At 26.2% G+C, this 72,089-nt stretch overlaps 4 protein-coding genes and 1 long non-coding RNA gene across 6 annotated transcripts in view; 3 read left to right on the top strand and 2 right to left on the bottom strand.

Annotated features, from left to right (window-relative positions):
• Nucleotides 1-10,780, top strand: part of LOC135924287 (uncharacterized) — a 21,809-nt gene extending 11,029 nt beyond the window's left edge. The window contains exons 2-11 of the mRNA XM_065459342.1: nt 1-1,073; nt 4,445-4,699; nt 5,239-5,425; nt 6,117-6,291; nt 6,502-6,639; nt 8,059-8,171; nt 8,892-9,032; nt 9,129-9,287; nt 9,541-9,644; nt 10,363-10,780. The exon at nt 1-1,073 is cut by the window's left edge and continues 38 nt beyond it. Of these exons, the coding sequence (XP_065315414.1) occupies nt 1-1,073; nt 4,445-4,699; nt 5,239-5,425; nt 6,117-6,291; nt 6,502-6,639; nt 8,059-8,171; nt 8,892-9,032; nt 9,129-9,287; nt 9,541-9,644; nt 10,363-10,780 (2,763 nt within the window). The remainder of the gene's footprint in view (nt 1,074-4,444; nt 4,700-5,238; nt 5,426-6,116; nt 6,292-6,501; nt 6,640-8,058; nt 8,172-8,891; nt 9,033-9,128; nt 9,288-9,540; nt 9,645-10,362) is intronic.
• Nucleotides 10,781-17,619: 6,839 nt separating this feature from the next.
• On the top strand, nt 17,620-41,241 carry LOC135923917 (uncharacterized). 2 transcript variants are annotated; one of them, XM_065458925.1, is made up of 6 exons: nt 17,620-17,771; nt 34,865-34,969; nt 37,134-37,256; nt 39,258-39,369; nt 39,906-40,077; nt 40,239-41,241. In XM_065458925.1, exons 2-6 carry the CDS (start codon nt 34,875-34,877, stop codon nt 40,715-40,717), a joined length of 981 nt encoding a protein of 326 aa, XP_065314997.1. In that variant the 5' UTR covers nt 17,620-17,771; nt 34,865-34,874; the 3' UTR covers nt 40,718-41,241. The 2 variants fall into 2 exon arrangements, with proteins under 2 accessions (XP_065314997.1, XP_065314998.1); XM_065458926.1 differs by lacking the exon at nt 17,620-17,771 and adding an exon at nt 21,040-21,064.
• Nucleotides 41,242-52,619: 11,378 nt separating this feature from the next.
• LOC135924286 (myb-like protein F) lies at nt 52,620-53,516 on the bottom strand. Its single transcript, XM_065459341.1, has one exon. The coding sequence runs from the start codon at nt 53,514-53,516 to the stop codon at nt 52,620-52,622; it is 897 nt and encodes a 298-aa protein (XP_065315413.1).
• A 2,780-nt stretch (nt 53,517-56,296) lies between these two features.
• LOC135925146 (uncharacterized) lies at nt 56,297-56,907 on the bottom strand. The gene is made up of 3 exons (XR_010571551.1): nt 56,787-56,907; nt 56,471-56,581; nt 56,297-56,431 (listed from the first exon to the last, which is right to left on the bottom strand). It is a non-coding gene; the product is annotated as an uncharacterized LOC135925146 (long non-coding RNA).
• Nucleotides 56,908-59,904: 2,997 nt separating this feature from the next.
• On the top strand, nt 59,905-60,651 carry LOC135924731 (uncharacterized). Its single transcript, XM_065459836.1, has 3 exons — nt 59,905-60,137; nt 60,179-60,339; nt 60,379-60,651. The coding sequence occupies exons 1-3, from the start codon at nt 59,977-59,979 to the stop codon at nt 60,522-60,524; spliced, it is 468 nt and encodes a 155-aa protein (XP_065315908.1). The 5' UTR covers nt 59,905-59,976; the 3' UTR covers nt 60,525-60,651.
• Nucleotides 60,652-72,089: the final 11,438 nt, after the last annotated feature.

Below are 72,089 nucleotides of genomic sequence, written 5' to 3'. Positions count from 1 at the left end.
ACCACTCATATAAATCATTTTACACCGTTTTCGCCAAATTTCCCATTCTCACCTCTTCCAATCGACCTTGAATCGATTCAATACGATGATAAAAGACTTGATTCTAACCACACTCAAAAACAATCACATCAACCAGATGCCGCTATTAAAAATGATTTGTCACCCCACAGCCCTTTTATAGCACCTTCCCCTTACCAAAGATACCTTTTATCCATGAAATTTAAATCAGAAGAAGAAAAGAAATGCTCGAATAATTCAATCGGTTCGACTTCGCAGAACCGGCGAGCTAGGAATTCTAGCAGCAATAACCTTTCTAATGTAACTTCTACGATCACTTCACGTTCTACTATGTCTACCTCGATGAACCCTAGAAACTTCAACTCTTATAAACAGAAAAATTTCAATTGTTTAAATGATCTAAACTACTCCGACAATAGAAATGAGGACACGGGGTTTAATCGATTATCGGATGATAAAATCCCTAATAATAGTATTATTTTAAATCGCTCAAATAATAATTTAAATATAGTTAATGTTAATAGAGCTGCTCATTACCCTTGTTTCCCATATCAAAAATCTTTCCACTATTTTTATCCCAATACGAACCCACCTTTTTACGTTTTAACGCCACCAAGCCCACCATCTTCATCTCCATCCCCTAGTCCCCCACTCTCGACATCTCTCCAAAAACTTTCGAATGACGAAAACATTCATCGTAGATTATTATCTCCCGATTCAACCTTTATCATCGGTATATCTAACGATCGCGCCATTACTAATAACTCAAATGACAAAAATGACTCGAATATGGGCAACAATGGTTTCACGTCCTCAAAGTATAGAATCATGTGCAAGAAAAAAGTTTCCAAAGGTTCAACTTCGCTGGGAGTCGTATTAGATCATACCGGTTCGGGCGATTATAGTGATCAGAAGAATGGTGATGGTATTAGCAATAAAGACATAAACGTTGGTGCCAAACAAAAATTTTATGAATGCGAAGGAAATTTAAAGAATTCCCAAAATTTTATGAACGAGAATGATGGTAAATCGACTAAGAGACATTATAGCGAAAGGTAAAAAAAGGAAGAGAATATATAATATTTGAGTTTACAATTATAAGTGTTAAAAAGCCCCATTTGTGTCGATTTTTTAAAACGACCCGATTAAGATTTTCGCTAAAATTTATCTAAGCTTCGGGATTTGGCAAATAGAGGGTCAAAAATCGACCCAAATAGAGCTTTTTAACAACACTACAAGTAAGCCTGAGTTTTAAAGTGGAGAAAGAAAGTATTATACTTATTTTATTTTTAATGAACAATTAAATTTTTTGCTCAAATTTTCTATCTATTTCATATATTACAAAAGATTTATAATATAAATAAACCTCTCAAAAAGCTTTCATAAATATTTCCAACTTCTAAATAATTGTAAAAATTTAATGATTTTTATAAAAACAAAAATTTAAATAAATAATATAATATAAATCAAATCCCCATATTAGCGAGAAAATGTGGGAAAAATTATTTATTTTTAAATTTTAATATTTACTTATAAGTTATTAACTTGTATTGAGTTGAGTTGACCATATTTAATAATCGTAAAATATGAAGTCTATCTTCTATTCTATACAAATGTTTTAAACTTCTTTTTATCATTAATATATTTTATCAAAAAATTTTCTATATTATAAAAAAAATAGCAGAGGTCAGAGCCTGTATGGGTCAAATTTTTTAGTCATACCCAGTCTACCCTGCAATCTAAAAAATTATTTTACTCTCGACTCTGCCCATAGTAAAAAAATATAGACCCGATTCTGCCAGATTTTTTTGCTTATAATTAAGGATGATTTGTAATTACCTATATTATAAAATATAGAAATATAGAAATTAGCAAGTGTTTGAAGCTTGAGCCCCTGTGCTTTAAAGTGTTGCCATTGGACACCACTAACTCTAAACTGTGATTTAAACAATTCCAGGGTATGATTTTTGGATATTATGCACAAAGGCACCCCAATCATGACACTGGCACTATCGCTAACAAAATAAATAAAAAAATTTAAGAGAACCCAGCGAATTTAAAAAGATCAAGTACTCTGCATCTTTTGATTCCAGTCATTCTAGAAATAGGTTCACCAGAAGAGGATCCCAAAATGCTGGTTTATTTGACAATGTTGTAGATTCATCTACCAGGATGGCGATTTTGGATTGTTAATTGATAAATTGTTTACAATTTTCATCTGTATTTTTTTGGAAATGTTTTCAATTATTAACAAAAGAATACTTAGAATGAAAAATATATCCCATATCTAAACCATTGGGAGGACATCCTTTGATCGTAAGATTTTGATAGTATTTTGGTCTATTTTTGGTTAAAATGGATGATATCATTATTTACATGAATTTATATGCAGGTAATTATTCGATTTATATATTTATTTAATATATCGATAATTCCAAGTAATTTTTTAATAATATTTAAGACATACTCTTAATTTATAGCTATTAAATTAGCCAATCAGAAAAATTGATGAATTTACCATCAAATGACTTTACCATTCTAGTTTGGCATATCAAACCATTGTGTTCCTGTAAATCTTATTATATTATCTTGATTTGTTTATCAATATGATTATTAAATAATATCTTGATTTGTTATCAATATGATTATGCAATCGCTTACAGTATTTCTTTTGTTTGATTTCATTGCTTTTTTCAGTAACTATATGCATCTGAATGAGTATGTTTCCAAATTTTTTTATGCAAACATTTTAGTTTACATGTTCTCTGTCTTGTAAATGGCTGATATCAACTTTATAATTGCACTATTCACTTGATATAAGTAGTACTTGTGGGGAAGCAGGGTTATAGAGAGTAAACGGCTATTCAAAACTGATATAATTATATTTCTCCATTTCTATTGGATGTTTTTAAGAACCAATCTAAATAAGATAGGGTTAGTTGGTGAATTAAAAATGTAAATAATATACTACCATATTGTTTATAAAATATTTTGTATATTTCATGATAAGAAATATTAATATGCTAAAATGCCATTATAAAACGTGCCCATACTTTTTTATAACTGCAGAGGCATGCTAAAAAAATTTTAAATCGCCCCCCCCCTCCTTCCCCCAGATTACATCCCTGAATGTATGTGAGGAGGATATGCAATTCGTTGGTTTAGTGTTAGTTTATATGTTAGCTTAAACTATAGGATCAACTTGGTCTTTAATCTTTTATCTTTCTACATTATGGAATGTGACAAAAACTTACTTTTATTGGAGCCCGTAAATTTTCAAAAAAAAATCGCTAGACTGCATATGACTCAAAACACTGAAAATAACTAAATTACCTTATATTGAGGATAGTTTTTTATATTATTAATTAATAAATAATTAAAATATTGAATAAATTATTGTTTTAAAATTATTCCAAATTTGGTCTAAAAATTATTTATTTTGGGTATTAGTAATTATACTTCATAAGGATCTGATCATGGAATTCTTTCAATATTTTGAACCTTCTTATTAGTCAAATAATTTTTTTTTAAATCTAATATTTATTAGATTTTTTGTTCCTCTCCATAGCTGGCATTGGAAACTTTATTAAAATTTTTTTAATTTACATAACAATATACATAATTATAATTTGAAAGTAAAAAGCAATAAAACGATCTAACTTTTTAACAAATTATAAATTAATATAACAGCGTGATCTGCATCGGGCCTAATTTTTCAAGCCCGGCCCGGCCCGAAATTTTTTTTAAAAAAGTTTTGCCGGCCCGGCCCGAACCCGAAATTTTTTTAAAATATTTTGCCGGCCTGGCCCGAACCCGAAATTTATTTTAAAAAATTTACCGGCCCGGCCAGGCCCGAATTTATTTAAATATAGAAATTAATTTTTATAATTACTTAAAATAAAAGACATATGTTATATAGCGTTTAGTTTCAATACATTAAATCAAAAATTTTTATTTTACATAAAAAATTCAATATAAAATTGATTTAGATATATTTAATAAAATTTCCAAGATCCGACCCGACCCGCGAAATTTTTTTAAAAATATTAGGCCCGGCCCGAACCCGATTATTTTAAATAGAAATAGGCCCGAAGCCCGATCGGGCCGGATACGGGCCAAACCTAACTTTGCAGATCTCTAAGATATACATTATTATTTTAGATACGATTTTGAAAAATTTCTTTTCTATGTCCAACAATTATTAAATAACTATTTACAAATCTTCCCCTAAGTTGGTTAGTAAAAAGGATTAGTTATTTATACAGCCCTGTTAAAGTCTTAAATTAGTTTTATATAATCTAAACTTTTATATTTTTCAAAAGCTTGTTGAGTTCACCCTTTTAAATTTTTTTTCCTCATTTATCCATCATTTTTATTCAACTTATCTGTCAATTTTTTTTTACAAAAATTGTTTAAAAAATTCCAGTAAAAGCCAAGATAGCCTTGACAAATCTACCACTTCATCACAATATCGCAGCAATAACAAATTCAGCGAAACTTCCGCCTCCTCTTCTGACTTACTAACGCGAAACCCGAATAAATTTCTCGACGATAATAAATCACGGGGCCAACAAAGAATCACCAGTGATATAATCAGGGAATATTTGATCAAAAAACATGATCAAACCATCATAATATTGCATGCCAAAGTAGCCCAGAAATCTTACGGTTCCGAAAAAAGGTTTGGATATAGTAGATCATCTTATATAACCTGAAAATTTATAGAAGGATGGGCTCTTTATTTCCTTTAATTTTTTAAATTTACCGGAGTTATTTAAATTATAAATTAATTTCATACCATCTCGGAGCAAATATGATTTTAAGTTTAGAAAATGAAATAAATGCTAAAAATTATCACTAGTTAATTAGTAATCATTAATTCCTTTCTTTTGTTATTTCATGGAATTATTAGAATTCTAAATGCAAAATTTCTAGAGCGTTGTTAATGTAAAGTCAAACCTTAGATACTAATCTCTGCTTTGATTTAATGTCCTATTAATGTATTATCTAGCACACCAGAGTCTCATAAAAAATAGAATATCCTTTAATTAAAACGGGGAGGATTTGTTGTTACTTCCCGAACGACCGAATCAATTAAAAAATCGTATAGAGAGAAAATAATTTTAAAATTATGGTTAAAAAATAAACTTAGTTGAAATAAGGGTTAATAAAATATTAAGTAATAATACATATTATCTAAAATAATGATATATTTATTAGATTCTTTTGCCCCCCACCCTGCGTGTATCTTTTTGGCAAAGGTTGGGACGACAAGCTCATGGGTCTTGAGTTTGATTTCAAACAACCCATCAAGTACAATCGTAAACTGGCCAAAAGACAGATTTGCGCTTTTATGGGCATAGCTAATTCGGACCAAGAAACCCAAATTCTTTATTTCGAAGGCAAGGTAACCGAAAATAAAAAATAATTAAGATGAACGATTAAACAATGTTTTCGTCCTCAATATTAGTGCTTAGGCTAATTCGGCTCATACTCGACGCTAGTGGATTTTATCATTTTAATCCTCAAGGTAGAAGCATTTTTCGGCTTAAGGTATAGTCCAAAGACCTAAACTCTTTTTGGTGTAACTTTGAGAGAATAATAGCTTTTTATAAAAATAAATTTTTTTGGGAATAAAGTAATCTTATAAATTAAGTGATTATTTAATAGACACCTGTTTAGCTCTTATTAAAGATCATAATGACTTCTTCTCTACTATTAGATTATTAATAATATTCCTTCCCTTTGTAGCATATAATTTTTTTTAAAAGTAAAATATCATTATGCAAGCAAAGAGGTTGCGGGCGACGCTGGATCTTCTTATTTACATGTGCTTAAAAGTAAATGGTGTTTTGGCCTTCTTAAATTTTTTTTACTCAAATATAAAATATCTTAGGCGTGCTCAAATTAAATTTAGCCATTTCTGAATACTCTTTCCTCTAGAGAAGTCTCTGTAATCCACCAACTGTAAAGATTCTAAAAAAAATAATCGGTTTGATGAAGGATATTCTTAACTCACTTACAAAAAAATACCATATTTTTTATTTATACAAATGTTTTTGCTAATTATAATTTTTTTTTATATGTGTTTATCAAAGCGTTACTGCGCGGCTAAGACGTTGTTTATATCGGATAGTGATAAGAGAAAACATTTTTACCTCAATCTCAAAATGTTCTATTCCGATCAAAAAGATCTCGGCGTTTTTCCTAGTCAAAAAATCAAAGTTATTTCCAAACCATCCAAAAAGAAACAATCCTTCAAATACAGCGATCGTGAGTGATAGATATTGATCACCTTGAAAATGACGATTTCTTATAAATCTGACTACACTCTTTAATTAAATAAAATGTTCAATAAAACTATAGAACTTTTCATTATAATTCAATTTGTACATTTTTTCTCACTTGAGTTAACTATAAACAATTAATTTATATCACATAAAGTTTGAAACATTAGCATAATTTTAATTATTCTTTTAATAGTTTGCATAGCCTCTGGCTCTCACATAGCTTTATTCAACAGACTCAGGTCCCAAACCGTTAGCACCCGCTATTTGCACGTTGAAAATGGAAATTTTCACGCTAGTTCAACTCACTGGGGTGCTTTCACCATTCATTTATGTAAACATTTTACTTTACATTTTTCATGTTTATTTCTGGAGCAAGCTCACTTTAAAAATTTTTTATCTTCTAGAAAGGACCTATAATAATTAGCCTAATGTTGTATATGTTGTTCAGCTTGCCAAAAACAGATAACGTACGTAGGACCGTCTCTACAGCTTAACGTAGTTAGGCATGGTCTAAGGGCGCCAAATCGAACATTTAAAAAAAAATATGAAAATGACATCATACCAATGACATATATAATACCTAGACTGACGATTCATTCATTAAAAGTGTACATCAATGCAAATCAGCTGTAGACGCCATCTTGGTTACACTAATCATTATTAAAATTTTAAACGAGAGCCTAATTTATTCCTATATTTGATGCAAACTTTATAAAAGAATTACCGGATCATCGAGATAATAAGGAAACAAGTTATCAATTTAATAGTAGTTTTTAACATGAGAATAATTACTATATGTGTTACCAAAATGGCGGGTCCAGCTGATTTGCTTTTAACGACGCTTAAAAATGCATCTTGATGAATGAATCGTCAGTCTAGGTATTATATATGTCATTGCATCATACATACTCTATGTCTAAATGGGCATCTTTTATTGTGTTTTTCAACAAATTTAAATTCTTAACTAAGGATGGCAAATATGAAAAATATATATAATAAATATTAAAATTACATAATATTTTATCTGCCAAAGTATGGTTGGTTATTTTATTTATTATTTAAGTGCTAGGTTTATATCTGCTCAGCCAAAATTAGTATTGGTTTTTTAAATATTTTTTTACAGTGGTTGATTTTTATTTTAGTTATATATTTTTTTGAAGGATTTTATATCTATAAGGAATGTCTTCTTTATTCTATTTTTTATTATAAATAGATTGTAAATTTATAAAAAAAAAAAAAAAAATTTTTTTATATCGATTTTTGAGCTAGATTATTCAGTCCTTAGAAATAAGACTCCGAAACCCACATCCTAAAAATCTCTTAGGATGAGGTCCACCAATAATTAATTAGGCCTTGGGAAATAAATGAGAGCTAGGATGAAGATTCCAACGAAGAATTTGTTTTCGTCAATAGAGATATCTTCCCATCTAATTTTTTGAGAATTTATTCTTCTTTTGGAACTCTTTTCCCTTTCGTATGTTTTTACCATTTATAATCATGATTCAAAATCTTTATAAAAATTATTAAATTTGAAATATATATCTATTTTTAAATTATCAATAAAATTAACCAAAGTAAAAATAAAATAAATAGATCAATGGTAATTTTAACGGATAAACTATGAAATATATAATTCTTGTATATTTTTAGTAATTTTATTATTTTGGCAAATAATATTTAAATTTTTTTAAAGATATTTCTAGTATAATTTAATTTGGTAATCAAAATTGAAAAAATATTTTTTGTAAAGTGGATGATGACGAATCCGAAAACGAAGAATTTTATGTGCAAGAAGGCTATATTCATTACGGGTCCACCATCAAATTGGTTTGCTCTATAACGGGCATGGCTCTGCCACGCTTAGTAAATAATATTATAAATTACAGATATGATCTAATAGTTTTCCCAAATGATTAATTTTCATGAAATTTTTTATTTCATTTTTTTCCACTGCAAGCACTCGTAGTATCTTTATCTTTTTTTGAAGATGGTCAGCCAACCCGAGTTATCGCTTTTATTGAAAACAATGAAATCTTTAAGAAGTTGATCACATCTCTTCAGTGGTTCTTTTTTTGACACCTGGAAGATTATTGAGATATAATGCGAATTTTTAAAATTGATTAACTGATTAGATAATTTATAAATTTTAGGCTAACAATAATAGTCATGACTATATATTGCCCTAATATTATTAAACTTAAAAAAAATACATGGTGTAAATCCTAACTTCTATTGATATAAATTAACTTTTTTTAAAAAAACATAGCTTTCATTACTCTTAATGAAATTATGTATTAGAATATGAATACCACGGGGATTTAGAATCTCTTTTAAATTATTTATAATGATGTTTAATTTTGGAAAAACTAATTTGACCTAAAATGTATTCCAGCTTAAAGGTTCACACAAAATTATCTGAAATTTACAGTGGGGGCACTTTATACATGCTGGAATACATTTCTGGTCAAATCAGATTTTTCGTTTAAAAGTCAGATTTCCAATTCCCATGGCTTTCATATTCTAATACGATATATATAATTATAATCTTTATTAATATATTTGATATATATTTACTTTATATAGATCATCAGGAAAGTAGACAAGCAAATAGTTTATACAAATGCAATGGACGCCGTTTCTCAGCTCCACAAATGTGCCTTCTACCTTAAAGACACTGATCGCATGTACCTATGCCTTAACCAAGAAAAAATTATTCAATATCAAGTATGAAATTGAAAGTTATATTATTAAATAAATAAACTTTGATCATTTTTTTTCCTATGAGTATACTATATATTATTGTATCAATAATTAAAATAGGCCGTTCCATGCAAGGAAGACCCCTTGAACAAGGAAACTATATCGGATGGGGCATCATGGACCATCATAAGCACTGACAGAAGTGAGTACACTTTTTGCGAGGCTCTGCCAAATATAACTGACCAAGTCACCCCTGTACCTATCGTCCAGAGCTTGGAAGTAAAAATCTATGTTAAATTATATAATTTCTATAATAAATCTTTGAATGTGTCTATTAAATGCAGTATTCCATATAATTATTATTTGAAAGTGATTTGGTTCATTTGTGGTGATTTTTCAAAGTTGGCCTTGACATTTCTTAATTTTGGTAATGGACTTAGATAGTTTTGTGGGAGTCCAGAAAAAATATTTCATTATTAATTTTATATAGATTTAATCAAACCCCATTTTAAATATAAATTTAATTAAATAGGTAAATGGAGCTGAAGATAACACATTAGCCGAATTGAAGGGTGAAAATTTCACTACCAAAATGACAGTATGGTTAGGTGATGTCGAAGCGGAGACTATTTTTAGGTTTGAAATTCAAATTTTTTTAAATATAAAAAAATGTTTATATAAACTTTTACATATAAATCCAATTCTGATGGAAAATATAATAGTTTACACATCTTATTTTCATATATGATGGACAATTAGGTAAAGCGTAGACCAAAGACCAATACAAAGGCCAACAATTTAATTTTAAACCTAACTTTCTATATCTGTCATTGACACTTGCTACTTAGACTAATGCATACCAAAGAGTTTTAGCGTTTGTTTATCATTATATAAAAAATGAAAAATATAAATATACTAACTAGTTATTTATAAATTATACAGGAGTTTTAGCAAATAAAATTATTTGAGTTGCAAAAAATTGTTATTATAACATATTTATATATTCTTATCAATTTTTACAAGTTAAATAATTTTATTAAACGAATTAAAAATATGGAAATATTTTCCATTAAATCTGCACAACATTATATTATAACCTATTACTTTTAAAAATATAAATAATTTTGAGCGTAATATGCAAACGCTTAAAAACTCAAATTTTGATTACAAAATTTTGAACGCTCGATTTTTGGCTTGCTATCTTTTAACATTATGCACTCAAACGCGTTGATATGACCTTATTATTTTCTTTAAAAATAAAAATTTTAAGTATTAAACATACCATATTTTACACTTATACTAAATTGATTGAATTATTCACATTTTTTTATAATATTAAAACACCAATATTAAGATGTTCTGAATGCCTCATGTTCGTAGTACCTGACCTTAATCGCTTCAAAGATTCTTTAGAAAGCTCGAGTCATTTGACCAACATCATTCCCTCCATATCATTATTTGATACCAAAAATAACTCCATTCCTTCCATATCATTATCTGATACCAAAAATAACTCCAATACTAACTCCAACAAAAACACAATTTTGAATAGTGATAAAAAGTTTGAAAATATGGCAAATATCGTTTCGCCTTCCATTGAGGTATATACTGTGCCAATCACTTTAACTCGAGAAGATGGGGTTATCTATCCCACAAAATTAAGGTTTACCGTTAAACCTCAATCATATATAAAGGAAACATTTTTTGAATTTGATGAAAACAACCCTTACAATAATAATAATAATAAACGTATAAAATGCGATAAACATTAAATAAAAATTAAAATAAGCTGGAAACGATACACGGTAGAATATGTAGCCCCTTGTGTAATAAATAAATTATTCGATGAAGATAGCTACTATTAAATGATTGTTATTTGCAACGATTAAGATTTTGCAAGTTATTTCGCCTTTGAATTATTTATATTTAAAAACAATTGCAATACAAGAACTCAATGAAAGTTGTTCATATGAGGATTTAGCCTAATCTAAGGAATGTATTGGTGTTGAAGTTAATCATATTTAAATTCTTCAATTATATACTAATGATCTCCTCTTATCACATAAATATCTTTATAGAGACAATAAAATAATTAAAACCAGCTAGAAAATTTTACATATTTTTTAAATGAAAAAAAATTAATTAATAATGCATTTAATTATAAACAAAAATCGGCAATATATTGTGAATTTTGCGCCATTATATTTTTTTCCCCACAGTTCCCGATTCCACAAAACAAAAATCACATAGTATTCTTCACAACAACATTATATTATATATAAAAACCATTATAATTAACAATCATTTTCGACATTTAATTATATATATATATAACATGTATAAATTTAATTTTTAAAAAAATATGTATTCATAATTATTTATATAAATAAAAACATCTAAATGTTTTATAAAAAAAATATTTTTTCAAGCTGCAAATGTGATTTATACATAATATACTAACATATATAGTTAATAAAATTAAAATTTTTTACCTCTTAAAGATTTCTTCTTAACACTATCCCTAAGAATGGTCAGGAATTTTATCTATCTCTCTAATTACTTTCATTTCTGTGTTTAGTTTCAACACTATAAAAACGCTTCATTTGGTTCTATTTAGAGCGATAGATGGACTTTATGGCAACGGATATTGCTCAATTTTGGATAAAAAAATCATTAAGGTTTCAATTTTTATTGGTAACTTCAGCCTCTTAGGTTTACTCGTACCAATCCTTTACCTTAATTTGAGAAATCTCAAATTTTTACATGCTTATTAAAGCATGACATCAATTTATTTTTTTGGATCTTGCCTTAATTAAATTTAAATAATCGAGTTGTTATGATAAAAAGTGTAAAAAAATTGTCATAGGCCATCTATTTCATTTATTTTCAAGAAATATTAAATAAAACTTTTTAACAGTCATACTTTTAGTTATATTTGCCTTTATCATCGTGGACGTTACTCAAAAAAAGTAATGTCTTCCACGTTACTCTTCATTCACAGTTAATACGAATTTGCTGCGAAATTTATAAAAATCAATGTAAAATTATTATATTTATTTTGTATACTGCGCTAACTGTGGATGCAAGGTTATTCTATAATAACGTTATGTTTACAAAACTTTTTTAAATTAACACTCTCACTTTATTTCTTAATATTATTTATTTCCTAGACTTCTTAGTATGAGATACTATTCTTTAATTATAATTTAAGTTAAATTAATTTAAAACTTTCCCTCAATAATCATTTTATAAACAAATCTATTTAAAATGAGTATATTAAAGCCTTAAAATGATAAAGTAGATATTTTTTAAAATTAACTTTTATTATTCTTATAAAGCGAACATAATTACCATAGTAAATTGTACAATACAATAATAGTATTCTCATATTTAGAAAGCTTTTTTAAAAATTTACTAAATTTCTATATTGACTGAGCAAGGATAAACTGAAAATTAGGTAAAGTTTCATGCCGACAAATTAATTATGACACTTCATAAGTTCACACTAAGTTTTAGAAATTTTTGAGTTTTGATGGAAACGTATTATTAATTATATTATATAATTTAACCAAATTGACCTTAATTTAAATCAGTTATATACAATTCTAATTCTATTAAGCATTTTAGAGATATCGTTATTTACCTTCTATAATTTCGAGATATTTTTTTATGAGGAAAGTAAGAACAAAATCTTTACTTGTCTAGGTTACTGATCCTTTCATTTATTTACTAATGGTAAATAAACCCAGGCGATTATTTTTTTAAAGTTTTACTTTATACCACTTAGTTTCTAAGATAAATTATCCATATCTTCATATTTTATCTTAAAATAATTATTTGGGTTAGGGCAAAATAATGATGAAAATATATTATTATAAGATGTACTATAAATTAGTTTTAAATTTTTTAATAGTTATTATCAATATTATTATTTTTACTTAGAATTATTTGATATCGTTTACTTATTTAATTTTATCTATTTTTATTATAAAATTAAAATCCATTTTTTTAAAAAAAGCTGGTAACTCAAATATTGAGGTGAGTGAAATCAATAAATAAAGATGCCCTTTTAGTCAGGGCCAAAAGAAAACTTTTTTAATTAAAATAGAACACTTTGAAATTACAAAATAGAGTTACTGGTAAGCAGGCCCCGGATAATTGCCTCATAGAAAATTGACTTTCTAAAATGCTGGCCTCCTGTGCCTACCCATGAAATCCATAACACTTTTTTAAAATAAAATTTCTAAATATTTTTAAAATCTTAATTTTTCAAATTTTATTAAGTCAAAATTAAACCACAATGAAACATTTTATTCTTTCCAAATTACAATAAAACTTTTATTTATACATCATTTTAGATCAAGTTTAGCAAAAATAACTTCTAGCATTTTTTTTGTACGACTATATATCAAGATATGATTTTGGATAGAAATTTTAAAGATTTGTATGTAAAATATATTTCTCTCTTCAGCATAGTTAGGAAATGGCTAAATGTCGGCTAATTCAGCTCAATCTACCAGCGCGTGCTTAAGAAAATCCGTTCATTATGGCGTTTTAATTTATAGTTGTTTGCCAAGGTGATAGTTTTTAACTAAAAACTCGATTTATCCGGTTTTTAACCTGCTAAAAATTGACTTAAAGGGGAAAATTATTGTAATCAATTACCTATACTCTTTAGAAAGAAGACCATTAATTATCTGATATATGAAAACAGACTGAATTTTCTGGTTCTCAATTTTTATCCTGGCACCATGCATTTTATCATATTTCTGCTACTAGCGCGAGTTACCTGACTTGATTACATCAAAATATTAAAATCAAATCTATTTTTAATTATAAAATTTATTACATAAGTTATATAATATTTATATTTGAAACAGGAGTTAATCATATATGACATTTATTATTTTTATACAAATGTTAAATTTAAAAAACGATAAGATTATTTATTTTTAAGGAGTTATCCATATAATACTACTTTTTTAAAAAAATTGAATTGTATTTCATTTATAAAGACTAAAATAAAACTTTTCACTATGATAAAAAATTATCGACACCTTTTTTCCTCCCCTGAAAGGGTTAAATAGAAAAAATACATTAAATTTAATTCAAAGCATCTTCAAATTTTATAAATAGATACAAATGATGATAGATGGCTTTAGATTTGGAATTTTTCTAAGTCCTTTTAACTCACTCCTCTGATGGTATTATATGGAAACATTTTTGTCAAATTTAAAAACTTATTCGGCAAATATCTAAAAAAATTTAACTATGGTAAAATATAGAGAAGTGTGGGGTGGGGAACATTTTTGAGATTTGAGAGGGGTGAGGGTAATATAGTAATGGATTTAGGGGGTGTAGAAGTCCAAGGTTTCACAAATTATTTAATAATCTTTATAAAGAACCTATGAATGAATATCCTTCGAAAATAATTTCTTATTTGTTTTTATTTGTTATTTTATATTCCAAATTTCAAATTTTTTGGTATTGAAGTGAAAAATTTTGGCGGGACAAATTTCCGATTATCCGTCAAGTCTCACTTTGATATTTTGTTATATTTTCAATGTAATTAATTATGTATATGTCAATAAATGGAATTTAGTGTAATCCAGTTTTGCTGCACTAGTATGGAGGTATCATTAAGATTTAAATCCTTTGTATCATTAGTTTTTACCTTTTGGGGATTTTTGATTTTGGCAGAATTCTATTCCATCATGTATATAGTATACCTACCCTATAAATTTCAGACAATTTTGCCTAAAACTTATAAACCAATTTAAATTTAACTCGATTTTTAATAATCAAAATTAACCCAAAATATCATGGCAAAATTGTTTAAAATTTATAGGGTATGTAAAATTAGGGGAGACTGGGGTTAGGTAAACCCAGGGACTTGGTAAACCATTTAATCTCATTTTAAAATCAAATACATCAGAAGGTTAAAATTTTATCCTAATATAGTTTTTATTAGTTTACATCTATAGACGAACGACCTTTTGAAATAATTAATTATTAAAAATTTTTTTAAGAAATAAAATTTTTATGAAAAATTTAAAAGATTTTTACAGAATTTTAAATTTTATTAAAATATATAAGCATTTATATATAAATTAAATTTTGTAGCAAAGTTTTAATACTCTTTTATAATTTGTGAAAGTTTTATGACTATTTATTATGTCGATATATTTTTCCAATCATGATTAGTAAATTTAGCTAGCGGGGATTGCTAAACCATACACATCAATCCATTTGAATGATTTTTTTAGGAATTATTACATTATTCGATATGGTGCGAAAATATAAATCCTATAAAATTACAAAAGGTCCTAGAATTTATAATAATGATTATCTAGAAGTATGCCAAAATTTGCAAAATTGATTAATGTAATTAGGCTATTAAGGTATATGAAATATGAAGATTGTAAATCAATAATAGCCAACCAACAGGTAAATTTATCGACATTATCTATCTTATTTTTAAGATATAATCACAATAATTTTCTGTAATTTTAACAATACAATCAAATTTAGGTAATATTTAATAATATAAATAAAAATCTAAATGGTAAAGAATTTAAAATATTATTTATATATTATTTTTAAATGTAATTTGTAAATTTTATGTTCTTATATTTAAATATATATTTTATTAAAATTACGATGTGGTATAGTATTATATAAATTTTATGTAATTCTTAAACAATAAAATCAAAATTTAGCAATATTCAATAATAGAGATTATGTAAATAAAAATCTTACTGGTAATGGTAAAGAGATTAAAATATTATTTATATATTATTTTTAAATGTAATTTATTTGATGTTCTTATATTTTAACATATGATAAATTAAAATTATGATGAATTATAGTATTATTTTATTAATTTTATGTAATTTAACATAAAATCAAATTTTCGCAATATTTAATAGTAGTAATTATGTAAATAAAAATCTAAGTCGTAATGCTAAAGAGATTAAAATATTATTTATATATTATTTTTAAATGTTATTCATAAATTTTAGCATATGATGGATTAAAATTATGATGAAGTATAATATTATTGTATTCGTATTTTTATAATTAATATTATTGTATTAGTATTTAAGTTACAATTAATATAATTTGCAAGAAAGAAAAAATTACTCACAAGGATATTTATCTTTGTTGTAAGCTGGATTATATAAAACATCATAACAGCGGAGTGGTACATGCGGAATGTGCCAAGGATGAGAACATGGTACATGTTCAAACTTCGATTTATTAAATTAACCAAAATTAAGTTTCAATTTTTATATATAATTAGCTTCAATTTATAAACATTATGATATTTTGAACAATAAAATTAATCTATATGTATCATTATTAATAAATAAAAATGCATTTCAATTGATTATAAGATAACCTAAAAAAACCAAATGGTCTAGGAAGCCCCTTGAAGTGGCTCCCTTAGCCCTGGTATTGGGACTTGTTGGATAAAATTTCAACTTTTGCAAAAAATCAAATTTCAAAAATATGATTAAATTTTTTTAAATTTTATTTTATAAGGCACCTTTATAGAGTATAGTTTTAGATATCTATTCATATATTGTTTTATATAATGTCTAAAAATACACAGGAGGAGTATAGCTAATTTTGCAAAAATAGGTTTGACTAGCCCCAGTCTCCTCTATTATACACATGGTACATACATAATAAAACTTTGTGAGCGTATTCGTTAGTAAATACGGACTCCCCAGTCATTTTTGTCATGATATTTATAAAATATATTTAAAAAAAACATTCATCTAACTATATGATAATTATTTAAAAATTTGATCCATTAATAACAAATTTATAAAAATAATTATAGGGTTAAAAATTATTTTTTACAAATAATAATCGTTATTTTTATCATAAATAACAAATTAAATCAATTTCTAGACCAAAATTCTCATTTATATTAAAATTATAGCATTTTAAACACTTTTGAGTTGATCAAAATGAATTAAAAATCCTTGATATCTCAAAAGCACTCAACCAAATTAAAAATTTTCCATACATCTTGTATAGTCAAAATTATTATGCTGGTGGCTTACAGGATTTTAAGCAATGTTTTTTAAAACTGTATGAACCCCACGAAATGGTCAAAGGTTAAATCTTTCAAAATTAAAAAAAGGCACCTAATGATTTAAATTTTAAAAATTCCAACCCTATGACACATACACATTGGAAAATAAATATGGCATAGTAGTAACCTATATTTTACTATCTTCCTTATATAATAAAAATATATTCATTTTTAGCTGAACATAACACGCATACTTTTAATCGTGTTCTCTAAAAAAATATAAAATTATAAAGATTTAAAAATGTATCCTTAAAATAAAATTTCAATATCAAGTCAATAAAATTATGGCTATCTTGTGAAGCAATATAAAAAGTATGTTAGGTTACCTTTAAACAAATTTCTAGTTTGATAAGTATAAAAATGTGTCATACATCTCTTATACTTAAGCCAAGGCAAGTCATAAGTATTTTTTGATTAATAGTTTGAAGTTTAAAATATCAATATTTATTTCTAAAAACTACAATTTTTTTAAGTATACATATAATATAAAAACGCATAAATTTTGACAATCCTTTTTCGAAATTTGATAGATGATGTCCTATTGTTAATAAAGAAAATTAAAAAAAAAACTTTATCTTGTGATCTGATAAAATTTTAAATATATAATATTGGATTGGAAATATAATACCCGACTTCTACAAAAGAATATTTATAAGGTAAACATTATATATATTGATATTAAAATGAGTGGGGAGGATGGAGGGAGGGATGTCATATCTGAGGAAGGACAAGTATATTTTAGAATTGTACTACGTTTACATATAGTGTCGGTAAATAGCCTCATACTGAATTTATATTTGGTTTACATAATAGAATTTTGTGTTTTCGCGGTCTAGGCGTTATAGTATACATATTAGACATGGGCATTCCTACTAAGATTTTGTTCCAAAAGTATAAGGCAAATTTCGCAATTCTTAAAATGGTTCAAAGAAAAGAAAATTTAACTCATCTACTTGATTTCAGTAAAATAAACCCATATATGAATGAGGGTAAGGGTAATATTTAATAATAAATAGATGTGCATGTCGCCTAAGATAATTTTTTTATGCAGACTATTTACCGAAATAGGTTTGCTGAAATTTTAATTCCCGATCGTATAAAATGTTTTCTATTTTGAGCAAAACTATTTTACGAGAACTGTATATCATAAAAGAATAACTTTTAGAACAATAAGAGCAAACGATGACAATGTGTGTGGGGGTGGGCTATCAAATATAATTCGATAATTGAATCGAAATCAAAGAATACGAATATTTGGGTTTAAAATATGAATTTGAATTGAATAATAAAAAAAATGAGAATAGTAAACTTAATTATTCATACGAATTATTATAAATTTTTATATATTTAAATTATCCTTTAATTTTGGATTTATTGCAAATATTCATAATTAAAAAATGTTTAAATTAAGACTCCAATCAAATATTTTATTTTTTTGGTACTTCCAATATAGATTTATTTATAGTGACTTCTTGTTTAAAATTTCCGAAAACCATCAAAACAAAATATTTATAACTTATAGGATTATGCAATCAGAACTAAAAGGAAATATCCTAAAGAATGGAAGGGAAACCAGGATTTAAATCTAATTTTAATAACCTAGACAGGGTTGGGCAGTCAAGTGAATACTTGTATTTAATTTACTAATACATTTTTTATATTTGTATTTAGTTGAATATTTTAGAAAATATTTATTATTTGTATTTTAAATGCTAAAATATAAAAAGTATTTGGTATTTATTATGATTTACAATTTTCAAACGAATACAAATACTTTTTTTAAATTTAATAAATTGAATTATAAAATTTAAACATATTTATTTATTTAAATATTTGATTTTATGAACTGAGTTAGCGATGTTTATAAGATATTTTTGCAGGGATTCTGTGACAATATTAATATCCTCTAATGTGAAATTTTTGATGGATATTTTTCCAAGATATCATTAATAATCAAAGAAAGATAAATGTAATATCAGCTCATCTAAAAATAAAATAATATGTTGCGGATCCTCCACAAATTTATTATATGCTCTGTAAAATGGTGATATTGATAATATTTGCAATTATTATAATTTATGTGATATGGTACTACTGCAACAATTAATATTTTATTTATAATGCTTACATATTACTGTAGATATTTGATAAATTTAGAAAATGGTTAATTTAAAAATATTATTTCAGTAAAAAATTGATAGTGTGCTAGGTAAATTGATTTGCAAAAGTATTATTCAAATTTGTGGAAAAAGTTTTTGCCAAAGCATTTGAATTTAAATACTATGATTGAAAACATTTTATACGTATTTAGAATTTATATTTAAAATACATTTTTTAACAATAGATTTGTATTTGCCCAACCCACTACCTAGAGTAGTCGAAGTTTTATGAATAACTATATTCTGTTTTGGATAAAATGGACAAATTTTTTTTTATTATCTAATTAGGGCTCTTCTACACTTTGTGAGAGTCTATTTTCTTAAGGCACAATGGTTACAAAAATCGCATATCTCAAGAAAATGCAATTAGGGAAACTTTATTCTTGAAATATTTTTTATTAATTCATTTTAAAAAATAGTATTTTTTTAATTATGTAACTTTAATTATGATTTGAATCAATACCTTTTGTTGTGTACTAAAATTCGAAAAAATTTAGTTTTCTTATAAAAAATAGAAATAATATTATGATTTTATTCGTACATACAAAATAAAATTTTTAGGGTGGTATCAGGCGTAGGCCAGGATTTTTTTTAATGGGGGACCAATAAATTTTATTGGAGGTCTTTAGGTCGACTTATTGTGGGCTTTGACTATGTTACAATTTTATAAAAAAAAATTTTGTCACTTTTTTTATAAAAATGCTTTTTTTTGAAAATTTTAATTATAGTCATTATTTTAAAATTATTAACTTTTACTTATTCTTTTTTAAAATTATTGTTTATAATGATATATTGTATAAAATTTTTGGGGAGGTGAGGGTGGAAAGTAGTGTTGTGGACGGCCAGGATTAGGTCGATTTTTACCCCGATTATGACTTTATTCAAAATAGTATTAGAGAATCAAACCTTTCTGCCCCCTATGAGAAAAATCTTAAGGCCTACATAATATTATTTTGATTAAAATCTTATTCGAGCCGTTTTTTAAAATCGATCCAAATCGGGCAGTTTAACAACACTAGTGGAAAGTATATGGGAAGTTATTTTTTATTACTTAAAATTATATTTCCCAGTAACATTTTCGAGGGGAAATAGGCTATTATTCGGAATATAACTTATTGAGAATGTATCTTGGGAACGTGTTAAAAATTATATTTTTTTAAAACCCTAACAAGGTAGATAGATATAGGTATATTTGTCCAAATTAGTTTTTTTATCAAAAATAAAAATTTTTCGCCCCAATTCTCAAGATTTAATTAATTATTAAAACTTACTTTTAAAGTCTTCTTCATATAGAGGAAAAATAATTTCTTATTAATTATATCTTAATTAATTAGTCATCGACTAGAAATTAATAAATTATAATATCTTAAAAAAAATTATTATGACAATAAAATTTTAATATTAAAGTGTTAATTTATTTGTAAATAAATAATTATATTTTTTTTAAAAAAACTTAAAAATAATATTACTTTAGCATAGTAATTTCCTTTGGGCTAACTAAGGCTACATTTGAAATGACAAAAAAAAATATTAAATGTTTCCATTTAGTTATAATATTACTAAATAAATTATTGTAATATGATTTGGGAAAATAATATTTTTTAAATTTTATTTTGATTATTTTATAATAAAACAAATAAATTAAAAATGAATGTTATTTTTCATACATTATTACCTTTGTTTTAAATGTAAATTTTCAAAAGTATCCTTGATTTTTTTTGTCAGTAAAAATTCTGAAGAATAAATTCTTTGTATATTAGCCCGATTCTTATTATAGCAATAACAGTAAGGTAATTAAACATTTAATCGGTTATTTTAATTATACATTAAAGTTGTTCATAAATGTTAACATTTATATTTATATAATATGTAATACACATGTAAAAGCCAATTTTATAAGGAGGAGAGATACCCTTAAATTATCAACTTATGGTGGTTTTATAATCTTATAATAATTATTTAACACATGTGCCATTAATAATTTCGTTTGTTATCTGTGAACCTTTACAACTAATATAATAAATATGATTTACTAGGGTTTTTGAAAAGGAAATAAGAACCTTTGAACTTTCTCCACTTTTTAAAATGAATTTGAACTATTTATTTTCCTAATTTTTAGTTAAACAAAAACACTAAAAATAATATTTCAATAAAATCTAATATATTAAAATATTTGTATAAATTAAATCAGAGACTTTATATCCGTCCCAAAGCGGTTAAGAAACCTGGTCGGACTTAAAGATAAATTACAAACCGGGCCATCCTCAACTTTTTATAAATATAAAATCCGAGCTAAGACAAATTTTTAAAATATATTTAAAATAATATCAATAGCTGGGAAAAAATTACAAAGGATCATATAACATTCCTGCTGTCGTATTTTAATTTTCCTAAAAATCAGGCCAAAATTATTTTAAAATCCTGCAATATTATAAAATATCATTATCAAATAAAAGTTGATACTCCTACCCTAGTGCCCCCCCCCCCTCTCATTCTCAAATGAATAAAATAATCAAGACTAGAAGTTCGAAGTAATACATAATAGAAGATGGAAGGATATGATTGCCGGAGACTTAATGAGTTTAAACCTAACGGAGGACAAGGTGAATGACAGCAGAGGACTGGAATTAAGGGTGCTGAAAGAATAACCATCCATATAAATGATGTTAGATAGGATTATTATGAACAATTCTTTTTAAAAAATAAGTATGAGGGTAAACAATTTAAAATAATTACTAATATAATTCAAATTTTCAGGAAACTGTATATAAAAGCGCACCATCAGCTAAGCTCCTCAATATTTATATAAATCGATTTAATAAAAATAGATATTATGCGACAAAACTATTGAAAAATCTTATATTATCTTTTTTATTTTTAAAAAGGGAAAAGGTAAATTCTGAATGAAATCCTTACTTTTCTAAATTGTTTAACATGGAACTTAATAAACCGAATTTCTTTTGTTAGCCTTATATTTTTTAAGACACATACTTTTATAAAAATTCACACGCTCACGATTAGTGATATTAGTCAGACCTGCGCTCTGCCCGGAATGAGTCTTAAAATGGTACTATTTTTGAAATCCAAACCGGGACTACAGAAATCAGGTGTGGGTCTAAAATTATAAATTTATAAATCCGACCTGATTTTTTTATATCTAAACTATACCGGGTTGAAAGGAGGGTTAAATTGGGATCGGACCGGAAAAATTGACATCTGCAAGTCTCTGTAATATTTTAAGATGAGGATTTCATTATAATTTTCATCGTAATCTTTTAATTTTTTTTCCATTCTATTAACATCTTTGAAATTTTTTTTCTTTCTATATCTATTAAAATTTTTTGTAGTGTATATACACAATTATTTAGCACGTAATAACTGTAAAAATTATCTAAAAAATACCTTCTTTTTTTTAAAGTTAAGAAAATATGAAACATGAGAATTTAATGTGATAAGGAATAAATTAGAAGACATTTTAAAAAATTAATTTTATTTTTGTGAAAAAAATTAATTAAAAGAGAAAGAAGGAATTTACAAAATTTCTTTATAGTTGATAGCTATAGTGTTTTCCCCTAGTCATTAAAAATGTTTATTTAGAATATTCCTTCTTTTCATTAAAATAGAATCATAACAGTGGCGTAAATCCCAAAATGTTTTCTATTCCCAAAGATATGAATTTGATTCCCGTTATAAACTCAATAGGGATTTTAGAAAATGTGTTTAAGTATATCATAAGTTTATTATTGTCTAGAAAAAAATGTCTATAAATGGCATCTTCATCTTATTCTTAGTATAATATATTTTGATATTTATTATGAGAAAATATGTTATATAATAAGATCAAAAAAATTATATATCAAAGTTTTAAGGGAATTTTGGATGGAAATGAAATTTATAATTTAATTTCTTGTATTCCAGAAGTTAATTTTCGTTAACAATGTTTTTTAAAGTAAATATATGAAATATGGGAAAAGATTAATAGGACATTCTTTTTTCTTATTTCTTAACGATTTAAAAATTAGAAGATATATATTTTTTTAAATATAAATCCATGACTCAATGTAAGCCAATATTTTTTTCTTCAAATTTATTTGGGTTAATTATTATTTTTTCAATACTGGCAATAGTCTAGGCATAGCCAAGATTTCTTAAAGAGAGGGGAGTATTTTTGAATGACTTTTATGTTCATAAGTTTAATTGGAGAGCTTTTAGACGGTTCCACGTCATTACAGAGAAACCATTACAGAGAATGTATTTTACAGAGAAACTTTTATAGAGAAAACAAAAATAGAGAACGCACTTATAGAGAAAACAATTATAGAGAATGTCGTTTATAGAGAATAATTTTATAGAGAATAATTTTACAGAGAATGATTTTACAGAGAATGATTTTATAGAGAATGATTTTACAGAGAATGATTTTATAGAGAATGATTTCACAGAGAATGATTTTAAAGAGATTGATTTTACAGAGAATGTATTTTATAGAGAATTATTTTATAATGAAATTATTTTATAAAGAATGTATTTTATAAAGAATTATTTTATAAAGAATTTTATAAAATATGTCTATTTTATAGAAAATGATTTATCTATATAATATATAACATTTTTGGGAAATTATTACTTAGGCTTAACATAGTCATATAGAAAATAAATTATATTATTTGACATAATATTAAATATTAGAATTACCTTATATAAGCGAATAATTGGGTAGTTTTTGAATTTTTACAATCATTATATTTATTAAGATATACATAAATTAAGTAACTAGTTACTTTCTAAAAAATGTAGCCAGATACTCGATTTTGTAAGTGCAACTAGTTATAGATATTTTTTGAAAAAGTGTAGCTAGTTAATAGTAACTACTTAATTTTTTTCATTTATAAGCTTTTTTTTATCTTCAGCAAAATTTATTTTAGTTCTTACTTATATTATTATTTTCCCTAAAAATTTTAAATTATAGATGGATAACCCATTCTTTAGTTAAAAGTTATATTTGTCATGAAACGCTGAACCAAATTTTGACATGATTTGTAAGAAATTTTACGAAATTGATTTTTGGTAATTAAATAAAATATAAAAAGTTGTGTTAAAAGTTACTTTGGATGTAACTTAAAGAATATGATTAATACCATTTGTATATGAAGTTTTTATAAGATAAACCTAGATAATCTATTAAATAAGAACTTAGCAATATTCATTTCGAAATATCAAATAAATTTTTATTCATAAAATATCCAACTAAACATAGTATAAATAATATACCAATATAAAAAATACAATTATATGATCAAATTAAACATTTAAATTTAAATTGTGGGATAAAGCCCATAAATAATCCAGCATGGTTCTTGAATATAAATCTTCAACAATTAGAAAAATCCTTTTGGATCTTTCGCGATATTCTTTCTTTGACAGTGGAGCCAATAATCCTAAAGAATATTGTTCCAATTTGTAACAATTGAGGCTATCTTCGTTTTTAAGAGCTAAAAATTAAAATGTTAAAATTTATAATATAATATAATTACTAACTCTTTATAAATTTCCAAATTGTTGGATGATGGGAAATTATATGAGACGAAAAACTTTGATGACAGCCCTCTACTGAATTATTTGTATTCGGTTCATGAGATAGTGTCGATTCATAGCAATTCCATAGAGAAATGCTAAATATTGGCAACCTTCCATCTCTACCATTTTCCCAATCCACCTCTCTTCAAAGTATTCTATCAAGGGGGACAGAATATCCATATTTTCTTGATAGAATTCAGAGGCACATAATTCCTCGAACCCATGAATTACATCCTCAACTGGTACATATGCCAGTGACATTAACATTTTTATATACATAGCAAAATTTGTTTGTGTTTTATATGCATTGCAAATTGGCGGATTTTTTTGAACCGTGAGCCATATGCATTGTGACATATGAAACAGATACCCACGCATTGCAGTCAGTGGAAACGACTGTTTAAAAGCAGAAAACGCTGCGAATTTAAAATCGATCATGATGGATTTCGGATTTAAAAAAATTTGGAAATTTTTTATTTGATTGAAAACAAACGTAATCTTGCTGGCGACGTGATGCCATTAGAACATAAATAGCGGGTATACTGGTATTATGCTTCATTCCGTGAATTATGTATATTTGCTGGAAGAGAGGAGGACATGTCTTAAATGTGCCGTCTGCATACCATTTATCGCATGTTGATAAAAATTGTAAATTTTTGATTGGGTTCGTCCGGGCCGGCAAAACTTTTTGAAAAAAATTCGGGTCGGGCTTGAAAAATTAGGCCCGATGCAGATCACTAATTCTAATATTTAATATATGTCAAATATTGTAATTTTTTCCCCTATGATTATGTAGAGCCTAAGTAATAATTACATAAAAATGTTATATATTATATAGATATAACATTTTTTATAAAATAATCATATTCTTTAAATAAAATTCTTTATATAATTCTCTATAAAATACATTCTTTATAAAATAATTATTTATAAAAATACATTCTCTATAAAATACATTCTCTATAAAATCATTCTCTGTAAAATCATTCTCTATAAAATCATTCTTTGTAAAATCATTCTCTATAAAATCATTCTTTGTAAAATCATTCTTTGTAAAATCATTCTCTATAAAATCATTCCTGTAAATTCATTCTCTATAAAATCATTCTCTGTAAAATCTTTCTCTATAAAATCATTCTCTGTAAAATCTTTCTCTATAAAATCATTCTCTATAAACGACATTCTATAATTGTTTTCTCTATAAAAATTTCTCTGTAAAATACATTCTCTATAAAATTATTCTCTCTAAAATAATTCTCTATAATTGACATTCTCTATAATTGTTTTCTCTGTAAAAGTTTCTCTATAATTGTTTTCTCTGTAATGGTTTCTCTGTAATGACGCGATACCATTTTAGACCACTTGTTGGAGGCCTTCGGTTGAGTTATATTTTAAAAAAATTTTTATTTTTATTAATATACTTTTTTTCCTTTTAAATTAATTATTATTTTAAAAAAATTATTAACTTATAGTTTTTATACCTTTAAATTATTGTTTATAATAACATATTGTTTTGTATATGTTATCTTCTATGTGTTTTTCAGCAAATGTGTTATTTTTAAAATTTAAATCATTTTTTTGAGCGCATTTTTTTAAATTTAAAAATCTGATTTTAGCTGAAATGTATTCCAATATGTTTAGAAAACCTACTTTTATTTAAGAATTTTTTTATGAACTTTTAAACTTAATAGAATTTAAATTCGTTTTTCCATATATTTTTATATTATAAATGACCCAAAATTAAGGACAAAATTGTCTGAAATTCACATTAGAAAAAATTAGATTTTTAAAATTAAAAGCACATTGACGGGAAAAACGCATTGATGTCAACATTAATTTTTTAAGAAAGGAATAGAGGGTGTAGGAGAATAATTTTTATAATATTTACAAAAAAAGGGAAATTTTTGAAGAAAGAAAAACGTTTTCAAGCCCCTCTTAACTATGCTCATGGGCCACTGGCATTAGCATATTCAGGAAGGTTTTGAGTCGCTATATATTTTATTGAAGGGTTTTAGGTCTGATTTTTGCAGGTCTTTGGCATGGTTAAAAAAATTTTAGATCTTGGTATTTCACTTTTTTCAAAATTCAAAGCCCTTATTCCTGAAAAATTTCAATCAAAGAATTATTTTAAAAAATTGTTAACATATTACTATATCTAATAATTGATTATAATATAATTCTTATTTTATTCATTTGAAGGGGACTGGATACGCCATTGGATAATGGTACGAACTAGCCAATATTTGTAGTTTTTAGTCGACGAAACTAATTGTTTTCGATGACTAAATTGGTCGTTTAGTCGTCTAATTGAATAATTTGATCGCTTGAGGTTTTGGTAGAATTACACGACCGAAACTGTTAGTCGTAATAGGAAGAAGACTAATTAACAAAACTGATTATAAAGACAATTCAATTCGATTTTAAGTTAATTTTTATAAATAGAAAAATGTCCAGCAGCGCGATTTAGATATAAATATATCTATATCTGACAGACAGCCTCTATCTATTATCAGTTAGGAGTTAAAAGTTATTTTTTTTATTTATGTATGCTCAAGCAAGAATTAAAAAATTTTTGGAGTCATTAGATTGAATTTAATGTTGAACACGTCTTTGTCCCTCCTAACACATTTATATCTGGCAAAGTTTAATTCATTTGTTTATTGGTCCTGTTATATATTTTCCCTCACGTTCAATATACAGCATATATATAAAAAATTAAATTGAAGTTAAACTCAAAATCATATTATTTAAATAAAAATTTAATATTTTAAAAAAAATTTATTTTTTTTAAACATATAAATGTTAAATGGTTTTCTATCATCTAATTATAATAATAATATTTATTGTTTTTTCTTTTAAAGTATTTTTATGATCTTTTAAATTTTTGCGACGATATTTGCCAGTTGTAAAGGTTAGTTCAAGGTATCGATAATGTTATTTTTAAACAGCATTATTTTTTGATATTTTTAAAAGAGGCGATACTTTTAGTTTAAATAAATATAATTTACTTTACATATTTTTAATAATAATTAGATAGAATCAATGATGACTTGACGTTCATACAGATATTATTATAATATAGATAACATCTAATTGTTATTTGGAAAATAGGGTAATGGCTTCACTAATTACTATAATGTCAATTATTCTGAATTCACAGTGGGCGATGCTATTTAACAGGTGATCAAGTTGATGAAATCCTTTGAGAAGATCAATTTTTATTTATTATTGATTTTATCTTTAAATTCCAATTATGAAGATAATTTATGAATTATTAATATCAATAAATAAAAATAGTTCTATTAAAATATTTAATAAATTCTACTAGTTTTACTAGCTAGTCTAGCTGTTAAATCGTGTTGCATCACATCCAATGTGAATTCAGATGGGGTGTTAAAAAATTATTATTTTTATTATTTAGGCGCTGGAAGAAACATTTTGTCAGGGATGAATAGGTAGTAAAGACAAGAAAGGAAAGATTAAAATAAAACCATAAGATAATAATATTTTCAATAGAAATTAGGAAATTTAATTTTTTATGAATCATAAACATTAATAATTGTTGAGAACAAATGGAATGATGACAACTTTTAAATGTTATACATAGTCGTCCACCCTTATATAATATTACAAAAAAAAATTGACAATGAAACAATAATATATTGTTTTAACCTGAAAAAATTATGAATAAGTTAAACCTGACCCACATTAAAGTTATCATTTTAAAATTGCACAATTTTTTTTAAAAATATTATATGTAAGGTTATATTATATTTTCAAAGGTTTTTTTTAAAGCGTAACCTTAATTTACAAATGCTTTACAAAAAGAATAACTATGACTCAAGGATTTTGACATTATGCTAGAGTGAATTTGAGGGAAGTTAAGGGTTTTATCAACTCAGGTCAGGTGAAACATTTTAAAATACTGACTAGCTCAGTTGAAAATCAGCAATTATGGGAAAGACTTGCTTCTTACCTTGATCAATCGTTGCAGCTTTTATTGAATAATTTACTCCTGCTATTAGAAACTAGCGCATTTTATAAACGATTAAAAATTATTTAAATATGAGGTTAAAAAAAAACCCAACAGCCTGGAAAATGCTTAACAAGCAGCCTGCTAGCATATCGTACCCAGTTCCCCTTATATATTATAAACTCCCTGTCCTCCAAAAATCAAATTAAAACGATAAGTTATTTGGATAGAGAAGAGATTATATATATTTATTAAATAAGAATATATCTTGATTTTCTACTCACAAAAGTTCAAATCTAAATATTACTGTCAATATAATATGCACAACTCAATATGAATCATTGATTGCATTTTGCAAAAGGTTCATTCATATTTCTTTTAAATGAAATTATTAAAATGAATCATATAGCCAAGTGTTATGGATATAATTATGGTAAAAAGTTTTATTTTGTTATCAAAGAAAGTAAATTATAATTTTTTTACAATTTGACAAATTGTCTAGGAATCTAAACTTTATCTAAAATATTAAATTTCTTTCTTTTCTTTTCTCTTTTCTTTTCTTTTCTTTTCTTTTCTTTTTTCTTTTCTTTTCTTTTTTTTTCTTTTCTTTTCTTATCATTTCTTTTCTATTTTAAATTTATCATGTTCTTTTTTTACCTTTTCTAAGTTTTGTTTCTATATCATTTGATTTGATTATAATAACTTTTATATAATAAATAGGGTGTATAAAAATAATAATGAATGACTAACTTAATTCCCTTTTCAAGATTATCTTAAAGCGTCCTCATCCCTAGTTGACAAAAAAAAAGTTGAACACGCCTTATACAATTTTAAATCATTGAAACTTTCTCGTTTTAAATATAAAAAAATTTGTTTTATGAAAAATATTAATATAATAGGATTATAAACTCTTAATTCGATTATTTGAAATATTTATTTAATGTTAAGTGATTTAGATAAATTTACATTTTACGTATAATCTAACAGTACTACTCAAATAAACTAACAAAGAAATGTGGTTTTATCTTATAATCAATCTAATCATGTTTCTATTGAGCTATCGACAATGCAAAAAAGATAAAAAATCAGGTAAATCCAAAGTGTCTCAGAAGACATTTATCGCTTCCACTCTAAAAAATTTTAAATTTTAGAAATTTTACAAATTTTATCATAATTTAAAAGGCGGAAGAAAAAATTTATATATATCGATGCATGAATAATCACCCACTTTTAAATAATAGCTTTAACTTTTTTTACAATTAAAGTTCCAAACATTTCTTGGATATAAATCAACATAATAAAACTTAAAATATGGAAAAATATGTGTTTTTGCGTGATCCTTAACATAATTATATTATTAATTGGCTACCGGCAGTATAAAAAGGAAAAAAAGGCAGGGAAATCTAAGATTCTTCAGAAAAATCAAACATAAAAATATAAATATATTCACCCTGCTTCTAATTCATACGATATAATATTCCAAGTCTATATTTTCAAAAAGGTGTTTGCTATACATCCTACAAAAGTAAATGATATATATATATATGGCTTTAATACTTTATAATCGGAATATATAGACTCATTTAAATGTTTTCGCTTGTTTGTAAATTTATTGCAAAAAATCTTAGATTCTGCAGGATAGAGCTTCTATTACCAGTTCGTTTAAAAGCCATAATTTCCCAAGGCACCTTTATAATAAGGGGTGGGGCTTTAATTATTATATCTAGCAATTGTTGTTAGATAAAATATTTATAATTTATACGTTAATTTATATGTTGTTAAGCACTACTTTCAAAAGTGCCGCCGCTAATTTTCAAAAAAAAAATAGCGTTCTAGTAGCAACTAGTTTCACAAAATACCTTTCACTACTTTTACGCTTAAAAAAAATTGTAATTCAAAGATTTAAAAAAGTATATAAATTGTTTCTTATGATTGTAACCACTATATTTGTTGAAGCGAGCATAGTCGTATCCAAGATTTTCCTATAGAGGTTGGGGCTATTAGGCTGGGGTTTCTATATAAATTTTATTGTAGGTTGGCCTTTGACTATATTATATTTTTATAAAAATAATTATGGGTTTTGTTTGACTTATTTTTTTCTCAAAATTTTGAATATTTTAAAAAGTTACAAACTTTTACTAATTATTCTTTCAAATTCTTCTTTTTAGTGCTATACTGTATATAAATTTAGGAGAGAGGAAGCACAGGCGTGTAACTAAGGGGTGGGGACATAAATATTATTTTTTAATAAAAATTTACCCCCTACACACACAAGTATATTTAATTTATCTGTTTTATTTTTTTATTTAGTATTATTATAATAATACTAGTTAATAACCCCCTCAAGAATGACGGGGTTGAGGGGTAATTAATTTGTGTATATGGTACTAAATATACTTTTTTTATAAAAATATTAAAATTTAGGCGAAAAGGAGGTAAATTTGTGAATCACACCACATAAGATATTCTTAATTTCTGATTCATCTATCATCGAATAAGGGAGAAAATGTGATGACCCATATTTCTTGAATGGCAAAATAAAAAATATATAACTAAGAGTACCAGAGCTCACGTTAGTCAGCATTGCTGAGCCCGTCAAAAATGACGGGGAATGAGAATTTTTCTCTCTTATGATAGTTGTTACCTATTATTTTAAAATAATATCCAATTTTATTCTTTATATCCCCCTCCCACCTTCAGGCCAAACTAAGTTTAAATGCTATGTTTTGAGTCAAAATTATTTAAAGCTTTTACTTGATACCCATATCAATATTATTTGCTAAAATAATACTGATCATCTATGCTTATATTAAAAAATTCCCAAGCCAGGTCCAAGGCCATAATAATTTTGAAAAAATTTCCCAACCCCAACCAAAGATCATAATAATTTTGGTAGTTGAGAACTGGAATAAAATATAATCATTATGAATTTAAAAATACAATCAAAATCAGATTTTATGGGGTTTATTTGTTTTAGGTCAATGTTTGATCCATAGTTAATAATAAAAAAATTCCCTAGCGTCCAAGCTGATAATAATTTGAAAAATTTTCCCCAAGCGTGGCCCAATATAATTTATAAAAATATTTTCCAAGCCCAGCCAAACCCAATATAATTTTAAATAATTTTTCAAAAACCTGGCCAACCGATAATAATTTTAAAATTGTTTTCCCAAGCCTGGAGCTTCCAATAAAAAAAATAAATATTGATATATTTAAATTACTTTATCATAATATAGTTAGAATTGTATTACAAAATTAAATATAGAAGGGAGGCTGACTGGAAAGAACGTTTGCCTATCGAACGTTAAGTCAGTGGTTCGAATCTCGTTGATGTATAAAAAAAATAAAAAATAATAATAATTTAACTTTAGAGGTATATAGTCTCCTTCGATTTATTTAACATTAAGATGTTAGGAAAGGATAGAAAAAATAAAAATTAACATTAAGATTATACAAAAACGTTCATTTCTTGATTACGGCGATTATATATATTAGATAAGTTAAAGCTACTTTTTTAAAAAAAGAAATGCTATCATATTAAAATATGTAGCGAGCTACTTTAATAACATTGAATTTATGTTTTAATTTTTTTAAAATGATTATATTTGAAATTAAGCAACAAAGATTTAAAATTTGGGTAGAGACTAACCACAATTTAGAATGGAATTGGTGGGGGGGGGAATGAGCCAAGTCCATCACATTATTATTTTTTTGGCATGCTTTCAAATTTTTTCCATAAGCACACCTAAATTTTCTGTTCCATTTTTTCTCTGTTAATAAAGCCATGCATTTACGCAATATAAATCAAAAAATGACTGAGTCAATGGCTTCGATTAGTGATGAGGACATTATTGTGAGGAAACTATGAGATTATGATAATTTATTTTATTTGAAATGTATTAAAATATTAATTGTAATAAAATAAAGTATTAATATTTAGGTTGATACCTTTATTTTTTTAAATACATACAATTTTGATTAGTCGAAACAAATTTAATCCCCCCCCCCCCCATCACCCCCACCAACAAATAAACATTTTAAGCAAATTTACGTTAAAAAGGTTAGCAACGCCACTGATTTTGAATAAGACCTAAATAAATACTGCATAATTTCAATATTAAAAAGATAAGTAGGTAATAGTAACCCTTTATTTCATAGTAGATATATTTGATTAAAGTTGAGAAAGCATTTTTAAGATGACATTTTCATTGTAGAGATCTGCAAGGCCCTGGCCATTTCGGCTCATAATTTTTTTTGCAGTTGCCTAGCATGTCCCATCATTTAAATGTTTGTTGGCTTATCCGAGTCCAATAATCTAATTTCCTGACCTGTTAAAATTTTACTAAAACCATGTGGGCCAGTTAAAGTTTTACTGAAAGCTCAGTCTAACCCGTTAAATGTTTTTATACTGATATTCCGACCCTCACATTTTTTTTATATCTATATTTAATTTTTCCCAATGTCCATTATGATTTTTATTCTAGTCTATTGTTATTTATTTCTTTAACAGCCGTTTTATAAATCAATTGTGTTTTGATACATATATTAATATTTACTTGGATAATATAATAAATACTTGTTTAATTTTTTGTAAATTTATTGTTTAATTTATGGATTTAATATTTTAGTTAGATAGCTCATAAAATAATACCCATATTGTAATATATTTTGAATAGTATTAATAAAAATATTATAGTTGAAATTTAAAAAAAAATATATATTAAAATTTTAATGCCTGGACTGGCCCATTGAGAGTTTATGAAGAATCAGAGATCTGTGGCCCAACTCGATTTTTTATATATGAATTGTCTGACTCAGTTCCTGTTAATTATTTATGTAGGAATTGCTTTGCCAATTAGATTTTTACCGACTCGACCGCAGGCCTAGCTTTACAGATCTCTAATTTATTGATATATTTTAATTGGATATTATTATAAAATAAATGTAAAAAATAAATTGTCCATAATAGTAACCCTTTTTTGAAATAAAAAAATATTTTGTAAAAACATTTTATTGAGAAATTATTTTTTCCCTCAGTTCGGTCGAGTTTGTAATCCATAATTTTTTTTCCTGGATAGATATTTTTATTAATACACTTGTAATATTATAATAAATATCTTAATAACAATAATAAAATGAATAAAGTAAATATTTGTTTTTTATTACATTTATTTTTTATTTTCTTCTTTTATTTACTCTCTCCCACTACTCTTTCTTACTTGGAAAAGAAGGTCAAACATTGCAACAAAATATAATATATATTATATATTACTTTTTATACACCTTTACTTATTGTCTTATATAAAGACTAGGTTAAGATTAGATCCAGATAACCCAGGCTAAAAGATTCTGATTCTGAATATACTTGTAAATGGCAGTGTTCTAGTTCTTGTTTCAATTCCTTGAGATTTAAATAAAATATTCTGGTACGAGTTCTTTATTTGACCATGTTCCGAAGGTTCCCGCTTCAAACTCTGAAATTCGAAAAATATTTAAACACTAAATAAACCCTCACGCATGAATCCCTCAAAATTTTGAAAATATATATTTCGGTTCCTAAAAATTTTGGAAAAGGATTCTGGATGGTTTCTATAAATATTATGGGTATAATTTATGATTCTGGTTCTAAATTATAGTTTGGTCATAGTTATGGGTTAAGATATTTTATTTATTTAGTAAGTGATTTGCATATCCCACTTGACCGTTCCCGAAAGATTTATTTTATTTGCTCTGAAACGCCCTGCCAAAATTATTTGTCCACTCGACCTGGCCCGAATTTATTTAAATATGGAAATTAATTTTTTTTTCAATACAGTTTACAATTTTACACTGAACCTAATTGAGTTTATTGGCGGCCTTGTTTCTTGCAAAAATTTAAAGATATATCAAATTTAAACCCGACCCGGCCCAACTTTTTTCAAAAAAATTAGGCCCGAATCAGCGCGAACCAATTTTTTTTTAAAATAGGCCTCTTCAGAAATTATTTTAACCTTTTTATATATACTTCTATATTATTTCATAATTTATTTTATAAATACAGAAGAGGACACATGGTAGAAAGTTTGAAAAATTGCCTCTTCGATAAAAACCATGGGTTGAGCTTTGATATTGAAAACTATGAACATGTATCGGTCAGGAAACGTAGGTTAAATTTCCTAAAATTTACATGCCAACTAAAAATTGAATATAAAATTTTTAGAAAGCATAAATAATTTCCAAATAAAAAATTGGTATATAATTAATTTACTCTTATTAATCTTAAAAATATTAGAGAGCTGCTATCTATATTGAAGTCTTACAAAAACAATAAATTTTATTTTACATAAAAGTTGTAAACGTTATCCTTGTAACATAAATCGGAAATAAAAATAAATTTCAAAAATGAATTTAATCTTTAGAGATTTTTTTTATTAAATTTTTTTATTTGCATAACTATTAAAAATCTGAAAATTATTAAGTAGATAAACAATATATTTAACCTTTCAATACTCTGGATAAAAACACTTAAATCTTTTAACTTTAGAGCATGGTCAAAATGAAGAGATAGCACAAATTATACGAATGTTACAAGATACTAATATGTAAATTTGGATTGATGTTATAGCCATATTCTCAGTTCTTTTGTGTCAAATATAATGAACTTGAGGTGATGAATCTTTTTTCGTTACTTAGCAAACTTGCTATTTAAAATGTATCTTAAAAAAGAATGAAAATATGGACGAAGAAAAGTATACTAAAACTAATTTTAAAAAAACTTAAAGGTTTCAAAATATTGGAGAAACGAGATGATAGACCGTAAAGATGGTTTTCTGGATGTTTAATAAACAGGAGAACAACCACTATTAGCGCCATACTTTCATATATAGCAGCAATTAATTTAATAAAACGACTTTCGAATCAGAAGCTTTATTAAATAAAATAACTAAATTTAAAACATTATTAATGACTCAAATTTTCTAAAAAAATTGGAATCTATTAGGATACTTATAAACAAAAAATTAGACATCCTAAGAGCCTGGAATGAAAATATGTTCTGGGATCAGAGTTTCACAGACTTTCTTTCAGTGCACAATGAAAGCTACAAATATAGTTTATTATCAAAATTTGGATAATTTGATGATGCCTGAAGATATTTGTATTGAAAAGGAAATACTGCCTGGTAGAGGTAGTGTAAAAAAAGTAAGGTCTAGATTAAAGCTCAAATTATGTTCCTAAAATCTACTGCTTGATAATATTGATCAGCTAGTAACAGGTTTTATCTAAAGATTTTTAAAAAAATCAACATCTTATAACAGATGCCCAATTCCATCTTAGACGTTTAATGAAATTAACAAAGAAGTTTTAAGTGAAAAGTCTTTGAAAAGAATATCTTAAAAGAATTAATTACCAATTTAATTTTCGGTATGACAATTTAAATGTTAAAATGAGGAAAAATATGCAAGACATTTTCATAGTAATAACATACCAGAAGAAGAGAGTGATCATAAAGAAATTCAAGGTTATATAAAAGAAAGTTGTAATGAAGAATCGCTAACCAAAAGCATGACAAAGTGCAAGTAATGCTTGATTTATTTATACGAGATGCTATGTCTATATAATATGAATACACTTGCATATATTAGCATATATAAAGTATAAGAATATCTGCTTATATTATCTCTTACTGAGTTGTGAACGACAAAAATAATTAAAAATATAGTGGGGGTCAATATTAGCTAGGATTATCTAAATCCTTTTTAATGATGGCAGTTATTTATATAAATTTATTATGAATAAGAAAATTATTAAGCTGACAAATGAGAGGGTATATTAAATTAATATATTTTTTTTATATTATATTTATATTAATATTTATGTATGATATGTAAAAAAAAATATAAAACTAGACAAAATAAAAAACCGAAATATAAAAATGTATAAGTTATAAAAAGAGATTGAAAGTTTTAATCGGAAATAAACTAAGTAAATCTATTGTGGGGTTCCTCAAATATTTGCTCACGGTCTCTTTTCTCTCCTAGTCCGCCCCTGATTTTGTCTATAATAAGTATACCTAATTCATCTCTCAGAAATAAATGATAGCAATTAAAATCTTCTATTAATTTAAGGAAGATTTACTTAAACAATGTGTTCATAAATGAACTGTCCTTATTTAGTCACTTTGTGGAGTTTTTAGTTTAATAATTTTTATTTTAGCCAAATTTTAAATCTGTTATAAAAATCGATACCGATAATATGACTTAATATAAAATATATATATTTATCGTTTTATTTGTACTAAACTAAATAAATATCGTGGAAATTATATATAGAATGCACGTTGAAAAGATTATAGAAAGCCTAAACCTGAAAAAGCACCCAAAAGAAAATGGGTATTCAAAAGAAATATTCAGATCCAAATTATACGTAGATTATCCTCCATCGAACGAAAAAAGGTTTAATTTATCATATCATTTTATTGTTTTCATTAATAATGTATGATATTAATATACAGTTCTTTAAGGCATTAAAATGTAGCTATTAGAAAACATTATTTTGATAATCAAATAGTATGGTTTGTAAACATAAACTGCAGGGGCCCCATGATCTATGAAGCTACACTATAGCCGGGGTCACTTTTCTAAATATCATTGTAAAATATAAATTTTATGCTTTTTATAAATAAATTTGCTCAGAAGAATAAGGAAAGTGCTTAAAAAATATATAAAATGGCTGATCAATTATAATTTAGATAAAATAAAAAATTAATGAATTGCATATATTTATTGAAATGAAATGTTTATTAATTTTAAAAGCGCTTTCAGAATTATAAATTTTTTTCTCTATATAATAGATATAATTTAAGATGATGTGAAAAACTATAATTATATATTGCCAAACAAAGAAATTACTACTGAGATGAGGCAGACTATATATAAGGAGAAGAAGCGAATATCACTAATTAAAATCGTATTCTTAAATAATAAGAAAAATATTTATTTTCAAAACAACTTTATTTTTGAAAGGCATATAAAGGATGAGGATCTCATTTAAACATTATATTTAATCTATTTGGCAGAAAACAGAATAGCGACTAGAAATTTTTGCTCGGAAGAACAGTTAGGGGATGCACTTTTTTTTAAAAATTGCATATTTCATCAAATGTGCTATAACTAGACTAGAATTGTGAATAAATAGCTTAGTATATGAATTAGATGTTATCTATGTAATATATATCCTAGTAAAATTGTAATAAATGACTGAATTGGATATTATAATTTATTTTTATTTATACTTTTTAAAAAAATTACAATTCACTTTTAAACGCAAATTAGGGAGGGTACAAATAAATTTAATGGGGCGAGCTGTCCATAAAATCCCTCCTCCTTAGTTACCGCCTGGGCAACATATTATTAAACACTAAGTAAACCTTTTATTCATTTTTTAAAAAATGATCATATTCAACCTTTTATATTTATTTAAATAATTGTCTTAATTATAAAATTCCAAAATATATCTAAATTAAAATATATATATATATGTTGTATTACGATATGGAATCCATGGGAATTCGGAATCGATTTTAAATCATTTACTAAGGGCGATTTTAAAATTTTAAAAATCTGATTTGACAGGAATTGTATTTCAGCATGTATAGAGTACTCAAACTCTAAATTTAAAACAATTTTCCCATGAACTTTAGAACTACTCTTAAATTATATTTATTTTTATATAAATTTTTAATATAAATTACAAAATACTAAAATGTCTATAGCGGAAATTGGCTGAAATTTATAGGGTAAATAATCTACAAATGCTTGAAAACATTTCCGGTTAAATCGGATTTAAATTTTTTTAAATCGCCCTCGGTAAAGAATTTAAAATCGAGAGATTCCGAATCCCCAGGGATTCCATATCCCAATATGGCATATAATAAGAACAATGAAAACTAATTTTTTTTAGATTTATGAAAAAAAATAAGAAGATTAATGTTTTCTTCTTGGGTGATCAGAAATTAACGTGTTAACAGCTAAAACATTTTCCACAAATTTGAACAATATGCATTTAAATTAGTTGATTCCTTGGAAATTCTAAAGGAATTCAGGTATACCAGGTGACACTTTTTATAAACTCAGTTCTAAGGGTTCTGATTCCCGTTCTTTAGGTTAACGCTGTACTTGACTATTATAAAAATAATATGTACCTAATTCGAGCACCTCAAGCATATTATATGCAATTATAGCTCAGATTTTGACTCCAATTAGTCTATATTAAATTTGATTAAATTTAAATTGTGAATCCCAAAATTTAAAAACTTTTTAGAATTTATTCCTTCATGGAATTTATTTCTTCCAAGACATGATCTAATTTCATAGAATTTTACAAATATTTTTTATTTTACAATAATAACACTTTTTTAAAAAAATATAATTAATAAATTATGAAAAAAAAATTAGAAATTTTTGCGCCGGATTATATTACCTCTTGTCAGGGCGGGATTATTCGCCTTGGCATCGACTAAAAAATTCTGAATCTCTATGGATGTATCATTCCGGATCCACTTTAAATGTAAATTATTTATTTATTTTTCTCATTCAAATTTATTTCAGTTTCATTTACTAGATTTTTCCTTAAAGTATGATGGCTGCTAGGCTTTAAAAAAATTATTTATAAAATTTTGAATCCTAGGTATAAATAGCATTCTGTATTAGAGGTTTACAATAGGCGGGAATTTAGTATACCTTTAAACCATGGGTTGTGGGTAAGCACGGGTAGGCGGGCGGGTAAATTCTATATATTTTTAGCGTGAAATGAGCAGAAAAGGTACACTTATATTTATTAAATATTATTTTCTATTTCATAATTTTACATATTTTATAAACTTAATCAAAATAAAATGAATAAAGAGCCAAACAAACATATAAATTATTTTCGAACATTTAGTGGGCCAAAATTATTTGACGAAACCATAAGCGGATGGGCAAACCGGTTAAAAAACTTTGAAACGATGTGCATTTGGGTTAAAACTCTACCCATTGTAGCCTTCTATTATGAAAGATATTCCATAAGAAAATGAATGATGTATAAATTTTATATATGCACAGATTTACATGCTTTCAATCGAGGGTGAATTTGTATTGAAAAAATTGGGTAATAAGATGGCTACCAGAGACCCCCTAGCAAATTACCAGGTTTATATTCCAGCAAATATTTGGTTCGCATGTGAGGTTGAGGATAAGACAAGTTATTGCCTGGCTACTATTACTATCTCACCAAGTTTTATTTAAAATAAAATTTAATAATTTATTTTTCTAATTAATGTTTGCTAGATTCACTAAGAGATATTTTAAAAAAGTTTATACAAATTTGTTTATTTTTGGCACTCTTTTTTGATAGCAGTATTTATTTAAACATTTTTATTTCTTATTAAAAAAAAGGCTATGAGGAGGAGGAATTTGAAATGAGTTCTCAAGAAGAACTATATAAACTTTATCCGAAACAAAAAGAGTTGATCCAAAGGTTCTTCAGGACAACACCAATGATATTAGATAAATCAGAGAGTTTGCTAGATCCGGAAGAATTTAATGAACAAAATTGCCTGGAAATGCAGAATGGTGTCAAAGAAAAGGACGAAGACATTCTAACCATGCAAAACGTGGATTCTAATTATGATTCTCACGAATCAAGCCTATACAATGGAGAACCTAGATCAAATGGAATAAGTCACGTTGAAGATGACACGTCGCATATATCACTAAATGGAAAATTCAACGGTATATCACCTAAATGTTCTAATGATAAAGAAATCGATAGTAATGTTTTCCAATTCACAAGCCAACAAGAGGATGATGGAATAGAAGAGCTAGATGAACCATTAAAGAGTGAAGAAACATCTGATTCCCGTCTAACGAGATAACATAGACTTTGATAAGCCTAAATATGTTAAAGGGGTTAAAATGACTTCTCAGATTAACCGCTGATCTTAATAATATTATGAAGGGGTAGATTATACAATATGAATATAAACCTTACATGAAATATACATATTTACTTTCGTAATAAGTTATTAATTAAATTACTAATTAAACGTTAATAAATATATGTTAAACATTTTTATTTAATTATTATATGGTAGTAATATAAAATTTACACTTTTAACTAATTATTCAGATATATCCGCTTTGTCTGTAAATAAATATATAATCAAATTATATTAATCAAATAATACATTTTATTTTATTACACGAACTTTATGATTTATTTGTTGAAAAACTCGAAATTTTTTTAATATAACGCGCGTGACATTATTAGCCTTTAAAAGTTCTTAAATGTACCAAGGCCAAGGTTTTGTAAAAAATTATATTATATTTAGGCCCGATCCGGATCGGGATTGTTTTTTAAAATCGAATTATGTCCAAAATTTTACCCTAACTCTCTCAAAATTTTAGTTTTTTTAGAAAAATAAATTTTAAGAAATAAATTTTATTGTATTTAAATAAAAATAATTCATTTTCAAAATTTCATTATAAATTATGCATGATAAGTCGTTGTTATTTAGGATCACGCTATCTAGTGTCATGTGATGAAATGTCTGAATAATAATGTGTCGTGGTAGCCGTGATATTGGGTGTTAAAGTCCCTCATGTCCATGTTCAACTAATTTAGTTATCTCATTTAAATGGCTAATGTTAAAATATCTGTTTGGTGAAGTTGAACAGAATGGTTTTCTGCACTTCTATTTCTTGGAGAGATATTAAAACATATAGTTATATTATAATACAAATAAAATCGTTTTTTTTCGAGTGGCATCTATGGATCAGCCACAATATTGAGATTATTTTTAGCTTTAATTCGGGTTTAGAATCCGGGTAGAATGTGTTTTTTTTAAAATTAAGATGGATAGGCATCTCCGTGTTACGAGATATGATATATATTAGATCATAAGCGAGCGTGAGATTTGGGGTGAGTAATATAAATAATAAAAATTGGTATTATCGCTTTTTAATAAAATTTGGTTGTTGCTTATTTTACTATTTTACTTATACTTTATTAACCTATTAAAATAAACATTAATTATAAGATAATTTTGATTCAATAATGCCTTTAATACAATAAAACATCAACACTTCGTTCCTTTGTTTTGCAGCTAATATCTTGAATACTCTTCATACATTCTCCACAGTTATTCAAGCCCTACATTTCTAAAATACAATAACAACATAATCAAATCTCAAGAAGGAATTTAACAGGGAGACCCCTTAGGCACTGCCCTTTTTTTGTCTCGTCCACAATCCACAATTCTTCCATCCCTCCCATCATCGAGAATCTCTCACATATTATAGGACTGTCACTCAATCTCCCTAAATGTGAGATTTGCCTCCTAAATCCTACATCCATTCTTTTAGACACGACATATCACGTCATAAACAGAGAGATGACACATCTTGGATTACCGATAGAGGGTGAAAAGGCCAACTTTTTTAAACAAATTCTTTAACAATTTATCTAAATTAAACACATTATTTAATTATCTAATCGCCCATCAATTCTTTTTTTAATAAAAAAACTATTTCAATAGACCTAAAATCCTCTACGCCCTGAGATCCTCTTCGATCTTTAAAGCAGCGATGTGCTAATTTCCCATAAAACCCAAATCAAGGGCTACCTTGAAAATATATCAAACTTAAAATTTCCCAATTCATCTTGGCTTCAGGCCACCCTCCCCAGCAAGTCTGGTGGTATTGGTATCCGATCCCCGATACAGTTTTCTCTCTCAGCCTTTATCTCATCGCTTCTGGCTGTTCAATCTATTACTAACAATGAATCCACTCCTTTAGATCCTGACCTTTCCCAGGCCTCACCTTTTTGGATAGCAATTGCCCTTCCATTCTGCCTGCCTCCAGCATTCAAAAATATTGTGATGCTCCTCTTGCCTGTTCCGTTGAATACCTAATTTCGAATAGGCCCTTGAGGACAATTCCACTAACTTAGTATTATATGCAAACTCAGGCTATGAATGGTTGGGAGCCATCCCCATTTCCAATCTTGGCCTCCTCATGACTGGCGAACAGCTACGTATTTCGATAGCCCTTCGTCTTGGCTGTGATACTGTAGTTCCCTTCAATTGCAATGACAATGGCCAGCCCATTGAATTGAAAGCTTAATCCCATGGACGACAACCTCGTCATAAAACTATCAACAACATTCTCCTAGCTGCCCTTAAGAAGAGTTAATATTCCATCCACCCTCACACCAGTGGGCTTCTCATGCGAAAACGCCATACACCCCAATGGCATATCCCTCATTCCTTGGACTAAGGGTCGCCCGTTGCTTGGAACTATACCTGTGTCGATTTTGTAGCAAAGTTCAACCTCTCATTTTCTGCCTTCGAAAAGGCAGAAATCCTAAAAAAACGCCCTCACCAACACTATGTTTATACAAATCGTTACCAATACTAGGCATGTTTGGAAGTGAGGCTCTCAATTTCATTAAAATTATAGGAAAAAAATGAAACAGATCTCACAGTGAAGGATTTTACCTTCGTCAGCAGATTTCCGCCATTCCAATTTTTTAAGAATTACTCTTCTCTAGTGTGATATGTACTCTTTTTATTTTTTTCTTTTAATTCTTTTTTATGTTTTTCTTCATAAATTATATATATATTTTTTTAAATTAAATTTTTAATTTATCCTTATTTGTTTTTAAATATGTATTTTTAATTCAATAGTGTATATATAAATATACATATTTGATTTAACCCTTTAATACTCTAGTGAGGTCTATGGAACCCCAGGCATGCTAGAAATGATATTACAAAAAACGGTTAAATATTATGATCTGGATTCTTCAGTAGCTTCATCAAATATATCTTAGAATCTATATTCCAAATTTCATATATTTTGGTCGAGTAGTTTTTAAGATATAAGCATTTTGTGCTGATTGGGGTTTGTGAGACCCCACCAGAGTAAATTTGTAATTTTTTAAGAAATTTTTATTTTTTGAATTTTTAAAATTATAAATATATACTACTATATTATAAAATTATCATTTAAATATCTTATATTTTAAATGAGATATATGAAAAAGAAAACGTTAAGATTTTCTCTGGCGGAGTTATTTTATTTTTCACCAGCTGACTCATTTCTCAAATTATTTTTATCATTTATAATGATTTTTGCAGATTATGAAACTAAATATATAATTATTTAAGATGTAATATCATTTTATTTGAGGTGATTATGACAATATAATTAATAGAGAGGTTGAACATTTTATATAAGATAGTGATCATGATACACAATCTGAATTAGATGAAGAAGAAATGTTAGTTGGACAATAAACTTAATATCCTTTAGGTAAATATGAAATCATCCATCATAGTATATTTCTCTTTAAAATTAGCTAAAAAAATAAGTTTACTAAGTGGAAAAAGGATCTTCCTAATCAAAGAATAAGAACTCATCAACAAAATTTAGTTATTCATCTGCCAGAAGTAAAAGAATAAGGAAAAGGAGCTGACACTCCAGAAAAATGTTTTCTTTTTCATAACACTAAAAATGATTGAAGAGATTATTTATCATACCAATGATAAAATTAAAATTATATGTAATAACTATACTGACCAATATGAAAGTTCTACTAAAGAAGTTGATGTAACACAATTCAATACATTATTGGAAAATCTATATTTAGCTGGAATTTTTAAATCTAACCAACAAAATAAAAAAAACAAAATATTTTTTTTCAAATATTTAAAATAAATTTATGTTTAGAACACATTAATGTTTTATGTAATAAATGCTTTGCATGTCAAATTTAACATATTTCAATGTTCTATATTTCTTTTATGTTTGAATGTATTGGTGTAATTTTTTTTAATATTGAAGAATAAATCCTTATTATGAATTATCATGATTATATGATAGATAAGTTATTTTTTTAATTTAATATTTGAAAATTAAAAAAAGTAAGCTTTTTTTAGAAAATTTTGGCACAAATTATAATTATTCTCATCATCTTTAATCTAAGCTTAAGAAATAAAAATAAATAAATATTTTATCAAGTTTAAGGTTAGTTCTATCTTATATCCAAATATTAAATAAAAATAATGAATATAACTGGAGATATCATTTGAAATTGGGGTCTATTAAACCCCACCCGCGTCATTACCGGAGTATTGAAATCAATATTTAATAAATTTTTTCAAGAAAAAAATAAATAATTATATAATTCTAGTTTATATTTACACTATATTGTACTAGCAAATTTTATTAATAGTATATTGCTTAATTAAACTACCAGGTTAATATTAACAATGAAAGATAAATGGCATATAATACTTACCTGGCCTGACAATTCATTCATTGAAATACATTTTGAAGCGGCGTTGAATATAAGTTAGCTGGTAACACGATATTTTGGCTTCCAATTTAAATTACTCTATAAACAAATGAAACTGATATTTTTGAAGTTTTTATAGAATTTTAATACAATCTATTATGGAAAATTAAGCTTGTATGTAACTAGCTGATTTGATTTGTATTGCTATCCATCTAAATGAAGGAATAGTTAATATATAAAATTATATCTCATTGGGCCTAATATATAATAATAATCATTTTTTATTAATGTATTTGAAATTAAATTTTTTTAATTACTAATGGTTAATAATAAAAGAAAAAAAATACTAAGTACATACATGAAATAACTTTCGTAAATATAGACCAATTTCGAACTTGATTCCTATATAATTCTCAAAATAACCGTGAATCCCTCCAAATAAAATATATGGAAGAGATTAAAATTAATAATAAATCATGTGTAATCGATAAATATGGATAATATTCCCAATATAAAATAATATGATAAAGAATATAGCCAATAAATAAATGGATAATTAAACGAACTGTAATAATGTATGAATTCGAATACAAAGAATATATGTGATATTTTAGAAAATAAGTCTTGAGTTTTAAAGATATTCAAATTCTAAGAATATGAGAATTAATCTAGTTTTGACTTCCGTTTTATATATTTCATGATATTATTTAATTTTGAATTTATTTTCATTCCAATATCTTCAAGTAAACCTGACAACATATATAATATTTGAAAACATCTTATTAGAACTTTACTCATTTACAAATATATTTCAATATATTTCTTAATAGTAATAAGAATTTTATAATAGGATACATTTGATCCATTTTTGATTTTTGTGAGAATAGTACATATAAGAGAAAATTATATACTTAACATCCTTTATTTCGTAGTTTAGCACCATAAATGGGTTTAATTTTTAATTCTTTGTAATATAAAAATAACATCAAAATTTTCTAATTTTTTTGTATGTTAAAATTATATTGAATTTACCTTAGATAAATGTAATCTCAGTGGCGTAGGCATAGGGGGAGGGGGGGGTGAACCCCCCCCCCCCCCCCTCATAAAAAATGAAAAAATTTTTTTTTTAATTTTAATTTAATAAATTCTTAATAAACGCTTGATTTTTATGTTTTAAATTTTTAAATAATAATAGATATACACATTTGATTATTTTTATATTTATTTTTGGTTGCAGCTATTTCACACCACCCAAAAAAAGGGAGTTATTTATTCAAACGTATCATGATATTGACTCAAAAAATATTAAAAAAAAACTAAAAAGATTTTGTCCGATCAGATTCATCGAAAGACAAGACGGTGAAACTCTTTATTGAACTATATGATGTTGTCTTCGCAACACTAGAATTTTATATATCAAGCAAGGAAAAAGATTCAGCAGATGCCGAAAATCTTTTGCAGGCTATTATTAAGCCACAGTTTTTAATTTCAATTCAATGTATTTATTTTTTATTTAATTATACATATGATTTTAGCAAAATCTACAAAAAATTGATTTGGATTTAATGGAGATTATGAATAGAGCAAAGGATATTGTTGAAATATTAACAAATATCAGAGAGAATGTGGATGAAAAATTTCATGAAATATATGAAAAAGTAATGGAGATTGCTAATATGTTTGGAATTGAAATTTTTAAACTTAGAGTAGTCTCTAGACAATCCAATCGATCATGATGCATCTACGATTGAGGATTTTTATAAAATAAACATTTTTATTCCCCTTATTGATACATTTTTATTTCAATTAAAAGAAAGATTTATTAGTCATAATTATATTTTAAAAACTTTTATTTTCTTTTGCCGGTTGAGTCTAAACTGTTGATTACACTTGAAACACAAGAGGATATTAAAAAAATCTCAGAGTTTTATGCTGATGATTTAGTAGGTTCATATGATAAGTTATTTTGTGATGTCGAATTTTGGTATAAAAATCTTGACAGGATAGGGTATTCTTTGATACCAAAAAATAGTCTGCAGGCCCTTTCCATGTGTAATTACATTTTAGATTCCCTGCCTAGTATCAAAACATTATTAATTATTTTAGCTACCTTGCCAATTAGTACCTGCACTAATGAAAGGTCTTTTTCAACTTTAAAAAGGTTAAAAACCTATTTAAGAAACACAACCGATGAAAAAAAACGTTTAAATGGATTAGCCCTATTGAATATTTATAAGGAGATTATTTTAGATTAAAATTTGATTCTAGATGAATTAGCAAAATTTCAGAGAAAAGTAGATCTCTCTTTTTAAATTCAAATCAAAAAATAGCAATAAAATTATTTTATTAGTTTATTATATAATCAATTTTTTTATGTAAAAAAAGTATTATTTTATAAGATAATATCATCATATTTTTTTAAATACCATTATTTAGAATTACACATATTTTATATAATTGTAAAAAATTACTTTTTTTAAATAGAGTCTTTATACATTATAATTTTTAATATTAAAATCTGTATTATATAAAATATCAACATTTTGAAAATATTTTAATTAATAAAAATATATACATGATTAAATAAAGGAATGTAAAATATATAATAAAATACCCTAAAATTTTGTTATATGAAAATATAAAACAATTTTAACAAATCCAAAAATATAAGCAATTAAATGTTCAAAAAAAATGAGAAGTTTGGCGGGCGAAGCCCCCCCCCCCAAAAAAAAAATTTTTAAACCCCCCTCACCTATGATACAATCCTGGCTACGCCACTGTGTAGTCTTATATATTTTTAGCCATAAACGGTAATGTTATATTGTAGGAATTAATAAATTAAAATATTATATATTTGGTTATTAAATGGTAATATGTTTAAATTTTATGTAACACGCATTCATAAATTAATTCATTCTGTTATATTTAACTTATTCAAATTATACCAATTAAACTTTTATTTTTAGTTTTGCTTTTCGTTTTATAACTTAACCTTTTGATTTTATATTCTAATATTAGTTTATAAAAAATATATAAATATAAGATTAGAAAAGTAATAAAGTGAACAATTTTTATTTTAGAATCAAGTGTTCCAAGAGCTCTTCTTCATGGTGCTCCGGCTCTGGTGGACTCTTCTTCATGGTGCCACGAGTCCGGGTGGACTTGAATGTGATGACCAATACCTAACCTAATGTGATGACCAATACCTAACCTAATGTGATGACCAATACCCTAATGTGATGACCAATATCTAATCTAATGTGATGACCAATACCTAACCTAATGTGATGACCAATATCTAACCTAATGTGATTACCAATATCTAACCCAATGTGATGACCAATATTTAACTACATGATGACCAAGAACTAATATGGTAGTTGGACGATAGGCTATGAATTCTATATAGTGAACCAAGGATGATTTACAAATAATTCTAAATCCACGTAAGAATAAAAGTCATTATAAATTGAAATTCTATGCCGAGATAAAGTCATAACTTATGGTATAAATTAACTTAATAAAATAACTTAAATATAAATCAATCATAATGGGCATATTTGAATACATAAAAAGCCTTATGACCAATTGTGGAACTGAATTACCTAAAGATGAATTCTTAGGTATAATTAAAAAATATTACAAAGATAAACCATTAAAAATCCTAAACAAAAAAATAAAACTATAATTTTAAGTCTATATTAAAATATAATAGAAACATATGAATTAAAAGATTTAAAAGATATAATCATATGATTGAATTTAAAGAAATATTTGTGATTAAATAAGTTAATAGTACAAATATTAAAGAAAATTATAAAATTAAAATAACTCTTATAAGTAAAATTTAATGTGATAAAAAGTTTTTGAAATTTAAAGCTTTAAAGACAAATAAAAGTATTATAAAGAGAAGTTATGTAAAAACTAAACATCTTCATTTTAGAAAAATATTTAAAGATGTGATGAAGAGATATCATTTTCTAAAAATTATCTTATTAAGAATTATTATTTTTAAACATTTTTTTTAAAAGGGTTTGAAATTTAAACTTTTTTTAAAAAAGGGAAATGTGCATAATATTTTATTTGCATATTTTAACCTCAGGATCTAAAATATTAATATATAAATAAAAATAAATTAAACACTAAAGCGCGAGACACTAAAATGCAAAAAATAAATTAAACACTAAAACGCCAAAAATGAAAACGCTAAAAGTATTATATAACAATCTATATATTTATCATTCTTCAATTATTCTTAAATCCAACTTGATGAATTATTATTTCTAATTATTCGTGACTGACTGATGATAATAACAATTTTGAAAATTGATAATAATAACGACTGAGTACTACAAGCAAGCTACATGACAAAATCACGATTTACGAGGACAACTTACGATAAGGATATCAAGCTTACGATTTAAACAAACCAACGTACAAACACAATTAACGATTTGGACAAGCCAACGATTAAGATGACTTATGCAACAACTTGACAACCAAAACGATAAACCATTTGGACGACAAGCTCTCTATGACTACTTAGATGAACTTATGAGAAGGCTTTTTAGAAGAGGGAGAATGTTGTATTATAGGAATTAATAAATTAAAATATTATATATTTGGTTATTAAATAGTAATATGTTTAAATTTTATGTAACGCGCATTTATTAAATTAATTCTGATATATTTAATATTCAAATTATACAAATTATACTTTTATTTTTAGTTTTGCTTTTCGTTTTATAACTTAACCTTTTGATTTTATATTCTAATATTAGTTTGTAAAAAATATATAAATACAAGATTAAAAAAGTAATAAAGTGAACAATTTTTATTTAGAATTAAGTGTTCCAAGCGCTCTTCTTCAGGGAAGAAGGCTAAAATGGGGGGGGGGGGCAAGATGAAATATTTTCCCTTTTGGTAAATTAGTCTGTTCACTTAAATATCATTTTAATTAAGTTAATAAAAACTGGTAAATATCATTTTAACCTGAAAAAATATAAATACAAACTTCCCCTCACCATAAATCTACAAAATATCACTATAAACAATAATTTGAAGGAAAATTAGTAAAAGTTAAGGACTTTAAACAAATACAAAATTTTTATTAAAAAATGAAAACCCCTACATTATTTTTATAAAAATATAACATTGCCAAATGCCATAAATTAATGTAGCTAAAGAGCTTCAATAAAATTTATACAGATATAATCGAAATAACTGTACACCCCTCCCCCCTTGGCAAAATCTAGGCTACTCTTATATATATTATGTATATGTATCATATTGTAACATGTTAAAATTTTCCTTAATATACTTAAACATAAATATAGTAAGGTGAAATATTTACTAATAGACTTATGCTAAAATTTATTTTTTAAATTCTGCCTAATCATCGTCTTTAATATATATTTGCAAAATTATATTAATTCTATCTTAGATGAATATTATATATCATCAATTTACGTTATATACTTTATAAGCCATATTGTGACAATTATAATTAAATACCAGCTTTGAATAGCAAATGTCATCACAAAATTTTAAATAAGAGTATGCCGAAATATATAAGTTACGAATTTTAAATGTAATAATTTGTCGTTGTTATTTCTTTCTTCCATGTCATAGTTAAAATGCATATCAACACCTCGAAAATTTTAAAATTGAAACTATAATATTTTCCGATTTCTATTATGTCTTATATTTTTATTATATTTTTTTCAAATTCTTTTTCTTTTTACATCATAATAAATTTTCTTCTGAAAAATCGATAATCAAAAATAATATTTATAATTCCGAGAAAAAATAAATTCCATGAAAAATATTGATAAATTTCAAAAATCGATAATCAAAAATAATATTGATAATTCCGAGAAAAAAAAAATAAAAAAAAAAAAATGATGAACATAACATCTCTCCTCTTAGAGAATGTCTGTTCTCTTCCGCATTTGATCTTGGTGTCTTCTCCATCAGCCCTTGGAGGTATCCACAACGTATATGCACCTCCCAGCACGAGCCACTATTGTTCCTTGCAGATAGTGTCCGTGAAGCAAAACCTATGGGATTCTCGGATCCGTCTTTCTCGATATGAGACAATACGGCTCCTACGCCTTTCATAGACGCATCCGTAGTGAGTTGGATATCTTTACCTGGATCAAAATGAACGATTATTGGAGGATTAGTCAAACATCTCTTTAAGATTTCAACACTGGATCCGCATTCTTCCGTCCATTGGAAATTGTTGCCTTTCTTTAATAAGTCATAAAGGGGTGCCGCGATTGTTGAAATTTTTTTTATAAATCGATGATAGTAATTCATAAGTCCTAATAGTGACTGCAATTCGTTGACTTACTCAGGAATTGGAGCATATTTTATCGCTTCTAGTTTTTCGTCTGAGGGCATAAGACCTTTGCTGGATATGACATGTCCTAGGTATTTTACTTTTTCTTTAAGGAATTTGCTCTTTTCGAAATTCGCTTTGAGACCGAACTCCGACATTCGTTGGAATTCTAGATTTTTTAGATGCTCTTCATCCGAAGAACCGGTAATTATTAGATCGTCAATGTACTATGCTACCCCCGTCATTTTCCCGAAAATTAGATCCATGGTCCTTTGAAATATTGCTGACGCCGGGGTTATTCCGAATGGCATTCTTTTAAATTGGAATAAATTTTTGTGGGTGTTAATAGCTAAATACTTCCTCTAATCAGAATCTATTACTATTTGATGGTAAGCATTTGAAAAATCAATGGTTGAAAACTTTTCCCCTTTTCTTAATTTGTTGAATATTTCTTGTATTCTGGGGATAGGGTATATGTCCGGTGTCATCCATGGATTTATAGTTATTTTGTAATCTATGCACAACCTAATATTCCCATTGGGCTTCACTATCGGGACCAGAGGACTGGCCCATTCTGAGAATTTTATGGGTTCTATTATGTCATCATTAATCCATTTAATTAATTCCTCATCCACCTTTTCTTCTAAGGCATACGCGATTTTCCTGGGGGCGCAGAATTTTGGGATCGCGTCGTCTTTTATACTCAAATGGACTTCCATATTGTTCAATTTCCCTAATTTTTTATCGAATATTGTTACGTACTTCTCCGTTAGGGCTTTTAATTCTTGTTCCACATAATATGTTTTGTTATTATTATCGTATGTGTTTTCTGTTCCTGCTAATATTGATTCTTTCCATACCAATTCTCTGAATTCCTTTATCCAGTTTATACCTACCAATGAGGGTCCATCAGCTTTCACTATTATTAAGGGTAGATATTTTATGGTTTCTTTTATTTGAACTTTTACGTCCACGCTGCCTATGATGGCGATTTCGTTACCTTCGTACGTCTTTAATTTTGTGTCCGAATCATGAATTGTTTTATTGGAGTTGATTTTATTCCATGTCTTTAATGAAATGATTGATACTGATGCTCCTATATCTAGGATCATGTTTGTTTTCTTACCTTCTATATTTAAATTGATTTTGAATTTTTCTTTACAAGATTTGATATCCATCGAGTATATTTACATATATCTTCCTCTTTGTCTCTTTGATCGCAATATTTAATCAGATGTTTATCGCTACCGCATTTGAAGCAAGTTTTTTTTGTCTGACTGTAATATTGATTGTCGTTGTATTTAAAGTTATTATTGTTGGTGTTGTAATTTCCCCTTGTCTTATCGTAAGAATATTGATACTTATTTTTATGATAATAATTATTGTTGTCGTACCAATTTTTATGTCGGTAGTTATCATTGTTATTATATTTGTTGTCATTATTATTATATTTGTTATCATTATTATAATATTTGTTATCATTATCATATTTGTACCGCGGATTAACGTTATTATATCTTCCATAATTCGAGTTGTCATAATTATTATATCTAGTAAATCTGTTATCGAATCTCGTTTGGTGGGGATAATAATTGTCACTGTAGCGTTCCTGAGCTCTGTTATTATTATTATTATTACTATTATACCTTTTATTGTCTTGTATATAGTTTATTTCCTTATTTTCTATTTTGTCTTCCTCTTGTTCCTTTCCGGCTTGACAATAAAATATACCTTTTGTTTTTTCCTTTTCGTCTATCAAGTCCATGGTTCGAAGGAGTTTTTCAATTTCCTCTATACCCATATCTTCTTCGAGTAATAACTTTGTCGTGATATCTTTGCTTTCTAAACCATTAATTATTTGCATTTTTAAGTTCTCTTCATATTTTTCTTTGAAGTTGCATTTAAGTGCCAAAGATTTTAGTGAATTTAGAAATTCTAAATTGGTTTCCCCGTCTCTTTGGGTACGTTTATAAAATTGAAAACTTTCCAATGGTGCAATTTTTTTATCGTTGTCTATTAGCGAATCTAGCATATCGTCGTATTTTATTTTATTAATTGATTTCGGAGCGAATTTTAAAATAACCTTATTTAAGTCATAGGTTGATAGTGCCGATATCAAAGCTGCTTTCTTTTTCTCGTTGTCCGATATATCATTTAGTGTAAAGTTGGCTTCTAGTTTTATCGAAAAGTCGTAAATGAGTCGTTGTTTTCTTTAACAGGAATTGCTGCTGGCATTTTAGACAATTTTATATCAAATTTAAATTTTCTCTTTTTTTTTTTTATATATATATTTCCGCGCGGGTTCTTCCGTATACATAGTCGCCATTATAATATATTCCTATTTCTATTATGTCTTATATTTTTATTATATTTTTATTATATTTTTATTATATTTTTATTATATTTTTATTATATTTTTATTATATTTTTATTATATTTTTATTATATTTTTTTCAAATTCTTTTTCTTTTTACATCATAATAAATTTTCATCTGAAAAAAAAATAATCAAAAATAATATTTATAATTCCGAGAAAAAATAAATTCCATGAAAAATATTGATAAATTTCAAAAATCGATAATCAAAAATAATATTGATAATTCCGAGAAAAAAAAATAAATAAATAAAAAAAAATGATGAACATAACAGAAACCTCCTATTTTAGGCTAAAATTTGTATGCAAAGGTATAGAGATGAACATATATTAAAAAATCATATTAGATGTCTTAAAATCTCAAATTATTAAGGCCCGGCCTGGTTGGTATTTCGTTTTCTGCAGGTCCCGACCATATTCATACCTGGCTCAGATGTTTTAATCTTTTACTGTTGGTCAACCTGGCCCATTTTTTAAAAAAGTAAAAAAATTTTACCGAACTGGTATATTATAATTGAAAATATTTGTATCATTCATATTTAAAAAAAACCTAATCCTTAAAAATATTATTTTAACAAAATCAGGTAAAAAAAAAGTATTAAAAAATTAAATTACATGGTAATTAAATAAAAAGCAGATTATAAATTATATTATGTCAAATTTTTGGATTGAGTTAATTTTTCTATGATTCATCAATACTTGGTATCAAATCCCTATGAGTTTACCTGAATCACCAGTATTGCCATTATTTAGTGCATCCGATAATAGAGAGAATTGATATTTTTCCTTCAAATTCTCGAAAATGTGTTTCCACAGGACCTAGGATATTTAACAGGGTTGCCAGAACCAAAGCGACCTATAACATGCTACATCTCGGAATATAATTAATCTTAAACCTTTTATTGTAAATATATTTTAAATAAATTATATAGGGTTGATAAATATTATGATTTAGTTTTTGAAAAATTATATAACAATCGATTTTTTTTGATTTAAATTGCAATTCAAATAATAAAATTTCCAAAATAAATGTAAATTTATTTGCAATTTAGAAATTTTAATTTAACCTATTTTAATATAACATTAAATGTAGAAATTCATAGTTTAGTAATTTTAATTTAACATTTAATTCGCAATTTAGTCATTTAAATTTAACATTAATACCCGCAATTCTCAGTTTAGTAATTTTAATTTAACATTAAATATGGCAATTCGTCCTATTTAAATTTAACATTAATTACCGCAATTGGTAGTTTAGTCATTTGAATTTAATTAATATTATATACGGCAATTCGTAGTTTAGTCATTTTAACTTAACATTATATACTGTAATTGGCAGTTTAGTCATACGTTAAGGGGCCTCCTCCCAGTAAGTGAAATTCTTTTCCATATTATACTAAAAAGTGGCGTCAAGTCACAGGTCTGCAAACATTAACCCCAATGACATTAATACTATAGACTGCCGATCGTAATGCTAAAATCAAATTTGAAATGGCAAAAATTGAAGTGACTGGTGGCCATTTTGTGTTTGTATCTTTTACGAAAGAAGCATATGATAATTTCATAAATTTCAGGTATATTTTTATTATGTTTATATTTATAATATATAATATATATATATTCTAATTAAACACCAATTTATTATTTACCTTATATATTATAGTATATATGAATCAAATAAAGGTCACTACTGAATATTTTACTTGAAATATTTTCGCTCTTTATTAACATTTGCAATTTATTATTTAATAATGAATATCTTTTATAAGAATTCAATTTAATATTTTTTAATTACTAAAAGATTTAAAATGGTAGTATATTGCTGAGGAAGCAAAATTTCCTTTCATAAGTATGATATCTCAAATTAATTATTCTATTGTAAAAATTATTTATGGCAGATTTCCTATGAAAGATAAAATATTATTACAAAAGTGGACCCATGCTGTGAAGAGAGAGAACTTCAATGTAACAAAATATAGTAAATTATGTTCAAAGCATTTTACACCAGATTCATTTATTCCATCTGTTACAAATCATGTTCAATTAAGAGAGGGTGCAATACCATCAATTTTTAATTTTCCAAAGCATCTTCTAAAAGTAACAAAATAATGAATAATAAATTATAACATGCAGGTTTCCTAGAAGCCAGATTAATTCAAAAATACATGAATATTTTTTTTTATAGAAATCAATTCTAGATTTCTTTTGTATTTTTATAATTTATGTCTTATGTCTTTTATGTTTTATTTTTGCTTATAATTATGTTATTCCTTAATAAATATAAACTATCCATTTCTAAATATATTTCTTTATTTAAATTTAATTCACTAAAGTATAAAAATCAATAATGTAAATATATACATGAAAAATACAAATAATATATATTATGTTATATTTACATCAAATAAAATAATTGTATTATTATAATTAATATGTATCGCGAAAAGAAAATATTAATCTTATAAATCAATAATAAATACAAATAATATATATATGTTATATTTATGTCTAATAAAATTAATTTATTATAACCAATAAAGTCATTAGAAATTTTCAGATAATTTGTTCTTCACCTATAAATATTTAAGTTAAATAACATATTTTTATATTACTTGGTTTATTGCCCTTGAAAAAGTACAGCCTTGTTTAGTTTTTGCCTGATATTTAATTGTAATTTTTGATTTACTTTATTACCAAAATGATGCATTCTTATGTGCAGGTATCTGAAAATAAATTTTTATTAAAATCAAGTAAATATTATATATACCTTTTTATTATAAGTCATATTATAATTTGATAATGACTTAACCCTGCTTCTTGATCAAACATATGATCTTGCAGGTCACTAAGGATATTTGTGCCTAATATTTTTGACAATATTAGACATTCTATTATTTTAACAGCATGTCTTTTGGTTATTTCATCTACTTTTTCAAAAGCCCTGAATGAGCTCTCTGTTATTTTGCATAAATTTGACACGCTTTGGGATGGTATTATCAATCCACCATAATTCTTAATTTTTATTAATGTATAATTATTGTCGTTTGCGGAATTATCAATTAATTAGAATATATATATATTATAAATATAAACATAAAAAAAATATACCTGAAATTTATGAAATTATCATATGGTTCTTTCGTAAAAGATACAAACACAAAATGGCCACCAGTCACTTCAATTTTTGCCACTTCAAATATATTAATCGGCAGTCTATAGTATTAATGTCATTGATTAACCCCAAATAAACGTGCGGTTAATCTTAAAAATATTTCATTCGCTAAATATTGTATTTTTTTTCACCTTTTTATATTTCTATTTATGCATTATATTATAATGATAACTTTTTAAATATAATTATAAAATGCATTCTAAAAAATATTTGGCAATAACTTTTTAAATAGTTATTATAATTAATATAATGTATTTTATATGAAATAGTTCAATATAAATTATTAAGAAAATGAATAAAAAAAATTTAAAAAGAAATTTGCCTCAAATTCTTGGAAAAACAAAACTTCGTCTTTTTTACCCGCTTTAGCCCCCCCCCCCCCCAACCATAATTTTTTAAATAATAGCAGGCCTCCAATAGAAAAAAGATTGAGAGATATAATCGAAATAGGAGAGACACAGTTTGGCTTTATGCCTGGAAGATCAACAACCGATGCTATCCATGCAATTAGGCAAATGAGTGAAAAATACAGGAAAAAGAACAAAAAGCTACACATGGTCTTTCTCGATCTAGAAAAGGCCTTCGATAGAATCCCAACAAAACTTATCTGGTGGGCGCTACGCCACAAAAAAGTTCCCGAAAAATATATAAGAATAATACAGGATATGTATATGGGACATACAACAATGGTCCGTAGCACAACAGGTACTTCAGCAGGTTTCACAATAGCCGAAGGAGTTCATCAAGGGTCGGCTCTCAGCCCACTTCTCTTCATTACAGTAATAGATGTATTAGCACGGTCTATACCTCAAACAGTCCCGTGGAATATGATATTTGCAGATGATATTGTGATACTTGCCGAATCCAAGGATGAAATGAAAGAAAGGTTAGTGAATTGGATAAATATCCTAGAAACGCACGGATTAAAAGTAAATAGAGAAAAGACGGAGTATATGGTGATAGGAGGAGATGAAACGGAGAGTATTGATATAAATGATTGGCAGATATCCGCAATTGAAAGCTGCAAATATTTGGGCTCCACTATACAAACAAACGGCACAATAGAAAAAGAGATAAAGAGTAAGATTAATCAAGGGTGGTTAAAGTGGAGATCTTTATCTGGAGTGCTATTTGACAAAAGAATCCCACACAAATTAAAGGGAAAAATTTACAGTTCCATAGTACAACCAACTATTCTATATAGTTCGGAAACATGGCCAACCAAAGAATCAGACGAGGGAAGTCTACAAACTATGAAGATGAGAATGCTGAGGATGATTGCTGGGGTAACAAGAAAGGATAAGGTGCGCAGTACAAGAATACTAAATAGTTTAAAGGTAGTGCCCATTCAGACTAAGTTAATGGTAAACAGACTTAGGTGGTATGGGCACACAATGAGAAGGCCTATGAACTACATAGGAAATAAAGTTGAAAGTTTGGAAGTGATGGGCAAACGTAAAAGAGGAAGGCCAAAACTTCAATGGGGCCATAAAGTTAGAGCCAATATAAAGAAGTATAAAATAGATAAAAGAGATTGTATGAATAACATAAAGTGGAGAAAGAGGTTGAAGGAGCTTACCACCAGAAAAGGTGAAAGCTAAAAGAGAAAAAAAAAAGGCAGGCCTCCGCCTTCAATTTTAGAGCGACAACACTTATAATATCTTTATATCATATCTGATAACCTTGATTGACTTAACTATTAGAGGCACTAATAAGATCTAATCCAATGTTTCATGACTATAGTATAAATGAAAAAATTATTAGTGGCAAAGTTTTAGCCAATCTTAAGATTAAAATGAAAATGAATGCATTTATTCTAAAAAATTTATCAATGCTTAGTGTTTAATTGTATAGTCATGTAGCAATTATATGTATAATTGCTAATATATATAGATAATATTGATATAATGGAAATAATGGAAATATATGTATGCATGGTATTGTGAATTAGTATATTCGTTAATTAAATATGTTTTATAATGATTATATATGTGTATATAATATCGGGTGTTAATGTTTAATTGACTATTATTATTAATAGAATTTAGAAATTTCTATTATATTCTTATATCCGATTCGTATTATTGACTGTTGTGTAATTATAGATAAATGACCAGAATAAATGAGTTATGAATTATCTTATCGATATGTGAAATTATTCCATTTATTATAAATTGCATATTATCTAAATCCCCTTAGTAGATATTATACAATATAAATTTATAAGGAAAAAATTATAATTTATCATGCCAGTATACTATTTTGATTTGCGTTAACATTTAATACATTACTTCTTAATTCATCAGCCAATTTTGACAACCAAAAAAGTTACCCACATTAGAAGCTAAATAAAAACAATGATATTATCTCTAGTGTAGTCAAAAAGCCCTAATTGGGTTGATTTTTAATAACGGTCTAATTAAGATTTCAGTCAAAATAATATTATTTGAGCCTCGAGATTTTGCTCACAAATCGGCTTTTTAACAAAACTAATCATTCTTATAGGCTTTTTTACACATATGTTTTTCTGATAATAAATATAAATTGTTTAATAATTATAAAATATTTGATTCAAATGATTGTAAAATAAAGGTTTATTATTAATCATTTTAATAAATTGGTTCTAAAAATATTAAAGAAATATATAATCTGTATAAGGTGGGTCTGAGAAGCTAATTTACTCAGATACCCATTTTTGCTCTCCAAATTTTTAGCAGAATAAGGTTTGTTTTTTAGACATCGTTTTTGTGATATTTAATTATTAATTTATATTTATAATTTCTAAGCTAAATTTGTTTATTATAAATAAATTTGCAGATTTATCATAATTTTTTTAAAAATATTTTTGTAAATTTAAAACATCTTGAAAATTACGTTTAGAAAATCTTATTTGGTGTTTGTAATTGATCAATAATTTATTAACATTGTTTGCAACCTAATATTAAAATGGCCTCTAATGAAGATAGCCTGCCTGGATTTCCTAAAAAATCAAATAAACAAATTATAAAAACAATGGAAAATATTGTTGTTAATTATGTCCCGATGATAGGTGCAGCTGGTTATTTTGCATTTTTATCAAACGTTATGAATCCGAACTTATTGAATCAGTATTATTACATTATATTAACTATTTTAATTCTATTAATAGTGTCTCACCCGAGTACAAATTAGCCCTAGCCAATTCGTTATTATTTACTTCAAATATGGGAATAGGTTTATATCTCTACAACAGTAAACATTTAGCCCTTTGTCAAAAACCTGCAGAGAGAATTGCTTATACATTGTTGGGAACAGTCATGTTCAATTTCGGTACTATATTTAATTAATATAAAAATTAATTTTTGTTAGGCTCAATTTTATTATGTGCTACATCTAGAGTAGTAATGCCTGAAGAACCATATACCCGTTTTATTGCTGGAGCTATTCTTGGAGCAGGATTTTTATATTTTGGTCGCAAATATGTTTTATATCTTGATAATAGCAAAGATTTTTAAATGACATTGCTGTAGCCTAGTTACATTAATAATTTAATTTATATTGATAAAAATATGATAGATACATTTTTGTCTGTTTTGACATTTGATTTGAAATTGGAAATAGAAATTACATTAATTTTATATATTGCTTATGAATAAAATTAAAGTTTAAAATGTATCCATTTAATAATTTATTTCATTTAATATTCTATTCATTAAATTAAAATTCTACATCCTATTATATCAAACCGTATTACAGGGTCTAATATGGATTTTTTCACAGATTTAGTATCTTTTTTCTGTAAGAGTATCTTGTATAGTTTGGGATCAATATTTGATGAGAATAAACTTATATTTTTTGGCCACCAATCAATTACATGGATTCTTATAGCTTCTGCAGTTATGGGGTTTGTTAACCAGTTATATCTTGGTTTCTCAATATCCAATACTTTTATATCTTCATCTGAGTTAAAATTTTCATTTTTATCTGTACTTTTAAATATCTTAATATAACAAAGATAAAATTAGATATAAGGAAATTTAAAATAAAGGTCTGCAATGGATGCAATCTAAATATCTACCCAGCATTACTAAAAAAATTTAACCCATTTGTCTGGCTATGTGTTTTTTAAATTCATCTGCCTGCTTGCCATTTTTTAAAAACATTTTTTTTATGCCCGATGTTTAAGAAGCAATTTTATCCACTAGCTTGGCTCCATTTTATTTTAATGTATTTTTTTATTTAACTTTTAAATATGAAATAAAAAATGTTTTTTAATAAATGGAAGTTGCTCATTTTGCCTGCCCATTGTTTTAAAAATATTTTAAAACCTACCAGCTCACTAGCCCAATGTTAAAATCTTTTAGTCCACCCATTGCAGACCTTTTATCTAATACTTGAATGTCTTATCTTTTTCTAATAAAATTTATATTTTTGTCATAATTTTATAGCATAATTTACATCTATTGGCACTAGATTGTATATATAAAAGTTAGAATATTTAATTAGTTCTTTTAAAATATATTATTTATAGATTCTTAGTTTTGATATAACTTACATAAATTTTTTAATTTATATATTTATGGCTAATTTTTTTTTTAAAATCCAACAAAATATTATAATTTACTATTTCTTTATCATCTTCATTCAATATATTGAACCATTGATTTGAACCAGTTCTATAAGTTACCCTATATTCTGTAACTAATCTTTTGCAGATTATACAATGACCTTATATTTGATTGAAAAAAATTGAATTATTCATAAATATAAATTTATTTCAAATAATAAGTATTAGAAGCAAATTTTTTTGGCCTAAGCCTACCCTTTTGACTTTCTAATAAGTTATTTTAGATCTAAACCCAGCTCATTTGGTGTGTGGCTCAATTTATAAAAGGGTGCTTATAGGGAAAAAATCTCAAACTTAAAATATTTATTTTATTTTCTGTTTTGTATTTTTTAAAATTCTTTTATAATTCTGTTAGTAAATCTTGCAAGAAATAAGAAGGAAACATAATAATATTTGTAACACTATGAGCTGGTCACATATATTGTTTATGTTACCCTGAGCTAGGCTAGCCTATAGGACTATATATAATATATTAAGGTTGCTAAACATATTTAACCAAGACTTGTTATTTTGAATTTAAATATACAAATTATAATTAGCCTTAGCCCTTTAAAGTCCTGTGAGCTAAATTAACATCATCATATTGCATGTTATTTTTTAATGTTCAAAACCACTCAATGATTTAATTTAACATTTTAAAATAAATATAGAATATTTTCAATCGTATTATTTCAATAATAAAAAAATATATGTTTTTATTTTATTATCACATAACTTTTGGCTGTATTTCCATTTTGATTTTACCTATTATTTAAATACTCTAATTTAAATTCTGAAAACTATATAATTTATAAAGAAGACAAAATATTCAAGTATGTCATCATGGAAATATAATTATAAAATTATGATCCCAAATTAATTTATTGGGAATATATATTTTATTTTTATAGATGTCAAATAAAATAATTTTATATTTCATAAACAGATATTAATGATAGCAAGGATAATTTTAAGCATCTTATTGACAATATGGATATAGATTTGCCCACAACTGCAATCCACACCAATTGCCTAAAAGGTTGCAATTTGAAAAGCGATCACAATCTCAAGAAAAAGGGGAGAGATAGTTTCAACTACAAAACTGACATTAATAATAATATAATTGACAAATGGTTTGACAACAAATTTGTTCATGTTATATTATCCTTCAATGGTATAAACCCAATAGAAGATGTGGGGTGATGGTTCATGACAGGAAAAAAAATTTATTCAGATCTCTAGGCCTTGTATTTTAAAAAATATAATGAAGGAATGGGAGAGATTTACATGATATGCTAGTGAAATGCTACAGATTAGATATCAAAGGTATAAGGATCCATCTATGAATAATATTGCATTTGATAGATATGCATTGTGAATGCATATTATTCTATCAAAGACAAAAAAATGAAATCTTTTATAAAACATTTAAATCTCAAATACTAGTAAAAGTAAAATAGGGAGACATCAAATAAAACTCTTAAAATACAAAAAGGATCTAGGTTACCTCAAATAATATCAGACTTTAGATACATTAATATAGGGCATTTTCCAGAAGTTTCCAACACTCGAAAAAGGTGTAAACTATGTGTTACCCCATATTCAAGGACTAAGTGTGAAAAATGTGAAATTTATTTATGCTTTAAGCATGATAGAAATTGTTTTAAAACATTTCATAATAAATAAATAATTTTTTTATACATTGAGCTCAATGATGTCAAATTGTAACATGATTTTTTTTTACCTGTATACTATGAAATAAAAGTCGATAGAAAAATTTTACATCTTTGGTGTATATAAATGAAGATTTTTTATAAAAAAATTTTTTTTATTTTAAAAAATTGAGCTTTAAAGGGTTAATTATATTAAGGATGATGTTAGATCCTTATTCATTTCAAATAAAAAATAATTCATACAAAAGAATTTGATATTGTTGGATGTTCATCCATATCAACTGATCTGATTTTTGTATAGGAAAATGTTCAAATATATTATACGTCTTATTCAAAAATAAGTGTTCCTAAGGCCATGACATGGAATTTTTCTACTAGATATGACTGGGAAATGCTATTCAGGAGACACCAAGATCTGATAAAATAATATACAATCAAATCTGTCTAATTTGGATGCTTAATAATCTGGGAAAATCCTAATTTTACCAAAATTAAGTCCTAATCAATATCCTACTAACGATTACTGTAAAATGCCTTGGTAAATTGGGCAACTGTTTACTTTGAAAAGTGAGAAGATTTCTAATTTATTGTCCATTAGTAAGACCTTTATAAAGTGGACATTTGTTGATAAACTCCATGCAAACAGTGTCTACATGACAGGATTTTCACTGGATGCAAACCCCCTTCAAAAACCTTTGCCTACCTTCCTAAAAAATCACCTTCTGTGGCAGTGTCTCTTTCTCATTATTTTCACCTATTTATTTATTGATACTCTTTTCAAAGAATTTATAAAGGATAACTTAAATTTATCTATCTCTACTAACAACTGTCTATATTTTGTGAATATAAAGAATTTATTTTTTAGATAATAAATTCAATTAAAACCTCTATTATTTACAAAGAATTAATTATTATGGCATTATAAGTTTGCTAAAATATCTAAACCTTTTAAATTACATTTAACATTTAAAAGGATAGTTTATTTGGAAAACAGTATGTATGATTGTTTGCAATATATAGATTTGGTCGATGAATTGTATTATAATAATACTATAATAAAAGTATAATTTTTACAGCAATAAATTTTGTCTTATTTCATCTCAAAATTTAATAGATAACCCCCAAAAAATTTATCCTACCCCCATTAAAGCAGCTTACCCCCTACCCCCTCAAAAAAATAGGGTGCAAACTGTTCCTATTCCTCCCACTCATGTAGACGCTGCATGCAAATAAAACATTACTAAATTAACACTCAAAAATACCAACTTATTTTATTTGATCCTATTTTATGATAATTTAATACATTCGTAACTCAACAAATAATTATTGATTTTGGTTTAAATAAACTGCTATAATATTATGATTAAGCGATTCTGATATTACATTGTAACCAGGGGCTTGGAACATTCCTAACGATTTTGAGAACAAAAAGTGCCATATTTTAGGAAAAATGGATCAAGAACATTACTTCATAAATATTCTGTAAGTACTAGAACGTGCTTCAGAATTTTATAGATTCTCTACTCAAAACATTTTAAATATTGAAAATGGGAACTAAACATTTTTAATCTTAAAATAACTGAAATGGGAAAATGCTTGTTTCCGATTACAATTGACATATTTTGAATATTTTTGTTCATTATTCCAATAAATCCTTGAACTGCAAAAGAATAATTTTTCCATATAGAAAGCGGAAATAAATTTTATAGAAGAAAAGACCCCATTATGTTTTTTTGAGGTTGGTTATTTTTGATAATTTTAAAAAAAATTATGGGATCCGGGGAATTATTTTTCATGATTCATCTCATTTATCTTGAGTGAAATAGATGTTTAAGATTAGAATGAAAGATGTGGGTAGGAATCTCGCGATAATCATGAAATTCTAGAAATAGGTTTTACAGATACATCAACAAATTTTATAAACTTATTATATTGTATATCGTATGTCAAAAATCGAGATATTTAAAATGATTGAAGTTAACACTATTTGATTTATTTGCACAATTATAAAAATTGTATAAAATTTGAATTTCTTCATTTTTATTTTTTGTCCCAACTATTTACGCCAATAGTAATTTCCACAAACGGGCATTTTTCGCCATTAACCTTTAGTTTTTTTTAAAAATCCAGCTTTTTACAAAAAAAGCTAGAGAATTTTTATATATACGTTAAAAAATTATGAATTGGTTCCTTTTTGGGAACATAATTATGAAATTATATTTTTAATTTTATATTGTTTTAAATATTAAGATAGAAATTTTTAATAATGTATTATAAAAAAAAATTAGGTCTTGTGTTAAATTTTTGTTTTGTTTTATGGGAAATACAACACTGAAGATTAAACACTTAATATTTTTCAAGGAGAGTTACGGTATAATAAAAAATTGTGACCTTGGACTTATTGTGTAATATAGATTTATGGAAAGAAGATAGCTCATATTGAACTCTAAAGTCTTAGAACTACTGATGCTTCACAATTTATGAGTAATTTGAGATTTATGAAAAGAAAATAGCTTATATTGCACTTTAAAGTCTTATAACTCCTGATGGTTCTCAGAGAGTTTTAAAAAGAATCTTGTTTAAGTTAAGGGTTATAAAATAGGCTCTCTAAACTCGTTTTACATCTATGGGCTAACACGCGAGTACAAAGCTCTGGATAATTCTAACTTTTTATCCATAAAAATATAAATAGTTGATTCCCTTGCTATATTAAACCATAAATTAAAAGTTTACAGTTTCCGCATTATACGTATAATTTTTACAGTAATTAGCTTAAAAGTAGTTTGGAATTGAATATTGAAAGATATTTCCAGACTTATACACCTTATAATAAAGGCTACAGAGAAGAAATAAAAAAAAATTATATTTTCGCCTAATGTAATTCCATACATTTTTAACATTAAAGGAATGTAGTTTAAAGAAATTTGCTTTATGCTATAAACTAACTCGCACTGGACTGAACCGAACTCATTATTTTTTAGAAAATATATATGACCCCTCTTCCCTTTATGCAAAGAAAGACCGTGCAGACAGGGGGAGGGGCGAGTTGGGCAACCGTCTCGGTCCTCCTAAATTAAACAATTTTAGAGGCCGCTAAATATTGTAAAAATAAGAATTTTTTCTATACACTATTCGGGCGTGCCGATATTTAATATCAGATCGGCACCGATATTTAGCGTTTTCCAAAAATATTGGATCGGGAAGAACCTGTAAAAACACCTGATCTTTTTACTTTTCTTCTTATTTTATGTTATGTATATTTATTTTACATTATTATAATATTTTTTTAAATTTATTATAATATAATTTTTTTAATTATAGTATTAATTGTAGAAATAAAAAAATTAAATTTTATTTCAAAGAGGGGTGGTGAAGAATCAGTAAATATCGGATCGGCTTTGAACCAATATCGGATTGGATCGGTGAAAAATATGTGGATCGGCACAGCCCTATACATACACTACATAAAAATAAAAAAACCCATGTATGAATTTTGAAAAAAGGTTTGTCCCAATGACATATATAATACCTAGACTGACGATTCATTAATTAATACATCAATGCAAATCAGCTGGAGACGCCATTTTGGTTACACTAATCATTAAAATTTTAAACGAGGGCCTAATTTATTCCTATATCTGATGCAAACTTTATAAAAGAAATACCGCATCATCGAGATAATAATGAAACAAATTATCAATTTAATAGTAGTTTTTAACAAGAGAATAATTACTATATATGTTACCAAAATGGCAGGTCCAGCTGATTTGCTTTTAACGACGCTTAAAAATGCATTTTAATGAATGAATCGTCAGTCAGGTATTATATATGTCATTGGTTTAGCCATAACTATAATATAAAATTTTATATTTTAGTAAAAAAAAAATTTTATTTTTTAGTTAAGAAATTAGATTTTTTTATTGAAATTTTCATTTTTTTCTATTATAAATAATCTTTAAAAACAATTTAATTAAATAATCCATTAACAAAGAAACAATGAGGTGATGGGTAATTAAAAAAAATATAATATTTTTAAAAGAAGAACCATTTTTATTTAATGATTATTTTGATAAATATTTTGTCTATTTTCTCGCAAAGGTCCTATTTTTGTAGTTGTAATCGTTATAAGGCACTTTTTGGATATTCTGATAAGTCTATTTTAAAATAAAAAGTTTACACCATACTCTTCATTTAATACATAGATTTTTGAGGTGGGCATACTTTAAATTGCTGAGTTATTATTTTAATTAAGATGACTCAACTATTAAATGTTTATATATACTATATAATATGCTACTCTCAGACCCTTGTAAAATGACTAACTAGATTAATATAAAAATACTGTTTAGTGGATTGAAATGTTAAAAACGCCATATAATATTTCATTTCATAACCAATATATTTCAAAATGGGAATAGGAAACAAATTTGATTCAGGTGCTGAAACGAAAAAGAAAGAGCGAAGTTGCATTTATTAATTCTAAAAAAGGAAGGGGCTAGTTTAAAACTATAAATGTGTAAAAATACGGTTTAGTGGGAAATGTTAATGCCATATAATATTTCATTTCATAACCAAAATATTTCAAAATGGGAAGAGGAAACAAATTTGATTTAGGTGCTGAAACGAAAAAGAAAGAGCGAAGCTACATTTATTAATTCTAAAAAAGGGGCTAGTTTAAAACACTTTAGAAATATAAATGTGTAAAAATAATGTTTAGTGGGAAATGTTAAAAAATGCCATATAATATTTCATTCCATAACCAAAATATTTTAAAATAGAAAGAGGAAACAAATTTGATTCAGGTGCTGAAACGAAAAAAGAAAGAGCGAAGTTGCATTTATTAATTCTAAAAAAGGAAGGGGCTAGTTTAAAACTATAAATGTGTAAAAATACGGTTTAGTGGGAAATGTTAATGCCATATAATATTTCATTTCATAACCAAAATATTTCAAAATGGGAAGAGGAAACAAATTTGATTTAGGTGCTGAAACGAAAAAGAAAGAGCGAAGCTACATTTATTAATTCTAAAAAAGGGGCTAGTTTAAAACACTTTAGAAATATAAATGTGTAAAAATAATGTTTAGTGGGAAATGTTAAAAAATGCCATCTAATATTTCATTCCATAACCAAAATATTTTAAAATAGAAAGAGGAAACAAATTTGATTCAGGTGCTGAAACGAAAAAAGAAAGAGCGAAGCTACATTTAATAATTCTGAAAAAGGGGCTAGTTTAAACATTTTAGAAATATAAATGTGACGTGATATGCCAGAAATACTCGATGATGAGCACATTGACATTCTTATGGCAATCATGAAGTTCCACAAAAGTCGCTGGTTCACATATTTTCTTCTCTCATTACGACGATCCTCACTCATTATGACGACCTCGCAGAGGTCGCTGATTCATATATTTCTCTCCCTCATAATGATGCTTGCAAAATGATAATATTGAATTAGAAAGAGCCACACTTTTAAATAGTATGCAAGATTAGTCAGAATTTCCCTGACTCAACGAAAGAACTTGCACAGGAATTGGAAATGAGTATAGAAGTGCAATGTTTTTCTTCAATAACATTAATTTGTAGACGTAGAGTTCAAAAATAATTTTATTACAAAAGAGATAATACGCCTAAACATAATGCTCAAAAAAATATGAGACTAAATTTTTCAATGCATTACTAGATTAAAAGAGAAATTCGTTGGAAACGTTTCCAGCAGTTAAAGCTATTTAAAGATCATTTTGGATTCTTATTCAATATACAGAATTAATAAATGCTCCTGAAAGAGCATTTATGATTAAAATTTAATAAAGTATATGTTTTTAGTTCTTATTGCAAAAATTTATCAAATAAGCTTAGGTAAATGGTGTTTTTTAAGGAGCCGCCAAAAGTTTCTGCACGGCACTAATGTAAAGGACAGGCCAGTAAAATTATTAAAAAATATAAATTTTTATATTTTGAAGTATATTCTGCTTGAAAGCGAAGACAATTGGGGTAGCAGTCGGGCGGTGTCAAATTATATTATTTTATGGTCAGTCATATTTTGTTTCTTTTGCACTTTATAAGCGAATTAATATTTTTTAAAAAGCATATATTTTAAAATCGTTATTTTATGATTTTAGCGTAGATAAATTGGAGTTTTCAAAGGGCAAGTCCAATACATTTTCATTCTGGGTTTCCAAAAATCGGGTACACCCTGACACTGTACTATAGTGTTTAAACACTATTTCCTATTTTTATTAAACATGAAAATCTCATTTTATTTTGATTAGTGCTTTAAGTTATAGCTAATAATATATATTACGCACATTTATTTTGATTTTTATCGTCAATTATATCTAATGTAAAAATTGAGATGGATAATCCAGAAATTATTCCCCTTACTTATAATAATCACGTAGCGTTGATAATTGCGCAAATAGTGATCTACATCGGGCATAATTTTTCAAGCCCGACCAGGCCCGAAATTTTTTTTAGAAAATTTTGTCGGCCCGGTCTGGCCCGAATTTATTTAAATATAGAAATCAATTTTTATAATTACTCAAAATAATATGACGTCTACTTTCTAAACCACATTTTTATTCTACATAAAAAATTCAATTTAAAATTGATAAATTTAGATATATTTTAAAAAATTTCTAAGGCCCAACCGGCCTGAATTTTCTTAAAAAATATTAGGCCCGGCCCTGGCCTACTTTTGCAGATAACTACTTCACATTAGAGGTGTCTAGATTTGGGTTGGGTCACTTAGTTAATTTTTTTCTGGTGGGTCTTAAATCAGTGATATCAATTAATTCATATTATATTTTATTATTTCTTATAACATACTGTAAAATAAATAAATTTTAGGGTAAATTTTTATTAATATTTTGATTTTCGGGTCGAGAATACTGAATTAATTTTATTTTTGGGTCTAGAATTTTTTTTAAAAATTATAAAGGTTGGTTCGGGAAAATACCTTTCTTTCTATGGGTTGGGTCAAAAAAATAGGTTCTTATAGAGACTACTCCATTCAGCTTAAATTTGATCCTAAATATATTTAAGAAGCTATTGACAACACTGCATTTGATATCATTCTTGTGGAATAATATTATAAAAATAGTAATTATATTTCATAAATTATATACTAACTATTAAAATTGTTCCATTTCTCTAGCCCACCTCTAACAACAAAACCCGTGATCAAAAATGGGATAGGAAACAGAATTTCTACTGCATGTTCGTAAGCTATCGGGGTACCGTACCATGCCGCCGAGAGCTTGAAGTTGAACCCCCATTCATTGCTAAATTTAATCCAGTGGGCCGGTCTAAGAAGACCTGAATTTAAGGCACTTTGATCTTCCTTGTGGAGCGTATAGAGGTTTATCAAATTAACTTTTTGGTTACCCCTTCTTTTCCCCTTTTGGGATGACCCGAATGGCAATTGAAAGTAACTTAATTTATTTATGCTACCTTCCGGAAAATAGTCTAGAACTTCGAAATTCATGTCTGGTATCCAATCTATCAGTGAACTACTCTCCGTACTCCCACAAACAAAATTTTTTTCACTCGAAGAGTAAGCTAAATTTGAAAAAAATAGAATTATAAATTTGTAAAATATATGTAGGGGAGACTGGGGCTAGTGAAACCTATTTTTGCAAAATCGGCTATAGCTCCTGTGTTTTTTTAGATATTATAAAAAACAATATATGAATAGATAACTAAAACTATACTCTATAAAGGTTCCATATAAAAAATTTTAAAAATATTATCATATTTTTGAAATTTTATTTTTGGTAAAAGTGGAAATTTTGTCCAACAAGCCCCATTAGCGGGGTTAGGAAAATCACTTCAAGGAACTTCTTAAATCATTGGTTTTTTAGGCTTGAAATGCATTTTTATTTATTAATAATGAATAATACGTATAGAATAATTTTATTGTTCAAAACATCATAATACTTTTTAATTGAAGTTAATTATATATATAAATTAAAACTTAATTTTGATTAATTTAATAAGCATTGAACATATAAAAATAAGGATCTTAAGGTAAGATTATGTCTTAGCATAAATCCTAAATACCAATCATATACAGCCATAAAATTTTCTATCCAAGATTTTGATATATTTTTTTCACATTAACTGCCATAGTTTTTTTTAACGTGTAATTTTTTTATTATTTATAATATAATATCCAATCAAGCTATGATATAATAAAAGCTCATTCTTTAAAAACGGAGGTGAGACTGAGATTTCAAGTTCCTAATAAATTTGAAAGGAACCTAAAAAAATTTTTTAAAAGACAGAGTTGGCTAAAATGTAATTCTTTTGTCTGCAACAGGAAAAGGATTTTAAAATATCTAGAATCACATTAAGCTAGTGTTGTTAAACAGTTTGATATAGCCGATTTTCAAAATGGCTAACTCAAGATTTTAGTCAAAAGTATATTATCCAAGCTTGGAGATTTTGCCTATAGTTGGCAGAAAGGTTTGGATATCTATTGTCAAAATTTTGAAGCTTTGGTAATAATATCTAAAATATTGATAGCCTTTTGTACAAATCGGCTAAATCTAGCCATTTAACAATACTATATTCAGCCATAAACATTTTTAAATGAGATATTTTAAATAAAAATACAATTAATAAATAATTCATGAAATTTAGTTTTTTTTAAATAGGAAATTTTGGGTATTGATTTATAGATGGTAAATAAAATCAATTTTAATATAGGTTTTGTAGCAATATCGGATCGAATTAAATTTGTTGTTGGCACAGTCCTAATTTTGACCATCTCCAAAACAGCTCAGCCAAGTTCTTATCCTA

Source organism: Gordionus sp. m RMFG-2023, chromosome 2, assembly GCF_954871325.1.
Source record: "Gordionus sp. m RMFG-2023 chromosome 2, tfGorSpeb1-WG-v2, whole genome shotgun sequence".
Lineage (NCBI taxonomy): Eukaryota > Metazoa > Nematomorpha > Gordioida > Chordodea > Parachordodidae > Gordionus > Gordionus sp. m RMFG-2023.
Note: the sequence above shows the minus strand (reverse complement) of the source record. Positions and strands in the feature narration are given on the sequence as shown.

What these genes read in the sequence shown, in the direction of transcription:
- LOC135923917 (XM_065458925.1), top strand. Translation starts at nt 34,875, where the DNA reads ATGGTAGAAAGTTTGAAAAATTGCCTCTTCGATAAAAACCATGGGTTG. An exon ending in CCTCCATCGAACGAAAAAAG is followed by an intron (nt 37,257 to 39,257) that starts GTTTAATTTATC and finishes AAAAAAAATTAG; the next exon opens with AAATTTTTGCGCCGGATTAT. An exon ending in TACTATTACTATCTCACCAA is followed by an intron (nt 40,078 to 40,238) that starts GTTTTATTTAAA and finishes ATTAAAAAAAAG; the next exon opens with GCTATGAGGAGGAGGAATTT.
- LOC135924731 (XM_065459836.1), top strand. Translation starts at nt 59,977, where the DNA reads ATGGCCTCTAATGAAGATAGCCTGCCTGGATTTCCTAAAAAATCAAAT. An exon ending in AATCCGAACTTATTGAATCA is followed by an intron (nt 60,138 to 60,178) that starts GTATTATTACAT and finishes TTCTATTAATAG; the next exon opens with TGTCTCACCCGAGTACAAAT. An exon ending in AACAGTCATGTTCAATTTCG is followed by an intron (nt 60,340 to 60,378) that starts GTACTATATTTA and finishes AATTTTTGTTAG; the next exon opens with GCTCAATTTTATTATGTGCT.
- LOC135924286 (XM_065459341.1), bottom strand. Translation starts at nt 53,516, where the DNA reads ATGCTAGATTCGCTAATAGACAACGATAAAAAAATTGCACCATTGGAA.